At 43.8% G+C, this 72,089-nt stretch overlaps 1 long non-coding RNA gene across 1 annotated transcript; it reads right to left on the bottom strand.

Annotated features, from left to right (window-relative positions):
* Positions 1 to 12,510: 12,510 nt before the first annotated feature.
* LOC141047641 (uncharacterized) lies at positions 12,511 to 66,331 on the bottom strand. The gene is made up of 3 exons (XR_012219857.1): positions 66,168 to 66,331; positions 14,797 to 14,849; positions 12,511 to 13,988 (listed from the first exon to the last, which is right to left on the bottom strand). It is a non-coding gene; the product is annotated as an uncharacterized lncRNA (long non-coding RNA).
* Between the last annotated feature and the right edge of the window lie 5,758 nt (positions 66,332 to 72,089).

The raw sequence follows: 72,089 nt of genomic DNA, 5'->3' as shown, positions 1-72,089 counted from the left end.
AGCTTTATTCCGTTAACGACCGAGACTCCGGCATGGCCCCGCGGTACGCAACAAGCTTACTAGAGGGATACGCGAGGCTGTGGCACGTGAGGTCAAGCAATAACAGGTCTAGCATTCCAGTACATGTCCGGGGCTGCATGTACGCTACACTGAAAGGACCAGCTTTTGTCGCTTACAGGTGCAGATAACCTGCTGAACTCCGTTAGTGATGGGGATCTGGGATTCAGATTATTCCCCGCGAACGATGATTTCCCAGTAAGTTCAGGTCAACCGCAATTCCGGAGTTAGGCCTAACCTTCATTCCTGAAAAAATTACGTGTCCAAACCACAGGTGCTGTAGCTTGCTTAACAGCTCGGCAGCCGTTCTCAGGCCCAGTATGGATTCAACAACATTGTAGAAAGTTGATAAGGGTACAGTTTCACCGGATAACACGTATATATGTAGCCTAGTTTACACATTAAAAATATATGTCTATAGATCAGGAGGCAGACTCAGATGTTCTCAGGCCCAGTATGGATTTGACCAGATTGTACAAAGTTGAGAAAGGGTACTTTATCACTGGATAGCAGGTATATATAGCATAGTTTAAACATGTAAAATCTCCGTGTTCTCAGTATGGATTACACAGCAATCTAAAAAGTGGAAAAAAGGAAATGCATTTGAGGCGTACACAACTATATACTTTTGGCGTTATTTTTAAATCTTCATATATATTTCTGTCTCAGTAATACAGTCCAGCCTCTCCGCAATAGGAAATGAGATGCATACAATTAGTGACATAAAGGCTATTGATTGCAGAAATATAGGAATTATTATTCACGGGAAAAACTTCTGTCACAATTCTCATAGGCGATGCTGACCCTCAAATAATTTGTGTGTTGAGACAGTGAAAACATTTTTTTGTGAATAAAGTCTTGCTGTATCGCACTTCCGTTGATTCCATCACTGTTACTCATCTCAATCCAATTTTTATCACAGGGAACGATGTAAACATGGTGCTCACTGGCTATCATGATCTGTCGCGTAACTTTGGAGTGCAAAAGACAGAAGCCACAGGCCGTAGGCGATTCTATTTGATTCGCATGAGAGGGCACATTTTGAAATGTGCGCCGGAATGTCACACGTTTGTGAGTAGGAAAACTGTGAAAGCCGATGATAAACCACCACTGCATGTAATTGTGAGTCGACGTCCATAAGAAATGGAAGCCACTGATCATCTGGAGCTAGAGCCTGGCCAGCAGGACAGGGCATAGCTACATCTTAACCATCATCTTTCAGTTCAATCAATTTGTAGTGGCAGTCCCAGTGAAGGATTTGACAGCACAGACTAAACAGCGGAGGAGCAGGGAGAGGTAAACATTGCATATGCTGGGGCCCTGCCCAAGCAAGGGGGGCACACTTGTGGGCGTCAGTACTAGCACTGCGCCCCTCATAGTACGGCGGTGTGTCTGACGGCGGGTGTGCACCACCACTGTCAGAGACACTTGATTGCACTATGAGGGACCCTATGCCAGTGCCCGCGCCCAAGAGTCGGCCTACCCACCTGTCCAGGGCAACGGCACTCGCACGGTTTTGTGCGCTAGGTGGTGACCCCGGCCATGGGGGGGGGCCGCCCACTTAGGGAGGTTTACAAAGTGGCATATGTAGATGTGGGTTATTCAGCTGCTGCAAAAGGCGAAATAGGTCAAGTTCGCGGAATAGGAGGAGGACCAAAGCAAGCCATTTTTCTGGCAACCTATGTGTCATCAAGGGAAGGTGGGACAAAATCCTTGGAAACCCATGCATGGTTCATTTTAATGAAGGTTAGATCATCCACATTTTGGGTTGACAGACTGATCCTTTTTTCTGTCAGGATTGATCCAGCTGCACTGAAGACTCTTTCCGATAGCACACTTGCAGCTGGGCAAGCGAGCTCCTGTAAGGCATATTGTGCCAATTCAGGCCAGGTGTCCAGTTTAGCGGCCCAATAGTCAAAGGGGAATGACCTGTGCGGGAGAACATCGATATGGGAGGAAAAGTAGTTGTTAACCATAGTTGACAACAGCTGTCTCCTGTCACTTTCCATCGATGCTGTATTAACAGTTGTGTGAGCGGTTCGTGAAAAATCAGTCCACAACATTGTCATGAAACCCCTGTCTCCAATGCCACTTCTGCTGTGTGCACCACAAACACCTCTGCCAAGCTGCCCTCAGCCCGTACGGCTCGTGTGAGAACCATCACCGCTGCTGTGTGCTGGGAATGCCTCAACCAACCGGTTAACCAGAGTTGCTTGTTTAGTAGCCAATATTAGGTCAAGGTTCTCCTGTGGCATGATGTTTTGTAATTTGCCTTTATAGCGTGGATCCAGGATGCTGGCCAACCAGTAGTCGTCATCGTTCATCATTTTGGCAATGCGTGGGTCCCTTTTTAGGATCTGCAGGGCATAATCTGACATGTGGGCAAATGTTCCCGGTGTCAATGATGCACTGCGAGTGCTGGTTGGAGGAGCACTTTCTGGCAAATCCACATCCCTCCAGTCACGCACAAACCCAGTACCAGACCTTGCCATGCCAACATTTTCACTTGCCCCACGAGATGCATCCTCCTCCCCTAAGTAATCATCCCCATCATCATCCTCCTCTTCTTCCTCCACCTCGTCCAGGAGAGGTCCCTGAGCAGACAATGGCTGAATGTCATCAAGGATTCCCTCCACCTCCTCCTCCTCGTCAACATTGGCTGCAGACGCCTGCTCCTTAAGGTGCGTCAAAGTTTGCATGAGCAGACGCATAAGTGGGATGCTCATGCTTAGGATGGCGTCGTCTGCGCTTACCAGCCGTGTGCATTCCTCAAAACACTGAAGGACTTTACAGAGGTCTTTCAGCTTCGACCACTGCACACCTGTCAACTCCATGTCTGCTCTCAAAGTGCCTGGCTATGTATCCTCCCACAAATGCATTATGGCCTGTATCTGCTCGCACAGCCGCTCAACCATGTGCAGGGTGGAGTTCCACCTTGTTGCAATGTCGATAATGAGGCGGTGGTTGGGAAGGTGGAGCAATCGCTGCAGCTTCTGCATACGAATGGAGTGTACAGGCGACCGGCTGATGTGCGCGCACAGTCTTCCCACCTTCTGGAGCAGGGCTGTTAACTCCGGATAATTATTGAGGAAGCACTGCACCACCAGGTTCAAGGTGTGAGCCAAGCAAGGTATGTGGCTGAGTTTTGAAAGGGCTATGGCTGCCACAAAATTACGGCCGTTATCACTAACTACCTTGCCTGCCTCAAGATGTACACTGCCCAGCCATGACTCAGTTTGTCGCTGAAAGTACTCGGCCAGCACCTCGGCGGTGTGTCTGTCGCCCAAACACATCATCTGCAACACAGCCTGCTGACCCTTTCCACTAGCTGCTCGATAGGGGGACACCTCATGTGCAAGAGTGGCAACTGCAGATGGAGTGCTCATACGACTGCGCTCTGTGGACGAGCTTTCGCTTCTGGAGGGGGAGGAGGAGGAGGAGGAGGGTCGAACGCCTACAGCCAACTGTTTCCTATACCATGGGCTAGGCAGCACTGTCCCACCACCGCTGTCCCCTGTGGACCCTGCATCCACCACATTAACCCAGTGCGCAGTGATGGACACGTAACGGCCCTGGCCATGCCGACTGGACCATGCATCAGTTGTGAGGTGCACCTTTCCACTCACTGACTGCTTGAGTGCATGGACAATGCGGTCTTTCACATGATGGTGGAGGGCTGGAATGGCTTTGCGAGAGAAGAAGTGGCGACTGGGTAGGTCATAGCGTGGTAATGCATAGGCCATGAGTTCGCGGAAAGCTGCGCTTTCCACCAACCGATAGGGCATCATCTCTAACGAGATTAGTTTGGCAATGTGGGCGTTCAAACCCAGTGTACGCGGATGAGAGACTGAGTACTTTCTTGACCTACTCATAGTGTCTGGGAGGGTGAGCTGGACTTGAGAGCTGCATATGGTGGAAGTAGCAGTGGACAGGGCGTACTGAGAGAGGGTTGATGATGGTGATGGAGTTGGTGTTCTTTCTGATGGCCTAGATTCAGTCTTTCGGTGATATAACAGTGGGATTCCCTGACTGCTGAGGCCTTGCAACGACAACTCAACATTTGCTGCTGTGCTAACCGGTGGGCTTACAGTGGGGGAAACAATGTAGCATTGCTGACTACCTTCTTTGTGATCAGTTGCACATGTGGTACTTGAGGTTTGGTGTTGTGTCCACGCTTGCAAGTGCATGCTGGTTAAATGTCTAAGCATGCAACTGTTATTCAAATTTTTCAGATTTTTTCCTCGGCTATAGGTCTTTGCGCACTTCTTACAGATAACCTTGGCCTGATCATGAGGATTTTGTTCAAAAAAGTGCCACACTGCACTCTTCCTACTTTGGCAGACATTTTGCGGCCTAGCACGCTGTGATATTTTGACCCTCTGGACAAGCTGTCCAGCAACTCTTTTGATTTTTGGAACCTGTCTTTGGAGTGCTCCGGGCCTGCCAGATAACAGCTGTTGTGATGTCGATGTCTGCTGTGGATGCTCCTCCTCCTCATCTGAGCTATAGGAAGCAGCACCCTCTCCCCCCAATGGATGCCAATCTGGGTCAACAACTGGGTCATCCATCACCTCCTCTTCAATGTCATGTGCACCTTCCTTTGTGTCACCGTGTATGGTGGTATAGTGTGCGGGAAGGGGCACCTGAGTCTCATCAGGGTCAGAATCTGGCTCTGTACACTGCGAGGACAATGTAGTGCTCTGAGTGAATGTACCAGCAGAATCAACTATGTGACGTAATGACGACTCAGTGCTTTTATTTTTTACAACTTCAGAAGAGGAGGCGATAGAGCTGGAGGCTGAGTCAGCAATGTAAGACAAAACTTTTTCCTGAAGCTCTGGCTTTAAAAGCGGTTTGCCAACTCCTAGAAAACTAAGCCTTCGAGGCCTTGTGGAGCCAGACGATGACGCAGGCTCAACACCTCCTGCATTCGGTCCTATTTTGCTTTTGCCACTACCATCAGATCCACCACCAACACCATCATTACCAGCTGCCAACCCCGCCCAATTCCACGGCCTCTTCCACCAGCCTTCCTCATTTTTGGTAGAAATGTAGACAAAATCCAACAAACTATATAGTAATGTAAAACAAGGTACAAGGTGTCTATAGGACAGGGGAGATTTTGAATTTCTGCACACACTTGTGGACACTGGACACTTTTGGATTGTGTGAGGCCCACTGAATATCACAGCGCTATGTCACAGGCTCGATGTCACAGGTGTGAAAAATGTCACTAGAGGATAACTGAGATTTTGAATTTCTGCACACACTTGTGGACACTGGACACTTTTGGATTGAGTGAGGCCCACTGAATATCACAGCGCTATGTCACAGGCTCGATGTCGCAGGTGTGAAAAATGTCACTAGAGGATAACGGAGATTTTGAATTTCTGCACACACTTGTGGACACTGGACACTTTTGGATAGTGTGAGGCCAACTGAATATCACAGCGCTATGTCACAGGCTTGATGTCGCAGGTGTGAAAAATGTCACTAGAGGATAACTGAGATTTTAAATTTCTGCACACACTTGTGGACACTGGACACTTTTGGATTGTGTGAGGCCCACTGAATATCACTCCGCTATGTCACTGGCTCGATGTCGCAGGTGTGAAAAATGTCACTAGAGGATAACGGAGATTTTGAATTTCAGCACACATTTGTGGACACTGGACATTTTTGGATTGTGTGAGGCCCACTGAATATCACAGCGCTATGTCACTGGCTCGATGTCGCAGGTGTGAAAAATGTCACTAGAGGATAACGGAGATTTTGAATTTCAGCACACACTTGTGGACACTGGACACTTTTGGATTGCGTGAGGCCCACTGAATATCACAGCGCTATGTCACTGGCTCGATGTCGCAGGTGTGAAAAATGTCACTAGAGGATAACGGAGATTTTGAATTTCTGCACACAATTGTGGACACTGGACACTTTTGGATTGTATGAGGCCCACTGAATATCACAGCGCTATGTCACAGGCTTGATGTCGCAGGTGTGAAAAATGTCACTAGAGGATAACGAAGATTTTGAATTTCTGCACATACTTGTGGACACTGGACACTTTTGGATTGTGTGAAGCCCACTGAATATCACAGCGCTATGTCTCAGGCTTAATGTCACAGGTGTGAAAAATTTGACTAGAGGATAATGGAGATTTTGAATTTCAGCACACACTTGTGGACACTGGACACTTTTGGATTGTGTGAGGCCCAGTGAATATCACAGCACTATATCACAGGCAGAAATTGGCTAGAGTATGACAAACTACAAGGTGTATATAGAATTGGAGGCAATGAGAAAAAACTTTGTCCAGCTCCACGATGTAGTGAAAAATATTCTTTATTCACTCAGTAGAAATGAGGTTTAAAAGCCAGCATGAGTTACAAGGCATGCGATCGATCTACGCGTTTCGAGTGGCTAGGCACTTTTAATCATGATAATCATGATTAAGAGTGCCTAGCCACTCGAAACGCGTAGATCGATCGCATGCCTTGTAACTCATGCTGGCTTTTAAACCTCGTTTCTACTGAGTGAATAAAGAATATTTTTCACTACATCGTGGAGCTGGACAAAGTTTTTTCTCATTGCCTTGGATTGTGCGCTTTGACACAGCGGTCTCGTGCTCCGATGTTGGAATGCCATGTCTGGTGAGCTGGATTTGTATCCTGGTATATAGAATTGGGCAGAATAGGAATCTCCCTAGAGTGTAGGTCTGTAAGAACGGAACAAGTCCTCGACTTATCCTTACAGAGCGACACACAGATAGCTTCACTGTGGCCGTGATAGCAGCCGTTACACGGTACTGAGAGAGGAGTGTGCACGTACACTGCTGTCCGGTGTACGTAAAATTGTCAAGCTCCGTGTTTTTTACGTATACGGACTGACACACGCTGTCTCTCTATAGTTTTGAATGTGATCAAACAGCAAATATATTTAACTGTTTGAAAGCTAGACAAAACTAGAAGGTGCAGATCTGTAAGAACGGAACATGTCCTCGACTTATCCTTACAGAGCGACACACAGATAGCTTCACTGTGGCCGTGATAACAGCCGTTACATGATACTGAGAGAGGAGCGTGCACGTACACGGCTGTCCGGTGTACGTAAAATTGTCAAGCTCCGTGTTTTTTAAGTATACGGACTGACACATGCTGTCTCTCTATAGTTTTGAATGTGATCATACATCAAATATATTTAACTGTTTGAAAGCTAGACAAAACTAGAAGGTGCATGTCTGTAAGAACGGAACATGTCCTCGACTTATTCTTACAGAGTGACACACAGATAGCTTCACTGTGGCCGTGATAACAGCTGTTACACGGTACTGTGTGAGGAGTATGCACCGCTGTATGGTGTGAAAAATGCACGCACAGTACCTCACCAGGACAAAAAAAAAAAATTGGGATTGCTTTTAAAAAAGCAGTTTGCAGAGCAGTGGGTAAACAGCAATGCAGCCGTCAGGAAGCCTTAGAAGGCAGCCTAACAACCAACACAGCTGATCCAGCAAAATATAGCCTCCACTTGCACTGCACACACAGTGACTGGTGTGTTGTACATGCAAAATCGCTAGCAGCAGAAGCAGTTTTTGGTGTCTTCTTCCCTGCCTAATGCTCTCCCTACAGAATCAGCAGCAGCAGCAGCTCTCCCTATTCTGAGATCAGCATGAGTAACATGGCGGTCGGCGTGCATGCCCTTTTATACCCCCTGTGACGCCCACCAAAGCAAGCCAATCACTTGCATGCCCTTCTGAAAGATGGTGGTGACCCCTGCCTATGTCATCACGTTGCCCACAGTGTCCGTGGATCCTGATTGGCTGAAAAAGAGCGCAAAACAAACTTTTGAAACGCGACTTTGGCGCTTAAGTCGCCGACCTCATGGCCGACCTCATCCTAGGGTCGGGTTTCGTTTCATGAAACCCGATTTTGCCAAAAGTCGGCGACTTTTGAAATTTTTCGACCCGTTTCGCTCAACTCTAGTCATAAGTATTCAGACCCTTTGCTCAGTATTGAGTAGAAGCAGCCTTTTGAGCTAGTACAGCCATGAGTCTTCTTGGGAACGATGCAACAAGTTTTTCACACCAGGATTTGGAGATCCTCTGCCATTCTTCCTTGCAGATCCTCTCCAGTTCCATCAGGTTGGATGGTATAGGTTGGTGGACAGCCATTTTGAGGTCTCTCCAGAGATGCTCAGTTGGGTTTAGGTCATAGGTACCAATGATTCTGACCTGAAGATCCAGGTCCTCCTGTTCTATAGTTCTCAACAGTGCTGTCCTATCTCTTTCACTGGCCCCGTTGAATGCAGTGTTTAATATATCCAGGGGATACCCTCTTTATGAAAATCTATCTCTTAGGTCACGGGCTTGATGATAGAATTTAGAGGTTGACACATATTTTCATCTTTCCTGAAGATACTAACCCTTAGGTATCCCCTCCTCAAGCTGGGGGGGGTGGTGACTGTCCCAACAGAGAAAATTGTTTGTGGCAGTGGGCTTGTGGAACGTTTCTGTTGTAATTTGTCCGGTATCATCCCGGCTGATCCTCAAATCCAGGGAACTAATAGACTCACAATCAGTTTCATAGGTCAATTTTAGGCTCGGGAAGTTAACATTAAGTTACTCCTCAAATCTGGAGAACTGCTCCTGGATACCAGACCACAATATGAGGACATCGTCCAAATATCGCCCCCAGAATAGTATACTCGGGTTCCACCAGGAAGTTCCATCCTCCCCAAACACAATGGTGTCCTCTAACCAGCCCAGGAATAGATTAGCATATGTAGAGGCAGAATGGCTCCCCATTGCTATGCCCCTGAGCTGGTGGAAGAACTTACCATTGAATGAGAAAAAAATTACTTTTGTAAAAATAGTAAAATGTAAAAAATTCTATAAGTTGGAGATCAATATAATTTTATTGACCTCTTTTATAAAACTATAGAATTATTTGTCCTGTATGGAGCACGCCATAAGAAAAAAAAAACTAAAATAAAACAAAACCACAATTGCTGGATTTTGCTCATTCAGCCTCAACAAAAAAATAAGCCTACATTTAACCCTTTCTGCTAAAAATAAAAATGTCTTGGACTGTGGTGAATAAAACATCGTTGAACAGATAAAAAAGTGATCATTTTTGAATGAGACTAGTAAAATGTCAGACAACTATATAAATTTCATAATAGTCACATCTCCACGAGGACCTGCTCCTGCGACGTCTTCTACTCCTGCCAGGCACCACTGTATTTATTCTGCTGGAGGCTCTTGTGATAGAAAAGATGTAGGAACCAGAAGCTCTGGATGGCACAGACTCTGTCCAGCCACTAAGGTTAGGGTGGCTGAAACCTGCAGTGCTGTCCAGTCTGAAAGTGTGTGTGCGTGTGTGTGTGCGTGTGTATGTGTGTGTGTGTGCGTGTGTGTCTGCGCTGTCCAGCAGGAGCTATCAGCTTCCTGCTTCTGTGAACTATAAAGCACCGCACCTTATTTAAGCTTTAGGCTTATTGCTGGAAGCTAATAAATACCGACATAAAAACTGAGCTAAATACCAAAAAACATAGGGGAGACACACTCCACAAATAGATATGTTAAACCAACTGAAAACACCCAGAGTGCTACACAGGTCTCATGAAGAAAAATATTTTACTGATGTAAAAAAAACAACGGGTAAAAATTTTACATAAAACAATACTCCAATGGAGTGGTACCAAAGCTTATATGGATAAATGTCATAATAGATTTATCTACAGGTCACGTGCAAGATGCGTATATACAAAAATATATAAACAGGTAAATAGAGCCTTTACCAAAAAATACCCCAAAAAGTCATACATGCAAATTGCTGAGATAATGCTTAAATAGAGGGAAACCATAGTGTACTTACATCAAAATGATGTGCCAGTAAAAGAGGAGGTAAGGTGCATGTGCTCTGGTCCATCAGCCCCAACGCACGTTTCACCCACAGTCTTTGTCAAGAGTATTCTGTTTTTTGTAAAATTTTCACTCATTGTTTTTTTTACATCAAAAGCACTTTTGGTGTTTTCAGTTGGCTTAACTTACTGCTGGAAGCTGCCAGATATAGTCTTGTGTTCCTTTTGTTTAGTCATTTCTGTTTAGCTTTTGTAATATTATTGTTACTGGTTTTGACCCCCGCTTTGTTTCTGACTATTCTTGAGTATTATGATTTTGTATATTTTTTCTTTCTTCTTGGTTCTTACCCAGCTATCTTGCCACTCCTGTTTGCCTGCGCCACCAAACAGCATCTTATTCTGTGGACCCAGCCCAGTGGCCCTTGTTTAAGTCCAGATCCCTGTAAAGGAGTTAAAGAGTGAAAGCCAGGGGAGCCCCTTGTATCTTGTAAGGCGTGGCTTGTTCTAAGCCTGCCCATGGTATCCATTTTAGAGTTTCCAGGCAACCATTGACAATGCCTCATTACTGTAATATTATTATCACATCAGCCTGCTGAATAAAGTTATTATATCTATTAAACTGAATAGTAAACAGTGCTTAAGAAAGAAAAAAATAAAACTACTAGCAACGCCCTTAAATGAATCATCATTAGGGGACAGTGCTAGAAGCCGTGATTGACAACAGCACTGCACCGTGAGGGTGGTTCATTTTAGTTAGGTGATAGAAGCCAAGGGGCAGGACTTGGAGTCATTCACTGCTTTTCTCGATGCCCTCTGACAATGTCTTGTTTCGCAGTTAGAAACTGCAGGGGTGGGGATAGAAGCAAAGTGCCGAAGCAGCACTCACATTTACCACAGCTTCTAGAATCATGGATCAGGGCATCTTCAGAGAGCTGCATTGCAAGAAACTGCAGCGCTTCCCCATGATAACATCCTATTCCAGGAAGGGCAATAGACACTGCAGGAAAGTGAGTGCAGCCCCAGCCTCCTGTGACATCCTCTCAAATGAAACATCAGAGAAAGAAAAGTAAATTAAACAATTTAGGGATTTGCAGGATAGGGAGAAGTGTAAGATATTGCAAAATGAAAGTAATTACCAAAGTACCAATAAATAGAAATTGACTCCTTTTTATAATGTATCAAAACGCTTAATTCTGTTTTGCATTATAAAAAGCAATATAACAACACTTATCATTTAAAATGCAGTGTGTGAAATATTTTGGGGATTTAATGTCATGCCGATCAAATGTATCCAGTCTGAGATTACAATCCTCCTTCAAAATGTGAAGCTGAAACAGGATACCTGGGTTAGCAGGTGGTCCAGCCTCAAGAGCAGTCTCAAAGGACAAAGCTCCCACCGAGACCAGCATAGCTAGTACCAAGGCTTTCTTGACAGGATGATGCCCTACTGCATGTTGTGTAGCTAATTTAATCAAATTCCCCAGTCAGATGGGATTTTCATAAGGAGATTATGGAGTTATTGTATGTCCTAATTTTCGAGATCTCTGGAACTGTCCAAATGCCTGCCAGGGTCTTGATCTGTTCTAGCACCTCAGGGTGGGGTGATAAGTAGAACATCTATTCGAAGCCAGGTAGTGAAGCCATGTTTGAACTCAAAGCATAATGGGGGTCTAGTCTTATCTGATAGTGCCAATACCACTGCCCTATGACCTTTCGTTGAGAAGTTATGATCCATTATAAGTTTTGGAGTTTCAGTTGCCAGAACCCAGGGGAAATGTAACTTGGACCTTCCAGGGGCGGGAAAGGGAGTGAGCAACCAAGGGGTTAAGTGCTCAAGTGAGGCTATGCGGCTCTCTCTCCTTGCTGTACTATTCTGAGAGGGGACACGATGGGCATCGTGTTGGAAGGAACCGAAAACAGCTGGCACCCCAGACACACAATGGGGTCCAGCTCCCATGGCAAAACATCAAGCTGGTAACTGACATGTTTCATCTGCTTATACCTTTTATACTCCCACCTGTATTTGGATATCTGACCATTGTATACGTATATCCATTGTGTATATAGTGTTTTTTCTATTGTGCCATTAAGGCAATTAATTATCCAATTTAACCTTGGGCTACTCTTATCTCAATCCATGAATCCACATGACCGTGTGCTCGGTTTAACTTCACATGCTACTGGGGCTTGTCTCTGGCCCGATAAAATCCCGTTAATGGATTAGGCCACCTTCTCATAATCCCCATATGGCCAGGGGGTGTCTCTGGAAAACTGTGCCAAGCTGATCTTACATATCCCCAGAGGGTGCAGAACAGCACATTGGTGAAAGTGAGGAGACAGTAACATGTGATCCCTTCGGCCTAATAGTAATGTCAGGCAGTTCTGCGAGGTGCGGTTCATCACATGGGGAGATTACAAGATCCAGAGTAACAAAATCCATACTCCCAAAAATGTTTTTGTGTTTCAGACCCACTGTTCCATGTAGAATCTAGATTGTGTGTAGACTGTCAAATAATGCACAATAAATTAGCATAGTTCATTGTCTTCAAGTGCCATGTGTCTATGGAATCAGGATAAAAAAATGCATTAACATTGCTATGCAAAAGTACAATTTTATGCTAAACACTATTTCAGATATTACGAGTTATATGTTGGATCCACATTTACAATGCATTGCCCTTTTTGCATAACATTTTGTGATAATAATACTTCCCCTAGTGGGGATGCTTGCATATTGCAATTGCATTGATAGCATAGCATATGATATACAGGAGGACAAACAACCTAGATTATAATGTCCCAAATAGAGTAAGCAATAACCATTAGCAAAGTGAAGGATATTACCATAAAGTTACTGCCACTTGCGGCAATATGTATTCACCCTAACTCTTGGGTTTCGTACTATTAACTTGTCTCTGCTTGTGCAAAAGGATGATAATTATACACAGTTCGACGTCATCAGCTGAACAATATTACCTTATATTTCTCTTCATTAGACATTATACAGAGAAATCATTAGTTTCAGCATTTTAATGGCATATTTTTATTTTTGTCTCAAGAAACTGTAGTTATGCCAAAATCAAGAGTTATTTAAATATTGGAGTCATGTTTGTTAAATCTACATTTTTATGTGATATAAAAAAACTTGCAGAGCAAACAATTTACATGGCCTCATTTTATAAATTGTAGCACAGATTTAACGGTGCCAGTAGTAGAGCCATGGCCGATATGATGTTGGGACCGTTGCATTTGCAAGTAAAATTCTGCTGTGGCAATGTTCTAAGATTACATTAAAAAAATCATCATGGCACCCACTATTGATTGTAGCCATTGCTTTGTAATGTAATCCAGACTACTCATTTAGTGACATCTCAAGTTAAGGTGACACTTTCAAGGCTTCGTAATTGTAGGGGCCCATCCACCTAAATATTCCATATACAGTGGGGAAAAAAAGTATTTAGTCAGCCACCATTTGTGCAAGTTCTCCCACTTATAAAGATGAGAGAGGCCTGTAATTGACATCATAGGTAGACCACAACTATAAGAGTCAAAAAGAGAAAACAAATCCAGAAAATCACCTTGGCTGATTTGGCAAGATATATTTTGCAAATTATGGTGGAAAATAAGTATTTGGTCACCTAAAAATAAGCAAGATTTTTGGCCCTCACAGACCTGTAACTTCTTCTTTAAGAGGCTCCTCTGTCCTCCACTCATTTCCTGTAGTAATGGCACCTGTTTGAACTTGTTATCAGTCTAAAAGACACCTGTCCACAACCTCAAACAGTCACACTCCAAACTCCACTATGGTGAAGACCAAAGAGCTGTCGAAGGACACCAGAAACAAAATTGCGGCTGCGGTGAAGCGGGGTCCCAGGGTCGCTGCTGGAGGAGACAGGAGTTGAGTGATGCTGCAGGCTGCAGGCTGGGATGAGGGGGTGTTCCGATGTGTGGCATGCCTCTGCAGGTGTCTGGTGCTGCTGCCGGTGTCCGGTGCCGCTGAGGGTGTCCAGTGCTGCTGGGTGTTCCAGTGCTGTGGGGGGTGTCCGGTGCTGCGGGGATGTCCGACAGTGCTACGGGGATGAAAAAACAGAAGAAACAGCCAACAGCACACGAACAAGATTGAATGTGAGCTCCAAAAATCCCAGGACCCAATAGGATCAAAAGGCAACCAAGTAGCAAAAAGGGGAGCAGCATCCGTTCCAGGTGAAAAAATAGCTTTATTTGCCAATCAAAGATCTTTGATTGGCAAATAGTGCTACGGTGATGGTCGGTGCTGCTGCGGGTGTCTCTGATGCTGCGGGGGCTCTGTCAACAAATTGTTAAAGGCCAGAGCCCCCTGCAGTTCCATGGTTTCCTATGGGGTGGACTCTGGGAAAATAGCTACAAAGGGGGGGGGGGGGTATGCGCAGATGGAGATCCTGGCACCAAGATCTCGGGAAATTAGATCTCAGCGCTGAGATGTCGGCAGAGCCCCCGCAGCTGTACCGGCCACCCTCGCAGCAACGCCAGACACCCCCGCAGCACCGCCAGACACCCCCTCATTCCAGCCTGTGGCCTACAGCAATGGTATCGGTAAGGTATATCCACTTTTTAAGATGCACCTCCATTTTTCCCCCAAATTTGTGGGAAAAAAGTGCGTCTTATAATCCGAAAAATACGGTAGCTACTCAGTATTTAACCACGTGCTGTCATAGACCTAATGGAAACCACTATTAACTTGGTAGAAAGGCAAAATAAGCAATTGCAAGTACACATTGCTATATAATATGATGATTGCAATATATTAATAGGATAAAAACTTTTCTGGGAGGAGTGCTTCTTTAAAGGATATACATAGGAAAAATTATTCAGAGTATAGAAAACCATCATGTTACTTACTGCCATGATGAAGGGGTAGGGTGTTACCAATCCTCTTGAAAAATCAGCAGATCCTGTAGGAAAGTTTAAAATAGATCAGCTATACTTTTACAAAAAAATAATAATAATAAAGATGTCCCTTATGCTTTGGTTGCTTATCCTTATAGAATACCTGCTGCTGACCACTAGTGATATGGATATTTGTGCTCCTAGCAAAGATCTGGTTCTCACAAGTGATTTGAATAAAAGAAAAACTTAGATAGACTAAAAGGTATAATTAAAGACAATTAAGAATGGATAAATAAGCATAAGAGACAATAAATGCCTGCATGGAAAACATAGTGAGTAAGTTATGCCTTGCACCTCAAAGGATGCAGTATTAAAATCAAAATTTTGGCCTCCAGCCATGAGCAACTTGTGCATGCCCAAACCGAAATCTAATTGCATGTTACGAAGAGTTAGTTTTGCATAAACAATTTCCCAGGTTTCAAGGATATTTTTTTTGCCCAAAAGCTCAGCATACTGTACAGCATCATTTGTCCTTGAGTTATAGACTAGAAACTTCTGTACTAAATCATTGTTTTTCAAAACAACTTGTGCATTTGAACAGAAAAAAGGGCAGTGCACGATACAAACAGTATCAAACAATTAGGAACATAATTATTAATTAAGTTTAACAATGCTGGCAACTCATAGATTATTTATAATAGCTATAGTGATTATCTCATTTAGCAGATTCCTTTTGTTTACACATAAACATTTCTTTTAATCACAAATCAGTAACAATGAATAGCTGCTATTATGAACTGGATGTACACTGTTTACAAATAAAAAACGAAAATACATAATACAACTTATAGAAGTAAGATATCACTGTGGAGCGCCCCTAAGGGACGTGAGGATTACTCAGTGTCTTAAAGGGGATGTGTCATGGCAGCAGTGACCCGGTCCGTGGCCCTGGGCGTCCAATGGCAGGGCAAATATTTACAAGGGAGATAAGAGTTTGTATTAAAGTGTTTGTGACGCTACCTGTGGTTTCTGGTCAGAGGTGACCAGCGCTGCAGTGCAGATCCTCTGGGACTGATGGTGTGATGCAGCAGAGTTGGAATAGCTCTCCACAGGCAGAGCTTTTGATCCCAGGTCAGTTGTGATGGAAAAGATGTTGTATATTGTGGTTGTAGATGTAGCAGTGCTGAGTAGGTGTTGCAGAAAGAATTCAGAGGACACAGCTGAGTGCAGTTCCAAAACTTTATTCACAGTTCTCAAGAGCCGGTGCTGCCCGCTTGATGCTGCGTACTCCAGGTGAGGGGTCCAGCAATCTTCCAGGCAGATGGAGAATACCTTTCCAGAACTCCCCTCAGTGTGTTCTTTTCCTGGCCATCTCCCTGTGCTTATTTCCTGCCTCCTGTCTAGCACCTTCACAAACAGTGTCCCAAGCCAGCAGACTCAGATCTTGACAGGAATAACCTCTAGGTCCCTGGATCCTATGTGTCTGCCTTTGCAGCGATGCATTTGTGGATTTGGCTGCAGCACTTGCAATGCTCGGAGCCTCTGGTTTATCTAGCTGAGTCTGTTGTCCACTCGACTAGTTTTAGGGCCAGTCCCTATACTGCGACCAATCCCTCCTCCCGACGTGCGTGGAACGAGCCCCACGGACAGTATGGTCACTGTACCATGCCTCTAGGATACCTTCCCTCTTCAGGGAGCTTCCTTCAGTCTTTTCCTTCCCAGTAGCTCCTCTCACCAGGAGCTGGTCCACACACGTCTTTCCACTTTCTCCCCTCCAGGAAGACTCCTGACTAAACTCTACTCTCCTGCTCTCATCCTACTAGCTCCACCCAACTCCCAACACCCTTTACCACCCAGGCAGAGTTGAGATCCTCCTCCCATAGGGTACATCAAGATGCCCTGCTATAGGGTGTGTGTTGGGTGCAGGTGTTAGAGTACTGTCAGGTGCCTCCACCTTACCTGGGAAGTGGGATAACACTTCTCTTGGTGAGGTGCTGTACCACTGTGGTGACTTAACCCTCAGGGGTGCCACAATTGCAACAAGGAATGATATGAGGAATGAACCAAAAAACTAGCTCAACCAAGCTCCTATGGAACCCATCAAGCAGAATGATTCCCATTACAGATATTAATCCTTGGGGCTCATTTACCTTATTGAGATGCCCTGTCACAAGGCCGATACAGATACCAGACAGCTGAAAAACTTCAAGGTAGAAGGCTTATATTTTATCTTGAAAAGAGAAGACAAAGCATCTGTTCCAATGGTATCAGCACAATTCTGTTTGCTATCAGAAAAAGTGTTTTCAGCGGTCCCAAGTCTGACTTCAAGTCTCAAAGGTATTCAAAGGTACTGCATTAGAGTGCTAAATGATTGAAATTCGACATTTTTTTCCAAATAAATTTCATGGCTGCTCATCGCTTAGAAGAAATTGTTCCTTTGAGTTTATGGGACCTCTTTATATAAGCATCTGTTCTGCTTCTATTAGTAAGATTACCGTGCCACCTGATCTGACTCCAGGCACTGAAAGGTGGATTAAAGGGAATCTGTCACCCTATTTTTCGCCTATCAGCTGCGGCCACCGCCATCAGGGACTTATCTACAGCATTCTGTAATGCTGTAGATAAGCCCCCGATGTAACCTGAAAGATAAGAAAAATGATTTATATTATACTCACCCAGGGGAGGTCCGGGTCCGATCTTCGTCCGATGGGTGTTGCGGTCCGGTCCGCCGCCTCCCATCTTGCAGTGATGATGTCCTCTTCATTCCTGCCCATCGAGGCTCCGGCTCAGGCGCACTGCTCTGCCCTGTTGAGGGCAGAGCAGATTACTGCAGTGCGCAGGCGCAGGACCTCTTCCGGCGCCTGCGCACTGTAGGAGCCGCGATGGGCAGAAATGAAGAGGACGTTATCACTGCAAGATGGGAGGCGCCGGACCGGACCTCGACTCCCTCCGGACCCGAACCGGACTCGGACTGCCCCTGGGTGAGTATAATATAACTTTTTTTCTTCTATTTCAGGGTACATCAGGGACTTACCTGCAGTATTACAGAATGCTGTAGATAAGCCCCTGATGGCGGTGGCCGCAGCTGATAGGTGAAAAATAGGCTGACAGATTCCCTTTAAACTGGGTTGTGTCCTGATAGAGAGAGTAGTTGTATATGAGGTGCTTCAATTCACTGGGCTTCGGTCACAGTCTCATTGTCGCTAGTGGTCACTGCAGTCATGTTTGCTGCTGCAAACATAATTGTATTCTCTCAGATCTCAGGATTTGCCTGTGATATCAGTTACAGTCTTTTCAGTTCTACAGGTAGATGGAGTAGATCGACACACAGAGGCTCTAATCTTGTCAGGTGTGTATTTATGGTATAGTGCTGGCATCCCTGCTGGGGGAGGAGAGCAGTGTGCAGGGATGCCGAAGCTGCACCCTAAATGCACAACACCACAGCTGCTGGTGCATGGAGTCTTTGCATGGATTGCAGATCCCTCGGCAGTGTGTGGAGTAAGTAAAATCCAAGTTTATTTGTTCATTTAAAAACAGTTGTAGACATTGTGCATATCATTCAGCAGCACAGAAATTATACCTACGCATTTCGGCTAACGAAAGCCTTACTCATGGTTTTACCATTGTGTATTTAGGGTGTAGCACCAGTGTCCCTGCCTGCTGCCCGCTGCTCCCCTCCCCCACAGGGGCGCAGGCACAACACCCTGCATGTTTAAGACACAGACTAACAACGTTGCACAGGCACCTCCCACCAGGTGGAGGTGCCTTAAATAATAAGTGAAGGACAAGGGAGTCGGGGGATGGAGAGTCAGCTCACCGTTAGAATGATGGATGCAGTTTATTGTCTTGCATTGAACAGCCCAGGGAGCGGATTGAAGACAAAGCAGGAAAGATAAATCCAGCGGGACCAAGTTGACCGAAGTAAGTAAACTCCACGCTAATTTGTTCATTTAAAAACAGTTGAAGACAGTGTGCATATCATCCAGCAGTGCAGAAATTAAACCTATGCATTTCGGCTAATGAAATCCTTACTCATGGATCAAGCAGCTAGTTTCACACTAGCGTTTCTGCCATCTGTGCACGGCCGCCAATAAGCCCCGCCCCCTGCCGCGCCCCCTCCTGACATCACCGCCTATTATCGCACATGGCCTCATGCGATCTGTGCACCCTATCTTTAATATAGGGTGCGCAGACTGTGCGCTGACCGTGCGCTAGTAGGATTTTTGAGTGCGCTGCGCACTTTTGTAGGTGTGCCAGTATGCGCCGAGCGCAGCATGTTGCATTTTGGTGCGCTCGGCGCACCTTCAAAAGTGCACAGCGCACTCAAAAATCCTACTAGCGCACAGTCAGCGCACAGTCTGCGCACTCTATATTAAAGATAGGATGAGCAGATCACATGCGGCCATGTGCGATAATAGGTGGTGATGTCAGGAGTGGTCGCGGCAGGGGGCAGGACTTATCGGCGGCCGTGCGCAGACGGCAGAAACGCTAGTATGAAACTAGCTGCTTTCATTAGCTGAAACATGTAAGTGTAAATCAGCCTAACTGCTTGATTATAGAGGAGAGCAATGAGTATTATTACTGGGAATTAAGCATGCATAAGCTATAGCCACAAAAGGGATGAGTAGCTGGCCATACCAAAGGGCATATCCAGTGAAATAAATAATTATTTGATCCCTTGCTGATTTTGTAAGTTTGCCCACTGACAAAGACATGAACAGTCTATAATTTTAAGGGTAGCTTAGTTTTAACATCGAGCGATAGAATTTCATAAATAAAATCCAGAAAATCACATTGTATAAATTATATAAATTGGATCCCCTACCAACCAGTAAGAGTTCTGGCTCCTACAGACCAGTTAGATGCTCCTAATCAATTTGTTACCAGCATTAAAGACAGCTGTCTTACATAGTCATCTTTATAAAAGACTCCTGTCCACAGACTCAATTAATCAGTCAGACTAACCTCTACAACATGGGCAAGACCAAAGAGCTTTCAAAGGATGTTAGGGACAAGATCATAGACCTGCACAAAGCTGGAATTGGCTACAAAACCATACATAAGCCGCTGCATGAGGAGGCAACTGTTGGTGCAATAGTAAGAAATGCAAAATGACTGACAATCCACATCAATATGGGTCATGTAAAATCTCACATCATGCCCTATCCTTGATCATGAGTAAGGTGAGAGATCAGCCTAAAACTACACAAGGCAAACTTGTTAATGATTTCAAGGCAGCTGGGACCACAGTCACCAAGAAAACCATTGGTAACACATTATGCCATAAAGGTTTAAAATCCTGCAGTGTCCGCAATGTCCCCCTGCTCAAGACGGAACATGTGCAGAGCCGTCTGAAGTTTGCCAATGAACACCTGGATGATTCTGTGAGTGATTGGGAGAAGGTGCTGTGGTGAGAGGAGACAAAAAAAATTAGCTCTTTGGCATTAACTCAACTCGCCGTGTTTGGAGGAAGAGAAATGCTGCCTATGACCCAAAGAACACTGTCAAGCATGGAGGTGGAAAAATTATGTTTTGGGATGTTTCTTTGCTAGGGGCACAGGACTACTTCACCGCATCAATGGGAGAATGGATGAAGCCATGTACCATAAAATCCTGAGTGACAACCTCCTCTCCGCCAGGACATTAAAAACGGGTTGTGGCTGGGTCTTCCAGCAAGACAGTGACCCAAAACATACAGCCAAGGCAACAAAAGAGTGTCCGCACTTTAAGGTCATGGAGTGGCCTAGCCAGTCTCCAGACCTTAATCCCATAGAAAATTTATGGAGGGAGTTGAAGCTCTGAGTTGCCAAGCGACAACCTCAAAATCTTAATGATTTAGAGATGATCTGCAAGGAGGAGTGGACCAAAATTCCTCCTGACATGTGCGCAAACATCATCATCAACTACAAAAAATGTCTGACTGCTGTGCTTGCCAACAAGGGTTTTGCCAACAAGTATTAAGTCTTGTTTGCCAGTGGGATCAAATACTTATTTCTAACTGCAAAATGCAAATAAATTTATATAATTTATACAATGCATTTTTCTGGATTTTATTTTGGATATTCTATCTCTCAATGTTAAAATTAACCTACCCTTAAAATTATAGACTGTTCATGTCTGTCAGTGGGCAAACTGACAAAATCAGCAAGGGATCAAATAATTATTTCTTTGACTGTAGGTTTATTCCTAATGGCAAAGACTGGAACACCAGAAATATTTGAGAGCTTGTGCCAATGCTTGTAAGAGGTTTCTACCACAGAGATGACGTAGAAAATGGTGCCTGAGCTAGAGGGATCGGTAAGCGAGAACTGTGTGAGTATGAACAAGTGCAGATGGAGTGCATTGCTGTTAGAGGTGATCGAGGTGTAGCTGTACCAATCACAAAGAGTGTAATATGTGGCATTGAGAGTGGCACATAGACCATGTCAGATTAAAGGAAGAGCTGCTCAGGAGATGTAGAGGGTGGCCGGGCGAGCTGGGGGGGTGGTCCCTCTTTATACCGCGCAGAGACGTACAGAGACAACTGGAGGCAACATTCGGGTACAACAGGTCCAGGTTTATTCGCTGGCCGTCCGCTTGACGGCCTCTGAAGTACACCACACTTCACTTCAATACACTTCACTTTCCTGGGCCTCCGTTTCAAGGCCCTCTTTACACACCGTACCTTAGCACCAGGGACGTACATGCGCGTACCGTCCCTACTTCACTTCGTCGACGCTGCTGACAGGTCCGTCACTGTGGCCGCCTTAGGCCCGTACACCAACAGTAATTTTACTGGTCAGACGTCTCATTTCACACGGTGTGTTTCGCCTCTGTCTCGTCCTTTTTGCGGTACTTTCCTGTCAGGACCACCCCCCTGACGTTCTCTCTCCTCAGTCCCCCTGGTCTGGATTCTCCTCACAGCGCACAGACTGTCGCAGTCCTCCTGTCACTGGAGCTCCCCCTGGGGACTGGAACCTTCTGGAACCCTCCCTCAGTATTTATAGCTCTCCCGTCCCCTGTCATTGTAACCACGCCCCCCATGACCAACGGTTTCTAAAGCCCTAAGCTGTTGTCAAGTCCTTTGCTCACACTCCTCTCTGCCATCTAATGGTCAACCCAAGGTACTGCACGTCCACTACACTTTCCTAGCTGTTTCCCCACTGTAATAACTAACACCTATCTACACTGTGCAAACCTTTCCTTCTTCACTCTGACTAGTCCGTCCGTCCGTCAGGTCACCTTCCCTACACTGCTCCTTCCTTTGTCCATTGTCATCCTCGACAATCGTCATCCCTGCCTTCGTCGTTCTGAAGCTACACCTACATTCTGTTGTCGGACCAGCTGTTGAGCCAAGCCCACTATCTGCGGGGGCCGAACCATACTGGGAGCACTATGCTCTGAGCAGCCTACTGCTACTCACCAGCGCGCACGCCACATGACAACGTCTTTCAAATTGGGCTAGGTACACCCATATTCTCTCTATGGCGTGTACCTTCCCCTACTCTCCCCTACTGTCACCTTCCACTATTCGGTACGCCATGATCGAGGTCTCTTACCTTCCAGATCATTACCAGCGCCCGCCTTCCTCCTTCAGGGGTGTCCGTGGTGTTGGGGACCTGACCTAGGACGGCTGTCTTTCTCACGTCTTCCAACTCATTTTCCCTTCTTTCAATTACATGTCATGGTCGGCGTCCCGGTCTCCCAGATCTCCTCAACTCTTAGATCCCTACCGGATCTCACACTTTCCTTTGGTCCCGCAGACCTTCCCTTACCCGGACCTGTTGCATTTTACTTTGGCATATTATACGTTAAACAACTTTATAATAGCACAAGTACCCATTTTTATATTTTTTTTTCATTTTCTTTTGCTCATTTTAAAACCAACATAATACAACTAGTGTTGAGCGATACCGTTCGATACCCAAAAATATCGTATCGGATGGTATCGCCCGATACGAAAAAAATATCGGGTATCGCCGATTCCGATACCGGAAGTCCCATTCAAGTCAATGGGACTTCCGGTATCGGAATTAAAAAAAGCCCTTTATTTCCTTGTTGGCTAATTCTACATATTTGAAAACAAATAAGAATCATGTAGAATGTATTGTGGGAGGTGGAGGAGACATTAAAAGCATAGTGGTTTATTCAAATCACATGGCATAGCATTAATTCCAATTTTTTTTTTCAAGACGTTCGGAGTTAAAAAGACATTGACTATGTTAACCTTTTTTATATTTAGTCAGATATGTATGTTTCACAACTTCCATGCTCTTCACCTTCTTTTGTACTTCTCCCACACTTTCTCCTTCATGATCCGCAGCAGTAGCATTTTTTTCATCAACTTTTTCTTCACCTTATTCATCTTCTTCTTCTTCATCTTCTTCCCATTAATTTTTTTTTTCCATTCTTCATATTCTTCTTATTCAGCTATTATTAATTTTCATATGCTATTTCTTCATCTTCTTCCTATTCTTCTTTTTCTTCATTTTCTTATGGTGACAGGCATTCCTGTAGTACTTATCTATAAAAGTTATAAGATTACACCTTACGTTCTGCCTGTCACAAAAGATTTACAACAGGATTTGTCCGCGTTCAGTTTGGCCTGCAGCAGCAGGCATTTTCCAGGGGCACCACGAGGAGGAACGGACTCACCCCCATTTACTGCTTAGTCTTCTTCTGCTTATAATTTTGATTTCTTCTATGCTGATTTTTTGTCTTATGCTTAATGTTCTTCTGCTTTCTGTTCTTCTGCTTTTGCTTCTTCTGCTTCTTGTTCTTCTGTCTTTTGTTCTGTATCTTGGTGGTTGTCTTCATGTTCTTTGTCCTCTTGGTCTTATTATTTAGGGTCATATTTCTGGTCTTCTTTGGTGTGGTCTTCAGGGTCGTCATCATCAGGGTAATCGTCATGGAGATCAATAAGGATTACCAAAGACAATTTCAAAAAGCTTGATCTTGGAAATGTAGCAGAGGGTACAAGAAGGCTGAGAAACTGGCGAGAACCAGCAGACAGTGCTGGCACCCGGATGGGTAGCAGAAGGAACAAGAGCCAATGGCACTACCGAGGACCAACTGACGGTGCTGGACCACGGTTACTATGCAGAAGGTACCTGTGCTAAAAAGCACTACCAAGGATCAGCTGACGGTGCTGGACCTCGGATACCGAGATGGAGGCACCTAGGCCAAAGGCTGTGGTGAGAACCAGCAGACAGTGCTGGAACCCGGGTGGGTAGCAGAAGGAACAAGAGCCAATGGCACTACCGAGGACCAACTGACAGTGCTGGACCACGGTTACTAAGCAGAAGGTACCTGAGCTAAAAAGCACTACCAAGGACCAGCTGATGGTGCAGGACCTCGGGTACCGAGATGGAGGCACCTAGGCCAAAGGCTCTGGCGAGAACCAGCAGACAGTGCTGGAACCCGGGTGGGTAGCAGAAGGTTGTTAAATATTAATAATTCGTTAAATATTTCTTATTACACCCAGTTCTGTAGATTGCTTTAGCTTATATGACATAGGCTATTTTTAAGCTTGGCTCATGGTAGAAAGACAGCTCCATATATGTAGAGACCACGTGCTTTAGGAGACGTATATAATTCATGGCTAACTGTAGAGGTCGCTCTTCTTCCCTCACCATCATGAGAGACAGACACGAAGATGTCTTCTGTGCTGGGCCATGACATGACATAACAGCTGGTATGTTACTTTAGTACGAAGAAGCCTAAGAGAGACAGACGCCATTTGCCATGTGAGATCCCGGAGAGAAAGAAGAATACATGTTGCTTTTGCCATGTGGGATCTCAGAGTATGAACTATGGACAATTTCTCTTTCACCTATTTTTATTCACCTGTTTTTCTGTAATAACCTTTCTTTGATGGAAGAATCCAAATAAACCACTATATTTTTATCTGGTAACTAGTCCTGAGTATTTTACAGGATAAGCATTATTTTACATTGGAGAGCCAGCCAGATCTGCATTTTTGTACTTTTTTGCGAATTTCCCTCCACTTGCCCAAAAGGGGGATTGGACTTTGCTAACGTCAAGTCATATGTGCAAGTTATCGGGAATTCCACTACTTACAAGAATCACACAGAACCTAGAAGTAAGAATTACCAGATTGAGAAGTACTACAAGTGCCAAAAGTACCAGACGTAAGCCAGACGTGTGAAGACAACAGGAACCCAGCGTTGTCCATCAAAGGAACAAGCTGAGACATTTCAAGGTAAGATAAAATGGATGTCATTAATTGTCTTGCTAAGCAGAGTAAATTGAAATTTAAGTCTGTAGACAATTCTAATTCAGAAGTTTTATGGTTAAGTTTATATGCCGAGTGTGAACTCGAGAATCAGAGGTTAGATTCTAAGTTTTTCAATAGAGAAAGAGAGAGATTAAAAAATATTCTACAGATGGTAGATATATTTCATAGATCTGTGTCAGAGAAATCCAAAAATGATTGTGTAGAGGATAGTGATATTCCCGAGATTCACTGTAATGTGGAGAAACAGTTACAAGTAGCAGCAGCCATTGAAGGTGACCTTGCAGACGTGGAACAAGATGGAGAAGTAGGAGGAGACTTCAGAACTGATGTAGAGGACGTACAAGGGAAAGACGTACCACTAAAAATAGACGACTCACAGGCCCAAATCCGAAGTAAAGTAAGAAAAATTTTGCTTAAGATATGCGAAATAATTCCTGCATATGAAAACAAAATAGATGTTTGTAGAAACTCTGAGGTTTTTGAAAGTTGTGTTGATAAATTTGATTTATCTAACGAGGAGAAGAATCAGTTGTTCAAAATGTGGATCCCTGTAACCTTTTCCAGGAGGTTATCTTTAAAGTTATCTGGTGAAACACATGAGAATTTAACTGATGAGGACAGATTAAAAATTCTGATTTTTTGTTCATCAAATGAAAATCATCCAGATATTGATATTCTTCAAAAATTAAGGATTGGTCGGAAGGAATGTATTTTTACGTTTATGTCCATATATGAACGCTTGTATAGAACGGTCATGGAGAATGTCAAAACACCGTCCCTCATAAGGAGTTTTGTAAGCAAATTTTGGTTTTTAAATCCTGCATCTCGTGTTATTGCGTCACAAAAAGATTCTTTGTTTGAATGTGCGCAATCCCTTGATTTTGCCAGAAAACACGAGAATCGTGAAAGGAAAGTAAATTGTGCTAATTTTGTGAAGACAGTCAGAGTAAAATCTTATCAGAAGCCTGTATTAGCAAAACCTTCTAAAATGAGTTTTCCCCAAAAGCAAATATATGAAGAACAAAGGAGATCACATGTTTGTTATAAGCCATATGGAATGATGCAAAGAATCACCGAAAAGACTCAAATTGAATTAAGAAAAATGATGAGTTCTGATTTTCTTTCTGTAACCAAGATGGCCGAATTTGACAGACAGAAACAGGTGGTGAGTGACATCATGGCCTGTAAACTGAATACTCTGCTCCAAGAATCTATCAGCTTTAAAATGGCAAGAACCTTTCAGGATATTTTTTGCAGAGAAATAAGTATGGGTTTAGGAATTGGCTAGAAAAAGTAATTATAAATATATTTTGTGTAACAGTGTTATACAATTAGTGAGTTATAGAGTATAATCCTGTAGTTTTATGGTTTGTGGATATATACATAGTCATACAGTATATATAGAGTGTTTGTAGAAGTAGAAATAGTAGAACTGTATTTTTTAATGAAAATTAAAATCTACATCAGTAATAATATATAGAATTATGAATATGATATTAACCTTATTTTTTATGTTTCCTTAGAATTTTCATTTCAAAGCAGGACTTAATCGGGAAAAAGTCTCTTCCAAGGATTTATGTCTTTATTTACACAGGAAGTTGCAATAATTGCATGATATATATATCTAACCCTTAAAAGGAAATAACTAATTGCATTTTTTAATGTGTTCTGTGTGTGCTTTTCTGCATGGTTCGAATGACAACCACAGCAGGGAAATTTGAACCTTGTTCTAATAATACAAGTATACCAGTATACTATGTCCCTGTTCCTTAGGGAAATAATTTTTAAGGGGGTCTCAACTTTTGCAAACCAATGGAATTTTTTTCTAGGCCTAAATGTCAAGTATAGCTATACATATACATATATTTATGTCATGTGGGGAGTATTCAAAGAAATATTAAGACTAAATTTAAATAGTTTACAATGCATTGATGATTAGGATAATTTGGGTTAAAACACGTGTATTCATCACACCTTCGTATGTGAGGTATTTGGTTTAAACTTAAATATGTGACACAGTCTGAGTGACAGTGACTGAGTGTATGAGCAGCTGCTGAGCGAGTAATGTGATACGTTTGTGAGGCCTCAGGATCCTGAATGCATGAGAGAAAGGAAAAAAAAAAAAAAAAACCCAAAAGCTTTTATCTTTAGGAGAAATATGCAGATCAGTTAGATTATTAGAATATTAGGATATATAATGAAATATTATCTATACAACATATATTTCTATATTTCTATAGTAATTATTATTTCTTGATTTAGTTAATAGTGGATAAGTGCAAAGTGCAATCGCACATCAAAATGGTTTATGCAAATTAATTTTTCCAAAGGATAATTTTTTGATATTCAAATTAATTTTAATGGTTATACATCTTCAGACAAATAATGGTATAAGCAAGTATAATATTTACACAATTTATAAATTAATTATTTTTAATTTTGGTTTTGATAAATGAATTATTTCATGAAACAATATTTTTTGGTATTAAGGGGGAAAATATGTTTTTTATCCTGACTACATCATCACATTTGATTAATACCTCTTCTTCACACATTTTAATAGGAAAAAATATTAGTAAGGTACAATGGTATAAGTATTGGGTATAATAACAAGGATTATAAAGAGTCATTTCTTTACACTAAGAGGAATTACATGCAAAGTTGCATGATTTGAATATTTTGATAACACAAGTTTATGACAATTATGAAATAATCCAGATCATGGAAATATTAAGGGTATATGTCACTGAAGACATAACTACTCTGCATCAACATAAAGGCCTTATTTTTATTTTTATTCTTATTTTTCATTATTTTTAATTCTTTCACCAATATTTAGTAAAGTAATATCTACTGAGAATATTGCTTCATTAAATATAGCAATTATATGGTTCTATTACTAAGGAAAATGTTTCACTTCTGAGTTATATGCAACAATTCTTTTATTCATTCATTCGCTCACTCATATATTCTTATTTTGGTTCATGGCTTTACATTCCTACATATTATTAGTATAATAAATATATTCCTTATTAATAAAGATGATAACACTGGTTACATAAAACACACTGACACCTATGGGTTGAAAAAGGTAATTACACCTATGACATAAAAAAAATGTTCTATCACATGAAAAATACGGATAATAATGTATTATCACTTATTATTGGTTTATTATTTCAAATATTGAAATCCATATATGGTACAAATTCTGATAATAATTATATGGATATTACTGATTGCTATGGTACGCTTTGATATTATAGGATAGGATAATTACCAGATTTGGTATAGAATAGGGAATGAAGACTTCAAGCAAGATACTGAAATTACGTTAATAAAGACTTTTCATATTAAAATTGATTCTTATCAGTTGCAAGAAGAAGAATGTCGCTATCCAGAAGTCCCAGAAGGTAACAAAGCTGTGATTACTGAGTAACTGTGTTAATTACAAGTGCAGTATCCACCACTGACAGTCACAAGTGCAGTATCCACCACTGACAGTCACGATTAAAGTGTCTAACCTGACAACCAGAGGACGATGATCCTACGATGCTGATGTGAACTGTGTTATCACGTTCTTATCAAGTTCCAGAAGTTTTCAATCACCTGTAAAGCTTCGATGTAAAGCTGGTGAACAATAAGGTAATTGTCAGGAAGCTACAACCCTGACATATGTCCTGTGCATTAGGACAAGGACTGGTTATGGTGCTATGTTTAGCAAGGAAGAGTCATTTTAACCCTTGCTTTGCTGACCAAAGACGTCACACCTGTTCAAAGACCAGTACCGATGGAGGATTCCAGAATATCCAAGGCGAGCCAATGTAAGCCCAGGTTTTTAAAGGTGACACTACACAGATATTAAAGCTGCATAGACTTTGTTTTCGTATTAACATTTGAATTTATGGACTTTGATTTGATACACAACACAATTTCTACAACATCTATATGCTATAGAAAAACTGTGTTTTTAAAAGAACCAAGAAGAAGACAGAAGACATCAAAATGAAGACCAGATGACATCAGATGATGACTGGACCTGAGATGCTTCAATTTAGACTTAGGGAAGTATAATTATACATATTTTATATGAATATTGTTCACGGCTTACCATAACATGAATTCACATCAATTATGTCATTGAGTACTTATAACGGTAATCTGATATTATTATTGTTATTGATATTAAATTATTTTGTCAAAGAAGAAGAAAAGAAGAAAAAAGATCTTGTTATATTTGAGGGTTCCAATTAATGTCTGTCTCCCTCAAAAGGGGGAATTGTTAAATATTAATAATTCGTTAAATATTTCTTATTACACCCAGTTCTGTAGATTGCTTTAGCTTATATGACATAGGCTATTTTTAAGCTTGGCTCATGGTAGAAAGACAGCTCCATATATGTAGAGACCACGTGCTTTAGGAGACGTATATAATTCATGGCTAACTGTAGAGGTCGCTCTTCTTCCCTCACCATCATGAGAGACAGACACGAAGATGTCTTCTGTGCTGGGCCATGACATGACATAACAGCTGGTATGTTACTTTAGTACGAAGAAGCCTAAGAGAGACAGACGCCATTTGCCATGTGAGATCCCGGAGAGAAAGAAGAATACATGTTGCTTTTGCCATGTGGGATCTCAGAGTATGAACTATGGACAATTTCTCTTTCACCTATTTTTATTCACCTGTTTTTCTGTAATAACCTTTCTTTGATGGAAGAATCCAAATAAACCACTATATTTTTATCTGGTAACTAGTCCTGAGTATTTTACAGGATAAGCATTATTTTACAAAGGTACCCATTCAAAGCAAAGTAGCCAGGCCGCAAGCCGGCCGCAGTTACCGAAACCCACAGTCCTACAGGGGGTCCATGTCCCATTGGCACTACGGATCCAGCCTTCAGTGCCTGTTCCCGCAGCCCACATAGGAGTCCCCTAAACTGCAGGCACCGTAGAGTCGGCTAACCCGGCCGCAAGACGACAGGACAACGGATTGGTGGCATAGTGACCTTGACACTACCCGGAAACAGCAGGCGTGCTGGAACCAGGCTGGGCAACAGGGAGTCCCCGTGCCAAAGACACTGCCGAGAACCAGCTGACGGTGCTGGAACCCAGATGGGTAGCAAAAGCTACAAGAGCCAATGGCACTACCGAGGAACAGCTGACGGTGCTGGACCACGGTTACTAGGCAGGAGGTACCTGTGCTAGAAAGCACTACCAAGGACCAGCTGACGGTGCTGGACCTCGGATACCGAGATGGAGGCACCTAGGCCAAAGGCTCTGGCGAGAACCAGCAGACAGTGCTGGAACCCGGGTGGGTAGCAGAAGGTACCCATTCAAAGCAAAGTAGCCAGGCCGCAAGCCGGCCGCAGTTACCGAAACCCACAGTCCTACAGGGGGTCCATGTCCCATTGGCACTACGGATCCAGCCTTCAGTGCCAGTTCCTGCAGCCCATACAGGAGTCACCTAAACTGCAGGCACCGTAGAGTCGGCTAACCCGGCCGCAAGACGACAGGACAACGGATTGGTGGCATAGTGACCTTGACACTACCCGGAAACAGCAGGCGTGCTGGAACCAGGCTGGGCAACAGGGAGTCCCCGTGCCAAAGACACTGCCGAGAACCAGCTGACGGTGCTGGAACCCAGATGGGTAGCAATAGCTACAAGAGCCAATGGCACTACCGAGGAACAGCTGACGGTGCTGGACCACGGTTACTAGGCAGGAGGTACCTGTGCTAGAAAGCACTACCAAGGACCAGCTGACGGTGCTGGACCTCGGATACCGAGATGGAGGCACCTAGGCCAAAGGTTCTGGAGAGAACCAGCAGACAGTGCTGGAACCCGGGTGGGTAGCAGAAGGTACCCATTCAAAGCAAAGTAGCCAGGCCGCAGGACAACGGATTGGTGGCATAGTGACCTTGACACTACCTGGAAACAGCAGGCGTGCTGGAACCAGGCTCGGCAACAGGGAGTCCCCGTGCCAAAGACACTGCCGAGCACCAACTGGCGTTGTTGGAGCCCAGGGACAATCATAGTGTAGGCCGAGGCCTACTTGGTGGTAGTTTTAGATTGTTTGTAGGCTACAACAGACTGTCAACGTGCTCCAATTAGGCATCTGTCTCCACTCTGTTTCCAGGATTTCACGTGACTACCAACACCACCAGTTTATGCGTACAGTAGCCTTCTGCCCAATCCAAACGTGTTACTGTGTTACTGGTGTTCTGTAATGTCAGCAGATCCCCTGATGTTTGTCTGCCAATGTCTCCTGCTCTGTCCACATTCCCACCACTTGCAGTGGGAAGGTGGACAGCGCAGGAGACAGTGCTGGACACACATTGGGGGATCAGCTCACGTTACAGAACACCAGGAACACAGGAACAAGTGTGGAATGCGTGGACGGCAACTGTGAGCAGGAACTGGCGGTGTTGGAGGTCAGGGGAAATACTATAGACAGAGTGGAGACAGAGGCCAAATCAGAGAATGTTTAAATCTGAAGTAGTTACAATTTGGAGGCAGCAGCAGTTTGCCCTCCACACAGCAGGGGATCAGCTGACGTTACCGAACCCCACTTTCACATGAACGAGTGTGTTTTTTCTGTGTGGACAGCACTTCCGAGCACCAACTAGCGTTGTTGGAACCCAGGGACAATCATGGTGCAGGCCGAGGCCTACTAGGAGCCAGGTGTAAAGCTGAGGTATTTTGACTTTGGAGGGAGCTGGACACTTTGCCCTCCACACAGCAGGGGATCAGCTGACATTACTGACCCCCACTTTCACATGAACAAGTGTCTTTTTCTGTGTGGACAGCACTTCCGAGCACCAACTAGCGTTGTTGGAGCCCAGGGAGAACCAGGGTGCAGGTCGAGGCCTACTTGGTGGCAGTTTTAGATTGTTTGTAGGCTACAACAGGCTGTCAACGTGCTCCAATTAGGCATCTGTCTCCACTCTGTTTCCAGGATTTCACGTGACCACCAACACGCCAGTTTATGCGTACAGTAGCCGTCTGCCCAATCCACACGTGTTCCTGTGTTACTGGGATTCTGTAATGTCAGCAGATCCCCTGATGTGTGTCTGCCACTGTCTCCTGCTCTGTCCACATTCCCACCGCTTAAGTGGGAAGGTGGACAGCGCAGGAGACAGTGGCGGACACACATTGGGGGATCTGCTGACGTAACAGAACCCCAGTAACACAGGAACACGTGTGGAATGCGTGGACTGCAACAGTGAGCAGGAACTGGCGGTGTTGGAGGTCAGGGGAAATACTAGAGACAGAGTGGAGACAGAGGCCAAATCAGAGAATGTTTAAATCTGAAGTAGCTAAAATTTGGAGGCAGCAGCAGTTTGCCCGCCACACAGCAGGGGATCAGCTCACGTTACCGAACCCAACTTTCACATGAACGAGTGTGTTTTTCTGTGTGGACAGCACTTCCGAGCACCAACTGGCGTTGTCGGAGCCCAGGGAAAATGAGGTAGTAGGCCGAGGCCTACTTGGAGCCAGGTGTAAATCTGAGGTTGTTTGACTGTGGAGGGAGCAGGACACTTTGCCGTACACACAGCAGGGGATCAGCTGACGTTACCGAACCCCACTTACACATGAGCGAGTGTTTTGTCTGTGCGGACAGCACTTCCGAGCACCAACTGGCATTGTCGGAGCCCAGGGAAAATGAGGTAGTAGGCCGAGGCCTACTTGGAGCCAGGTGTAAATCTGAGGTTGTTTGACTGTGGAGGGAGCAGGACACTTTGCCATACACACAGCAGGGGATCAGCTGACGTTACCGAACCACACTTACACATGAGCGAGTGTTTTGTCTGTGCGGACAGCACTTCTGAGCACCAACTGGCGGTGTCGGAGCCCAGGGAAAATCAGGTAGTAGGCCGAGGCCTACTTGGTGGAAGTTTGCGATTGTTTCTAGACTACTACTAACTGTCAACGTACTCCAATTAGGCCTCTGTCTTCACTCTGTTTCGAGTATTTCCGCTGGCTTCCAACCATGCCAGTTGCTGCTCTGAAATGCCATCTGCACAACCCACACTTGTTCCTGTGTTACTGGGGTTCTGTAACAGCAGCTTCTCCCTAGAGGTGAGTAAGGCAATGTCTCCTGCTCTGTCCACATTTCCACTACAAGTAGTGGGAATGTAGACAAAGCAGGAGACATTGCCGTGCTCAACTCTGGAGATGAGCAGATGTTACAGGACCCAGGTACCACAGGAACAAGTGAGGATTGTACAGACGGCACTTGAGAGCAGAAACAGGCGGTGTTGTAGGCCGGAGGAAATACTCAAAACAGAGTGGAGACAGAGGGCAAATCAGAGAACATATTAAATCAGAGGTAGTCAGAAGTTGTAGGCAGCAGGAGAGTTTGCCGTACACACAGCAGGGGATCAGCTGACGTTACCGAACCCCACTTACACATGAGCGAGTGTTTTGTCTGTGCGGACCGCACTTCCGAGCACCAACTGGCGTTGTCGGAGCCCAGGGAAAATGAGGTAGTAGGCCGAGGCCTACTTGGAGCCAGGTGTAAATCTGAGGTTGTTTGACTGTGGAGGGAGCAGGACACTTTGCCATACACACAGCAGGGGATCAGCTGACGTTACCGAACCCCACTTACACATGAGCGAGTGTTTTGTCTGTGCGGACAGCACTTCTGAGCACCAACTGGCGGTGTCGGAGCCCAGGGAAAATCAGGTAGTAGGCCGAGGCCTACTTGGTGGCAGTTTGCGATTGTTTCTAGACTACTACTAACTGTCAACGTACTCCAATTAGGCCTCTGTCTTCACTCTGTTTCGAGTATTTCCGCTGGCTTCCAACCACGCCAGTTGCTGCTCTGAAATGCCGTCTGCACAACCCACACTTGTTCCTGTGTTACTGGGGTGAGTCAGGCAATGTCTCCTGCTCTGTCCACATTTCCACTACAAGTAGTGGGAATGTAGACAAAGCAGGAGACATTGCCGTGCTCAACTCTGGAGATGAGCAGATGTTACAGGACCCAGGTACCACAGGAACAAGTGTGGATTGTGCAGACGGCACTTGAGAGCAGAAACAGGCGGTGTTGTAGGCCGGAGGAAATACTCAAAACAGAGTGGAGACAGAGGGCAAATCAGAGAACATATTAAATCAGAGGTAGTCAGAAGTTGTAGGCAGCAGGAGAGTTTGCCGTACACACAGCAGGGGATCAGCTGACGTTACCGAACCCCACTTACACATGAGCGAGTGTTTTGTCTGTGCGGACCGCACTTCCGAGCAACAACGGGCGTTGCTGTAGCCCAGGAAATAAAGTTCAGGTCATAGAAACATGAACACAACAGGAGACCTGGATCCTGTTGCCAGCCAATTATTTATTCTGGAAGAGGACTGGCAAATTCAGGTGAGATCCAGGCCTTGTTCATTTTCACAAAAGTAAGCCGGTCAACATTATCGGCGGATAGTCGCGTGCGACGGTCTGTTACCACACCACCTGCAGCACTAAAGACACGTTCCGATAATACACTGGCAGAAGGGCAAGCCAGCACCTCCAATGCATACTGGCTAAGCTCTGGCCATGTATCCAGCTTAGAGACCCAATACTTGAACGGGGAAGAGCCGTCTGGGAGAACACTAACAGGGCACGATAAGTAGTCTGTCACCATCTGACGGAAACGTTGCCTCCTGCTGACTGGAGCCGTCTGTGATGGTGTAGCCGTTTGTGGCGGTCCCACAAAACTTTTCCACATTTGGGCCATACTGGCCTTGCCTTGTCCTGCGGCACTGCCTCTGCTACCTCTTTGTGCAGAGCTTCCTCCACTGCCTCTACCCACATGGCTGGTTTGAAAAGCACTACCAGCAACACTTGTGGGGGGAATGGAGAACATGATGGCCTGCACAAGTGTTTCTTGGTACTCCCGCATTTTTCGCTCCCGGTTCAACTGTGGTATGAGGCTTTGTAAGTTGTCCCGGTAGCGAGGATCTAGGAGGGTGTACACCCAATAATCAGCCGTGTGGAGAATGTTGGCGATGCGGCGGTCATTTAACAAGCACTGCAGCATGAAATCAACCATGTGCTGCAGACTGCCAACTGGACCGGAAACGCTGTCCCCAGCTTGAGGCAACATCTCTGCCTGTTCAGCATCACCCCACCCTCGCTGTACACACTGACTACTAGAGCCTTGTGTACCTCCCTCCTCTGGAGAGATGTGTTCCTCCTCCTCCATTGACTCCTCGTCATCCTCCTCATTAAGTGTCCCCTGCCTGGGCCTTTGTGTGGAAGCACGTTGCGCAGACTTGCCAGAAGCAGATAGCATTTCTGACTGCTCATCCTCGACCTCTTCAAAAAACCTCCTCACTTAGTGCTTGTAAGGTTTTTTGAAGCAGACAGATGAGGGGGACAGTCATGCTGATTAGTGCATCATCTGCACTGGCCATCCGCGTGGAGTCATCGAAGGCACGCAAAACTTGGCAGATGTCCCTCATAGTGGCCCACTCAGTGGTGGTGAAGTGGTGAAGTGAACATATGTAACGTTGAATTCCACCTGGTGGGGAGGTCACATATGATGCGATGTTCTGGCAGGCGGAATCGGCGTTGCAGATATGCAATGCGCGATCTTGCCATGCTGGAACGCCGCAAGTGAGCACACTCTAGGCGAACCTTGTGCAGCAGTGCATCAAGATCCGGATAGTCCCTCAGAAAGCTCTGCACGACCAAATTGAGCACGTGTGCCAGACATGGTATGTGAGTGAGGTTGCCTAGGCCCAGAGCTGCCACTAGATTTTGGCCATTGTCACTCACTACCAAACCTGGCTGGAGATTCGCTGGCACAAACCACACATCGCTCTCCTGCTTGATGGCATTCCAGAGCTCCTGTGCTGTGTGGCTCCGATTCCCCAAAGAAATTAATTTAAGGACGGCCTGTTGACGTTTGGCCACACCTGTGCTCATATCTGGCCTAACAGGCTCACGCAGTGCTGATTCCGAGGAACTAGAGTAGGAGGAGGACTCAATATGTACAGACTGCATTCCTACAATCCTTTGAGTTGGCAGAATACGTACAGAGCCACTCTCCAGATCTGTACCCGGCTCCACAACATTGACCCAATGGGCAGTGAGGGAAAGGTATCGTCCCTGTCCATGGCTACTGGTCCACGCATCGGTGGTCAGGTGGACCTTGCTACTGACGGCATTTAGTAGCGCAATTTTAATTTTTCCCTCCACATGCTTTTGCAGGGCAGGGACAGCTTGCCTGTTGAAATAAAAGCGGCTGGGCACATTGTATTGTGGAACTGCCAATGACATAAAGTTCCGGAAGGTGTCAGTCTCCACCAGCCTGAATGACAGCATATCAAGGGCCAGTAGTTTGGCAATGCCGGCATTCAGAGCCAGAGCTCGGGGATGGTTTGCCGAGTATGGCAGCTTTTTCTCCCATGCCTGTGCTACCGATTGCTGGTGAGTGGCCTGGGAGGGTGCTGATGACTGCGAACGTGGTTCAGTGGGTGGAATTTCACTGGGTCTCTGGACAACAGTGGCAGTGGTTCTTCCATGGCGTTCCAGTGAGGAAACCGAACCAGCTGTGTGTGAGCTGGAGGAAGAGGCCCCAACACGAGCTGAAGAGGTGGTAGGTGCTGCTGAAGGTTGGCCTACATCTTCAGTGTGTCTGTGTAACTCCACCTCGTGCTTGGTACGCACATGTTTCCACATATTTGTGGTATTGAGGTTGGTCACATTTTTCCCTCGTTTCACTTTCTGATGACACAGCTTGCATTTGACAAAGCAAATGTCATCTGCAACTGTGTCAAAAAAAGACCACGCACTGCAAGTCCTGGGAGCGCCCGTTTTGTGTTTTGGAAGAGGATTGCTCTTCACAGGTGCCAAAGTGGAGGCTACAGGCAACCAAGTCTGCCCCCGCCCTCTCCCTCCTCTTTTGGCCGTTCGGGGAATCTCTTCCTCAGAGCTGCTCTCACCACCTTCCTGTGGCTGACGCCATGATGGGTCAAGGACCTCATTATCTCCACTCCCCTCTTCAAGCACCGGCTGGTCCTGGGTTGTCTCGCCAGCACCGTACGCACCAGAAATTGGCAACTGAGTCTCATCATCATCTGATGCATACTGAGGTGTGCTGACCATAGGCACTGGCCCACCCGCCTCTTCAGATTCAGAGGGACAAAGCAGTTGAGGCATCACTGCATACTCCCTCTTCTTCACGCTCTAGAATGCTGCTTGGCTGGCCACCTCTTTCCAAGCCAACAGATTCTGAGATCAGAAGTAAAGATTGAGATGGCTCCTGTCCAGGGCTCTCAGACTGCCTGGGCAATTTGGCAGGTGGTGAAGAGACAGATGGTTGCTCTTCAGTGCTCTGGCCTTGGGAGGATGCGGAAGTCATTGAAGTGGATGCGTTAGCTGCCATCCATCCGACAACGGCTTCAATTTGTTCGTCACGCAGCAGTGGGGTACGGCGAGGTCCTACAAAGCTGCGCATGAAGGACTGTTGCCTGGTAAAAGTGGGGGATGCCGGGTCACTGGTGGCCGCAGCAGATACCGAATCCCCACGTCCTCTCCCTGCTGAATCCCCCCGTCCTCTCCCTGCTGAAACTCCATGGCCACGACCACGTGCCTTACTCCCTCCCTTCTTCATCTTGGTAGACTGATAAAGATAGGCAGAAAAGTAAAAAAGGGGTGGCTTAGTGTTCTTATTCCTGAACACCTGCTAACCAGTATAAGAAACACTAATTTGGCTAAGAGTGTGTGTACTACACTTTAATATGATCTAATGTGGCCTAGACAACTGTAAAGTGGAGTGTTTGGTGAACTTTATTTCCTTTTTTTTGGGTGGGGGAAAGGAAAGGATGTGACCAAAGTTTGAAAGCTATAGTATCACAAACATTTTGGAGCGATTACAATGCAGGAAGCTAACCTACAATGCAATTGATGAGGCTCCAAAAAATAGGGTGATACTAGCCTGGCTGGCCCTGAAGGGCACAAGCCAGCAAAAAGGCTCCTCTATCTAATCCTATATAGTGTTTGCAACCAACCAATGACAATGGATGCGGTTGGAAGCACACTAATATAGGAGCAAAAATCTGGCTAAATTAGCTGCAAAAAAAAGGACTATGTATGAGGCAGTGACACACGCTGAGCGGACTACAGCTAGCGGTGGCTGTAGAACACACTGCAACGTGAGCTGCACTCACACACAGAGAGACCTATCAGACAGCCAAAAACAGTGCAGAGAAATGGGCTATAGCACTGAAAGGCTGCTGAAAGGCTCCGCTGTCCACTCCTTTAGTGTTTGCAACCAACGTATATGGATACGTATGGAAGCACACTATACAGGAGAAAAAAAAAGCAGCAATAAAAGAAAAATGTGTATGAGGCAGAGACACACGCTGGCCGGCCTACAAGCAGACGTGCCTGCAGGACACACTAAACAGCGTGGGTCTGCACTCACACAGCCCTTGCAGACAGCTGTGAAAACAGCGCTGCTAGGGAAAAGCAAGCTACAGTGGTGGATTATGTAGCCTGGGTAGAGCAATAGATATTTTAGATGATCGCTATTTCTAACTGTCCCTCACAGTCTTCAACAGCAGCCTGTCCCTAACTAAATTCACAGCAGAGTGACCAGAAATGGCGGCTGCAGCGCTTTTTATAGTGCATCATGACATCATTTCAGCAGCCAATCACAGCCATGCCAGTAGTTAACATGCCTACATGCCTAACAGGATATGCCCACACTTCTGAGGATCCCCATTGGCTGAATCAAATCGAGCAGGCTCCTAGCATTATGGGAACTTCCGATTCCGGTATTCGATATGAAAAAAGTATCGGAACTAAGTATCGGAATTCCGATAGAGCTAATATCGGCCGATACCCGATACTTGCGGTATCGGAATGCTCAACACTAAATGCAACATAACATTGCATGTCTTCTTTCTCCCCCCTTCCTTGGACCTGAACACTCCTCCACTTCTCTGTATCCCCGTTCTGTCAAGTTTCAAATCAGCAAATAACATCCTGTAAGAGGAACATACTAAAAACAAACTCAGCACATAAAACATTTTTTTTTTTTAACTAGAACTGTTCTCCAGAACCTGCACTACAGTGCACCGAACTCTCAACAGTCTACTTCACTACGCAGTGGCTAGTAGTGAGGGACCCCACAGCCGTGGAGCCCCCGGGGATACTGAGGGTGTCCATTCAAGTCCTCTTCTTTTCCATGCCGGCCTCTCCTTGAGTGTGGAGCAGGTTCCACACTTCCTGCTCCCGGGCCTTCTTCTTCCTGATCACCTCCGCTACCCACACGGAGGGAACAGCACGGGCCCTGGAGTCCAGTGGGCGGGACTCCGTGAAAAAGACCGCAAGACAGAAACGGCCGAAGATTTCTGCGGCCCAGCAGCCGCTGGGGTCAGGTGGCAAATGGGGACAACCGGGTCCTCGGGGGCTGGAATCACAGGGCCTGCTAAGTCGGCCGCAGCCGGCTCCAGCGCCGGCATAACCGCAGCCTCAGGACAGGCCTCATCCACTGCTTCCAACGGAGCCGGAGTAACGGCCGGCTCCAACGATGCAGCTGCTATTAGCAGGGGGAGCGCAGCAGCGTCTTCTTTGGGTGAGCTCCGCACTGGTGACTCCGGGCGGGGAAGTTCAGGGACTTGAGCGGGGACCTCGCTCAGTTCTGCATACACCACAGGGCCCGATGTAACTAGGCCTTCCGGTGCGCAGGGGGCCGCGTGCTGCGGCAGAATGGTGGGGGCCGCTTGCGGAGGCACTGGTGGGGTCGGGGGTACTCTCACCTTCCCCGGCGCTGCGGCCTCCGTCCCATCATCATGCGGTTTCCCCCTCAGCCTCCGTTCCTTGCTCCACTGTCCTGCGGGCCTTCCCTCCGGACTCGGGGGCTCCGCTGAGAAGTCCTCTGCTGGTATTGGTGGCGGCCGTTCTCGCTGACTCCGCTCAGGCTCCGCTCCCCGACTCAGCATCCCGCTGCCTGCCCGTGGTTCTGAAAATGACTTCTGGTGCAGCTCCATCTCTTGCCGCCATTGCCACTCTAGGCGGCCAATGCCCCGACACCCGCAGCGTCTCATACCGTCCGTTGGGCAGCACTCGTATGGCGTCAGACAGCCGCAGCCAAGTTTTTCTTTTGTGCCACTCCTCCTGCTGGGTGGGGCGTTGGCAGACCTTTCCACCCATCTGCCAGGGTCCAGTACATGGGAGCGTCGGCCTCCGGGCACATACTGCTGTTCACGGGGGTACGTTGGAGGTGGCCCCAGTCCATTCAACACGACTGCAAACACTCGGACCTCTCCCCTGCGCTGTAGTAATGCCGCCATCTTGCGCAGCACCTGATGCCGCCCCGGATCTTCTGTCAGCACCACTGAGTCACCACAGCGCTCCCAATTTTTAATCCTCAGGTAAGCCAGTTGTAATCCACAGGTATTTATAATCCAAGCAGCACAGTCCAAGTCCTTCTCCATCCTTTAAGGCAGGCCTGCCACAGAAGATGATGTATTAGCGGCGGCGATCCTGCCGACTACGCCAAATGTAGAGGTGGTGGGCCGAGCTGGGGGGGTGGTCCCTCTTTATACCGCGCAGAGACGTACAGAGACAACTGGAGGCAACATTCGGGTACAACAGGTCCAGGTTTATTTGCTGGCCGTCCGCCTGACGGCCTCTGAAGTACACCGCACTTCACTTCAATACACTTCACTTTCCTGGGCCTCCGTTTCAAGGCCCGCTTTACACACCATACCTTAGCACCAGGGACGTACATGCGCGTACCGTCCCTACTTCACTTCGTCGACGCTGCTGACAGGTCCGTCACTGTGGCCGCCTTAGGCCCGTACACCAACAGTAATTTTACTGGTCAGACGTCTCCTTTCACACGGTGTGTTTCGCCTCTGTCTCGTCCTTTTTGCGGTACTTTCCTGTCAGGACCACCCCTCTGACATTCTCTCTCCTCAGTCCCCCTGGTCTGGATTCTCCTCACAGCGCACAGACTGTCGCAGTCCTCCTGTCACTGGAGCTCCCCCTGGGGACTGGAACTTTCTGGAACCCTCCCTCAGTATTTATAGCTCTCCCGATCCCCTGTCACTGTAACCACGCCCCCCATGACCAACGGTTTCTAAAGCCCTAAGCTGTTGTCAAGTCCTTTGCTCACACTCCTCTCTGCCATCTAATGGTCAACCCAAGGTACTGCACGTCCACTACACTTTCCTAGCTGTTTCCCCACTGTAATAACTAACACCTACCTACACTGTGCAAACCTTTCCTTCTTCACTCTGACTAGTCCGTCCGTCCGTCAGGTCACCTTCCCTACAGAGATAGAGCACAGGTTATATAAAGTATCACAAGTGATTACCCACCACTGTTCTAAGTACCAACTGAAGTTGTATCTAGTTGTATCAAGTAGGTGACTTTAGTAAAATTGTTGGAACAGTCAAATTTGCTGCCTCAGTGTGATTGATGATGAACTTATTCCTGTGTACTTCTGAATTTCTTCTGCCATTACTTAGTTGGAAACCATTTCACCAATAGCCATTACATCTCACATATAGTGTAAGCGCCCGCACCTACGACCATCTAACAATGGCCCCATTACAACCCGAAGGGTGAGCCTCTTGTAATGGTAAATGAATATGATACTGCTTCCAGTGATAAAGAATTAAAATGTTCCCTAAGCTGAATAAAAAAAATAGCAAAATATGGTGTAGACACTGGGGATAAATTAATAGAAATGTAATGCTTTGTGTTGTCACTAGTTTTAGAGATTCTCAAAAGCTAAATACTACACAGTGCGAACCTTCTAACACGTAGCTCAATGAATCAAACTAGCTATGACAATTGGACTTGTGATTAATGGTTTTCTTTGTTCTAGTCTAAAAAAATAAATGTGTGTGTCATACTTACTTGAAAATAATTTATAGTTCTATCAGCTACAGTAGTTTTAATAACCACCACCGAGTAACGTTTTATTAGGATGATGTTGCATGCTGATCTTGACAATTTCTGGGATGAATCTTTGGGTATATGTGCTTTCACACTGGTCTTCTTGGATGCTGGTGGCAAAGGATGTGTGATAGTACAACTTTTCTTTAAGTTATGTGTTTGTTAACTAATTTTACATTGATGATCAAAGACTGTTTTGCTTAACATACATTTCAGAAATGCAACTTTTATTACTAGAGTATATGAATTTGAGGGTACTGGCTATAGGTAGGCTATGGGCAAAGGGAAAATGATTTTTGCAATTTAAAAATTAGACCAAGTAATGTGCCTAGACTTGTGATCCTGTGCAATAATGAGATATTTCTGCAAAGGGAAAATAAGATTTGATTAGTATTAAAGCATCCCTTAGGGCATGCAATTGCACCCTAGTGCCAAGGTAGCATGAAAGCTATTCTGCCACACATGACTGTACTAGTATGGTAAATGAAAAATGCTAAGTGGGAGAGGCTGTTAAAATCTATTAAAAACTGTTTTACGAGCTTTGAATTACCCCTCTGATCACTAGTCCAGCATTAGAGTGACATTAAAGCAGATCCATTACCAGATTTCACAATACAGCATGTGCACAATTATTAGGAAAGTTGGTAATTTGACCATATAATAATTTTTATGCAGATTTTCCAACTCCAAGCTGTATAAACTTGAATGCTTATTGGATGAAGCAGATCAGGTGATGTGTATTTCTGCAATAAGGGAGAGTTAAGCCTCATGATATAATACCCTTTATTAATGTGTACAAAATTGTTTCCCACAGGCAAAATGGGCCCAAAAAAGAGATTTAACTGATTCTAAAAATTCAAAAATTGTTACAAGTCTTATAAAGGGTTGCAGCACGCTTGAAATTGCTAAGATATTGTGTTGCGATCACAGAACCATCAAAAGTTTTGTTGTGAATTGTCATCAGGATGGCAAAAAATGTGTAGAGAAAAAAATACGTTGACTGCCATAGATTTGTGAAGACTTACATGTGAAACAAGCAGGAACTCATTATCCTCCATTGCTGTCATATTCCAGAGCTGGAGCCTCCCTGGGGTGTGGTTGCAAACTAGCAACATTGGATTAGCATGTATTACAGCTGCTTCAGGACACCGGTTACATGTAGATCCAAGGAAAATGAGCAGGAAGGTGGTGTAATTCAATGAGCTGCTGATAAAAGCTTGATGACAGGATAAGACCAAAAAGAGTTTTATTGAATAGGTTTTACAGGTCAACGCGTTTCGAGGTCCCACATGACCTCTTCATCAGGACAAAAGCCTAAGCGTAACTATCAGGAATGATTGTGTTATAAGAGTTTTTAAAAAAAAAAACACCAAAACCGGGCACATGACTATGTCAAAGTACAAACAGTGACTCCAGATATGTGTTGGTGTTAAACATTTGTTTGATTTGTAACAATCATCTTAGAGCCAGATTTTTTGTGCTTCAGGGTAAAATCCTGCTGACAGGTTTACTTTAACTAAACATAGAATAAAAAAAATAAAAAATAATCTTGAATTTGGAAGCGGAGGTCCAAGTGGAGGATTGAAGCAGTGGCTTGCGTGTGTATTACATTATATTTGTTAATAAATAAATTAATTAATTAAAAAAAGATGTTGGGTCCCTCCTATTTTTTAATAACCAGCCAAGGGAAAGGAGACAGCTATGAACTGGACTTATTCTGCTGGGAAGGGGTCAATATCCTTGGATCTTCCCAGCCTATTAATATTAGTCTGCAGGTGTTTGCTTTCATGTGCTGGTTATTAAAAATTGGGGACTGAAAAAAATGATGAGTGATCCCCCCTAGTTTTAATAACCATCTAAGGCAAAATCGATAGCGGGGGCTTGATATTAATAGGCTGGGAAGGATATTGTCCCCTTCCCAATCTAATAAGGAGAGCCCTCAGTCATCCTAGAAATGGCACATCTATTAGAGATGCCAATTCTGGCACTTAGGCTCGTCCCTTCCTGATTGCTCTGATGCATTGGCACCACCACAGCAGGGCAATTGGGAAGATGCGAAGTCAAGCACCAGAATTGGCACATCTAATGGATGCACCATTCCTGGGGTGGCTGAGGGCTGGTCTTAATAAGTTGGGAAGGGGTCAATATCCATGGCCCTTCCAAGCCTATTAATATCAGCCCCCAGCTGTCTGGTTTGCCTTAGCTAGTTATTAAGAATAGAGGGGATCCCGTAGCATATTTTTTAGGGTCCCCCATTTTTAATAACTAGCAAAGGCAAAGCAGACAGCTGCAGGCTGAGAAGGTTCATGAATATTGGCCTTTTCCAGCATAATAAGACCAGCTCACAGGTGTCTGCTTTCTCTTGGCTTGTTTTAAAAATAGGGGGACTGCACGTCATTTTTTAAAATTATTTTATTTATTTTACACTGTCATACCTGGTCACATGGTGTGCTGGCCAATCACAGCCACGCCATTACTTGCATGCCATGCTGAACCCAAACAGTAACATGGATGTACAGAAAGAAGTCCATGTTCTGGTTTCGGCACCAGATACTAGGTGTCCGGTACGAATCTTGAAATTTACAGTTTGGGTTCATTCATCACTAGTAATCACAGTAAAGTAACCTGTAATAATGATTACTTTCACACATTTATAAGTCTGTGTCTCCATCGTCTCGTATTCTATTGGCAAATTCATATGCAAAGGAGCTTGCAAGTGTACGGGCTTTGCCTGCACTTTTCTCCAGCCTCTCTCTCTTTATCCTCCAGGCGCTGGCCTACTACCAATGATTGACAAGTCATGCTTCTCTATGACCTGCTTCCACAGCCAACATTTGTGCAGGCATCGTCATTCTCGGGAATGTTGCATGCGTAGTAATGTCATCATGATGTTGCGAGAGCTAGACTATTCATGCATTACCTCTGAGAATGTCAACACCTGCGCAAGATCTAAAGTAGGGTAACAAGTCATAATGACTGATATCTCCAGCAAGTGCTGCCATTCCTAGAGGCAACACATATGCAGATGGATAGTAAGCCTCTCATAACACCTTCAGAACTACTGTGCATTCCTCGCCCTTAGGGAAGATGATGCTCAGAAGGTGGAGCAGACCCATCAATCACTGACAGGAGAACCATGCCAAGAGAAGAGAGATGGACAGAGGCTGAAGAGATAATTTAAATACTAAGGCCAAGCCCTTGCACTTGCGGGCTCATTAGCATAAAAATTTGCTGGTGGATTATGAAATAATGGAGGCACAAACTTATAAAGGCAGAGTTAAAAGTTTGGGCACCCTGGTCAAAATTACTGTTATTGTGAACAGTTAAGCAAGTTGAAGATGAAATTATCTCTAAAAGGCCAAAATTTAAAGATGACACATTTCTTTTGTATTTTAGGCAAAAAAAGTTAATCTTTTACATTTGTAAAATTACAAAATGGAAAATGGGCCGATGTAAAAGGTTTGGGCCCACTGCATGGTTAGTACCTAGTAGCACCCCCTTTTGAAATTATGACAGCTTGTAAATACTTTTGTAGCCAGACAAGAGTCTTTCAATTCTTGTTTGAGGGATTTTCATCCATTCTTCCTTGGAAAATTCTCAGTTCTGTGAGATTCCTGGGTTGTCTTGCATGCACTGCTATTTTGAGATCTAGCCAGATTTTCAATGATGTATAGATTAGTGGACTGTGAGGGCTATTGTAAAATCTTCAGCTTGTGCCTTTTGAGGTAGTATATTGTGTATTTGAACGTGTATTTAGGATCATTCATTATCCATTTAATGACGTCATCCTCTTTTCAACCTCAGTTTTTTTACAGATGATATTATGTTTCAAGAATTTGTTGAATTTTCATTGAATCAATTTTTCACTCAACCCATGAAATGTTCCCTGTGCCAACACAACCCAAAGCATGATTGATCCTGTCAGTGGAGTTTAGTCTCTTTCCAATTAGAAATTGTCCACACTTGAATTTGTAAGATATGACGGCCAACTAAGATGTCAGCACAATCTCCTGTGTGCCCCAATACAACTTCTTTGAGTTTAAATAGCAAAAGATAAAGGCGTATCTTAAAAAAAACTTTAGCTTGGAAAGTACAAAGTTGCAAAAATAGAAATGTAAATGCACATATGACAGTCATATAGCTTGATTGTAAGTATTCTGTTATCTACGATACCAAGAAAATCAAGCAAAGAAACCTTTGCTTGTATGTTAGATAAGGGAAACATACTAAAACCCACAAAAGGTCACACACATATCTAGTTTGCACAATACTTCAACTGTATATTGTTCTAAGTCTAGGAGATTAAATGTCATTCTATACTTAATACATGTAATATTATATATATAAGAGAATGGATATTATTACAATTATTATGACGGATCCACCCCCATGCTTAATGGTGAGGGCGCAGGAGAGGTTCTCTTCTGATGACTCTTCCATGAAGGTAATATTTGTGCAGGTGTCTCTGAATAGTAAAACAATTTACCACAACTCCAGGGTCTGCTAAATCTTACTGAAGGTCTTTTGCAGTCAAGTGGGAGTTTTGATTTGCCTCTCTGGCAATCCTACAAGCAGCTCTCACTGAAATTTTGCTTGGTTTTCCAGACCATATCTTGACCTCCACTTTTCCTGTTAACTGCCATTTCTTAAATACATTTTGTACTGAGGAGGGTAACTTCAAAACACTTTGATAGATTCTTATAGTCTTCTCCTGCTTTGTGGGCCTTCACCATTTTCGTTTTCAGAGTGCTTAGCAGATGCTTAGAAGAACCCATGGCTGCTGATAAATTTGTATCACCTGGTCTTTCCTACTGATTAGAATGACCAAGCCATAACCCTAACAGGATAATTAATGTCTGAAACCTTGGTCAAAGATATCTGAGCACACAAATCTCCAAGGATGTTCAAACTTTTGCATCAGCCTATTTTTCTTTCTAAAATGAAAAAAATACATTTTTTTTGCCTAAATACAAAGAAAATGTGTCATTTTTAACTTTTAGAGATCATTTCATCTTTAACTTGTTTAAAGATTCACAATAACAGTAATTTTGACCAGCGGTGCCCAAACTTTTACATGCCACTGTATGCAAGTAATCATCATTACAGGTTACATTACTTTTGGTCTAAAAACCTGCTGACAGGTTCTTTTTAAAGCACAAAATGTTTTACCCATTCTTGCTCAGTGACAGCTGTAATCAAGCAGCTCATTTTGCTTTATAATTTATAGCTTTATTATCTCATAGTGTACTATAACACTTCAAACTAGATCATTTTTTATGTGGTCCCTTCCTACCAGTATTAATTGTCAGTTACCATAAAATCCATTTTACGACTTGCGTTTGCCACTATTTTCATTAGTTCTTGAGCTTTACATAAAATAAAATTAAAAAGAATACTCAGTGCCTCTGTATGACAGGAAAGCTCTGCCAAGTTTCCTATTGTTTCTTTAGATCACTAAGTCAAATTATTATGTAGAGAATTCGCGAAAAATACATCATTCCTGGCGCAGAAAGGGACATAAATCCCCTATCAAAAGCCCTCAGACCTCAGCAGGAGGGAGGCACACTTGGATAAAATTCCGGCATTCTCATAAATCATGTTGATGACACAAACAGCAGCATCTTTTGGGGAAACTTAGTTTGTCAGACTGCCTTGCAATAAGGGTAATAAACAAAATCACATTTAAAGGAGAATTTCCTTTTTTATTATTGCAATTTAAATATGTAATTTGCTATTTGAAAAACAGTGTCATATAAAAGTTTGGGCACCCCTGGTCAAAATCACTGTTATTGTGAACAGTTAAGCAGGTTGAAGATGAAATGATCTCTAAAAGGGCTAAAATCAAAGATGACACATTTCCTTTGTATTTTAGACAAAAAAATGTCAATTTTTACTTTTTAAAAAGTGCAAAAAAGAAAATGGGTTGATGCAAAAGTTTGGGCACTCTGCATGGTTAATACCGAGTAGCAACCTGTTTTGCAAATATTACAGCTTGTTAATGCTTTTTGAATTTTTGAAACCAGTGAAAAGTTTTTCAATTCTTGTTTGAAGGATTTTCACCTATTCTTCCTTAGAAAATTCTTACAGTTCTGTGAGATTCTTGAGTCGTCTTGCATGCACTGCTATTTTGTAATTTTGAGGTCTAGCCATAGATTTTCAATGATGTTCAGATCAGGGTACTGTGAGGGCCATTGTAAAACCTTCAACTTGCACCTTTTGAAGTCGTTTATTGTGGATTTTGACATTTGTTTAGGAGCATTCATTATCCATTTGTAGAACACATCCTCTTTTCAATTTCAGCTTTTTTTTGAGACAGTGTTAGTTTGCATCAAGAGTTTGTTGAAATTTCATTGAATCCATTCTTCACTCTACTCATACAATATTCCCAGTGGCATTAGTTGCAACACAACCCCAAAGCATGATTGATCCACCTCCATGTTTATTGGTTGGCGAGATGTTCTTTTCCTAAAATTCGGTGCAATTTTTTCTCCACACATACCTCTGATCATTGTGGCCAAAGAGTTCTATTTTAATCACATCAGTTCCAGAGGACTTGTTTCCAAAATACATCAGGTTTGTTTAGTCTTTTTTTTTTTGCATACTTCTGACACTGAATTTTATGGTGAGAACACAAAAGTGGTTTTCTTATGATGATTCTTCCATGAAGGCCAGGTGTTTCTGAACAGTAGAACAATGTACCACAACTCCAGAGTCTGCTAAATCTTTCTGAAAGTCTTTTGCAGTTAAGTGGGGGTTTTGCCTCTCTAGAAATCCAACAAGCAGTTCTCACTGAAATTTTGTTTGATCTTCCAGACCTTATCTTGACCTCCACTTTTCCTATTAACTGCCATTTTTTAATTACATTTCGAACTGAAGAAAGGACAACTTGAAAACGCTATGCTATCTTCTTACAGCCTTCTACTGCTTTGTGGGCCTCCATTACTTACATTTTCAGAGTGATAGGCAGCTGCTTAGAAGAACTCATGGCGGCAGTTTTTTAGCACAAGGTTAGAGGAGGCTGGGTGTTTATAAAGCTGGGAAATTTGCATCACCTGGCCTTTCCTAATGATGATAGTGAACAAGACATAACCCTAACAGGGTAATTAAGGTGTGAAACATTGGTCAAAGCACACAAATCTCCAAGGTTACCTAAAATACAAAGGAAATGTGTCATCTTTACCTTTAGGCCTTTTAGAGATCATTTCATCTTCAACTTACTTAACTGTTCACAATAACAGTAATTTTGATCAAAGGTGCCCAAACTTTTACATGCCACTGTATTAGTTTCCTTTGTCATACTTAATCTTTTCTCCCTAGAATCAGATTAGCAATCTCAGTTTCCCGAGTTGGGTGAATTCCACTGGCAGTACGGGGAGTACGGTGTAAGTCATTGAAATGATATATGCTTTCACTGTCTATAGGACGAGTTGGACATTATTGATGATACCACGCCATTTCTGGTTCATTCACATAAGAAAGACTGCAGTAAATTACCAAAGAGATGGCAATGCTTTTTCTTCTGGCCTATACTAGCACTTAATATATCTGACTAGGGCCCTTATAGAGTGACCACTGGATTAATATTTCTTTCATAAATTATGATACATATGAAAATAAAAAACTTTATAATATATCTTATCAGCACAGGCAATCGGATTATCACAGTTTCTAGTCTCCCATGGAGACTACTGAAGCAAGTAAAAAGTATTAAAAAAAAGTTTTTAAAAATATTAAAAAAATACCAAAGCTCAAATCACTCCCCATTTGTCACATTCAAAATAAAACAATTAAAAAATTAAATAAAAAATACACGTATTTGGTATCAGCGCCTTCAGAAAAGCCTTATCTATCAAAATATAAAAAGATTTAATCCAATCAGTAAATGGCATAACAAGAAAAAAATAAAATTGCTTGAATTACATTTTTTGGGTTACCACAATATTGCAATAAAATGCAATAACAGGAAATGAAATCATCATATCTATATCAAAATGGTATCAATATAAAATGTTAGTTCGACAAGCAAAACATAAGTCCTCAACCATCCCCAGGTCCCAAAAATGGAGACGCTACGGGTTTTGGAAAATTGCGCCTTTTTTTTGCAAACTTTGGATTTTTTTTTCACCACTTAAATAGAAAAGAACCTAGACATATTTGGTATCTGTGAACACGTAATGACCTAAAGAATCGTAATGGCAGGTCAGTTTTAGTATTTCGTGAACATGGTAAAAAAAAAAAAAAAACAATTGTAGAATTCTCTGGAATTCTCTTCCTGAGGAAGTGGTGATGGCAAACTCACTGAATGAATTTAAGAAAGGAATGGATGCTTTTCTTGTGAGTAACAGTATAGAAGGTTACGAATAACAGAATATTATAGGTAGATGATTGACCCAGCTTAGGGGAGGAATTTTTTTCCCTATGGAGAAAATTGGCTTCTACTCTGTGGGTTTTTTGCCATCCCCAGGATCAACAATGCAGAACAGCTGCACTAAAAATAGGCTGAACTAGATGGGCATAAGGTCTTCCTACAGCCTTCAAAACTATGTTACTATGTTACTATGTTAATTACATTTTTTTTTGCAATTTCACCGCACTTTGAATTTTTTTCCTGTTTTCCAGTGCACAAAATAGTAAAACCAATGGTGTCTTTCAAAAGTACAACTCATCCCGCAAGAATCATTCCATCACATGGCCATATTGACTGAAAAATAAAAAAGTTATAGTTCTGGGAAGACAGGGAGCAAAAACAGAAAACTCCTAGGTCGCTGACACCGGAGAATCCTCACAGCAAGCAGTGTGTGATGTGAGGATTCACAACTCTGCAGTCACATAGAGTGACTGCAGATTTGTAGTTTTAGACCAGACAACACCTTCAATGCTCCTTAAAGAGGTTGTTTCAAGCTGAAAAGTTATCCTCAATCCGCGGGATGTTGGACCCCAGCATTTCAGAGAACTGGAGCAGAGGTTGATCATCCGCACTACTGCTCCATTGATTCTTAGTCCGGGGTCACATTTGCATGCACACTTGCAAACTCGCGCGAGTCTCTCTCATCAATACTCGTCACTGCCACCAGCACTCGGGACCGGAGTGTGCGGCTGCATAGAAATACATGCAGACGCACACTCCGGTCCTGAGAGCCGGCGACAGTGCTGGGTATTGATGCGAGAGACTTGTGCGAGTTTCTCGTATTGCACACGCAAGTGTGACCCTGGCCTTAATGGTAGTGCCGGAGATTGCTGAGTGCAGCGCTCTGTTGATCTTTGGCTTTCCCATTAGAATGAATGCAGCAGTAGTGCGGATGCCTCTGCTTCATTCAACTTGGGCTTTTTAGATCCCCTGGTTCTCAGGATTGACCACGGCGCATGGACCCTCAGTGATCCGAAAATAATTCCGTATCCTGTGGATAGGAAATGACTTTCAAGCTTGAGATATCCGCTATAATAAGATAAGATAAGATAATCCTTTAATCGTCCCACCATGGGGAAATTCAGAGCATTACAGCAGCAAGACAGGAACAAGTACAGATACAGATGCATAAAGGCATTACATTGACAGTAGGTAGGTACATATACGAAAAAAAAAAAAAGATATAACCAGACTATCACAACTTTGGATCTATCAGTTCACTGTTTGGGTCGTTCTCCGTTTTGGACAGTGCTGGTTATACACCTAACTGCAGCAGGAAGGAAGGACTTTCGATAGCGCTCCCTCTCACATTTAGGATGAAGTAGCCAGTCACTGACAGTACTGCACATCTTTGTCACGTTCTCATGCATGGGATGGGAATCATTCTGCACCATGTAGCTCACCTTGGCCAGTATCCTCCTGTCGCCTACTTCCTGAACTGGATCAAGGGGGCATCCCAAGACTTTTGGGAAATTTCTTAATATTTTACACACATTCTAAACAGATCGGTGGGTCACCTAATCCTGAGTCCCCCACCAGTCACTTTACAAAGACCTAGTAGAATACCACAGCTCAGGAGACAGGAGAACATGCACACAGCGCAGAGAGGGTCCAGTGAGTAGAAAGTCATAGTCGTGTCTCCTGTACTGTGCACTTCTAAGAGGTCTTTTGAGCAATCGGTGGGGGTCAGTTATGAATGAGTCACCGGAGGAGGAAAAAACAAAAATGCAAGCTATGTCCAGAAAACCGGAGAGGTTGGTAGCTAGCGGATTGCAGACCCCTGATCCTATTCACAACAACTAACAGTAGCCGTGGAGCGTTCCTACGGTGGTCCTAGATGCCTCTTCACAGCCGAAGAACTAAATAAGTCTAAAGAAAGAAAGGGGAAATCTAAACTGCCCCAGAGCAGACTCCAAAGCAATAGACAGCCCCCAACATGTATTGTCTGTGAAAACAGATGAAAACACAAACACAGACAGAAAGACAGTCAGAGCAAATGATGGGGCCCAACTAACTAGATAGGAAAGGACAGAAAAGATGCTGGCTGCAATCCGCAAAAACCCTACCAAAAATGTCCCAACACGTCTGATAGAAAAAACGGCCCTGAAGTCACTAGACTTCAAAATCCCTATATCAGCACTCCGATATATTCTAAAGACAAAGCAAAAGAAATTTAACCGATCAGGGACAAAAATGGAAATTCAGCAGAGCCCCAGCCGGGGCTGGCAGAACACAAAACTAAGCAAATCAGACAAAATCTCATGGAACAAAAACAGAGCAAAACTTAGCTTTAGAAGACAGGAACTGAACTGGAGGCCAGAGCTCAGAGCAGAGAAATCACCAGCAACCCTACAGGGCGTCGGATGCCTTATATCCACTCAGAGATTCCGGATGTCCAATCGCAGTCCACCTGTTCAGGTGACAGGTTTCTCCCATCCAAATCAGTTTCACCACCTCCTTTCACCAGCAGAGGGAGTTCATCGGACATCAAAGGTGAACGAGAAAATGAGCTCACAACAGTACCTCCCCCTTGAGGAGGGGTCACCGAACCCTCATCCATGCCACCAGGCCGATCAGGATGGGCCCAATGAAAAGCACAAAACAATCTTTCGGCTTGAATATCAGATGCAGAGACCCAAGAATTATCCTCCTGGCCATAACCCTTCCACTTAACCAAATACTGGAGTCTCTGTCTAGCCAGACGAGAATCCAGTATCTTCTCAACCTCATATTCCACATTACCTTCAACCAATACAGGGTCAGGAGGTGCCACCACAGGAAACTCAACAAACCTCTTCAACAGAGACTTATGAAACACGTTATGGATCTTAAATGTAACAGGAAGAGCCAATCGAAAAGAGACCGGATTAAGAATCTCCAAAATCTTGTAAGGTCCAATAAACCTAGGTTTAAACTTTGGAGAAGCCACCTTCATAGAGATATTCTTTGATGACAACCAAACCATATCACCCACCTTAAACCGGGGACCAATGGTCCTATGCCGATTGGAAAACCGCTGGGCCTTTTCCTGGGAGAGAGACAACTTATCCACCACTTGGTCCCAAATCTGGTGCATTCTCTACACCACAGTGTCAACACCTGGGCAGGCAGAAGACTCAACTTGCCATGAAGAGAATCGAGGATGAAACCCAAAGTTACAAAAAAAAGGTGACATCAAAGTGGCAGAACTAGCTCTATTATTTAAAGCAAATTCGGCCAAGGGCAAAAATGAGACCCAATCATCCTGATCAGCAGAGATAAAACATCTCAAATAAGACTCCAAAGTCTGGTTTGTTCTCTCAGTCTGCCCATTGGTCTGAGAGTGAAACGCAGAGGAGAAGGACAACTGAATTTCCAGCTTGGTACAAAAAGTCCTCCAAAATCTAGAGACAAACTGAACTCCTCTGTCAGATTCAATGTTCTCAGGAATCCCATGCAAGCGAACCACCTGTTGCAAAAACAAGGGCACCAACTCTGAGGAAGATGGCAACTTAGGGAGTGGTACAAGATGGACCATCTTAGAGAATCTATCACAAATCACCCAGATAACAGTCATTCTCTGAGAGACAGGCAGATCAGAAATAAAATCCAATGATATATGGGTCCATGGCCTCCTGGGCACCGGCAAAGGCATCAACAACCCACTAGAGCGAGAAGAAGGTTTAGACCGGGAGCAAGTCCCACAGGACTGCACAAAATTCCTGACATCATGAGATAAGGCGGGCCACCAAAAAGACCGACTCACCAAATCTCTAGTACCAAAAATACCTGGATGACCAGCCAATGTGGAGCAATGAACTTCAGACATTACTCTCTTCCTCCACTGGTCAGGAACATACAATTTTCCAATGGGACAACGCTCAGGTTTGTCCTCCTGGAACTCTTCCAGAGCACATCTCAAATCGGGGGAGATGGCAGAAAGAACTACCCCCTCACCTAAGATGGTAGCAGGCTTGGTCACAATAGGAAAATCAGCAAAGAAACTCCTAGAGAGGGTGTCTGCCTTGACATTCTTAGTGCCCGGAAGAAAAGAGACCACAAAATCAAAACGTGTGAAAAACAAGGCCCACCTAGCCTGTCTAGGATTCAAGCGTTTGGCCAACTCAAGGTAAATCAAATTCTTGTGGTCAGTGAGGACCACGACTTGATGTCTAGCTCTCTCCAACCAATGTCTCCACTCCTCAAATGCCCATTTCATGGCTAACAGTTCCCGATTCCCCACCACATCATAGTTGCTTTCAGATGGGGAGAACTTTCGGGAAAAGAAAGCACAGGGATTCATTTTAGATGTTACCGGATCTTTTTGGGTCAAAACAGTTCCTGCACCAATCTCAGAAGCGTCCATCTCTACCTGAAACGGGAGTGAGACATCAGGTTGCCGCAAAACCGAAGCAGAAGTGAACCTCCGCTTCAGCTCCTGAAAGGAAAAACAGCCTCTGGAGACGAATTCAGCATATCAGCACCCTTCTTGGTCAAATCAGTCAATGGTTTGGCAATACCAGAAAAATTAGCTATACATTTACGATAAAAATTAGCAAAACCCAAAAACTTCTGGAGGGCCTTCAAGGAAGTGGGCTGAACCCAATCATAAATTGCCTGTACCTTGGCCGGGTCCATTTCAATAGTTGACGGAGACAAAATAAATCCCAAAAATGAAATCCTCTGTACACCAAAAAGGCATTTCGACCCCTTAACATACAGGGAATTCTCCCTCAAAATCCGGAACACAATCCAAACATGTTCCACATGAGAGTCCCAATCCCTGGAAAAGATCAAAATATCAACCAGATAGATGATCAAAAGTGTATCCACAAAGTCCCAGAAAATATCATTCATGAAGCATTGGAAGACAGAAGGGGCATTAGTGAGCCCAAAAGGCATCACCAGGTACTCAAAATGTCCCTCCGGAGTATTTAACGCCGTCTTCCATTCATCCCCATGCTTAATGCGAATAAGATTATACGCCCCCCTGAGGTCAAGCTTGGTAAACCAGCAAGCACCTTTAACTCTGGAGAATAGATCAGAAATCAGGGGTAACGGATTCTGATATTTAACAGTAATTTTGTTGAGGGAACAATAGTCAATACAAGGTCTTCATGAACCATCTTTCTTGACCACGAAAAAAAAAAGCAGCACCCAAGGGTGAAGAGGATGGTCTAATATGACCCTTCTCCAACGACTCCTTAATATAAGATCGCATAGTCTCATGCTCGGGTACAGATAAATTAAAAAGTCGACCCTTGGGAAATTTACACCCAGGGCTCAGCTCAATTGCACAGTCATAACTCCTATGAGGAGGCAAAGACGCAGACTTATTCTCACTAAATACATCATAAAAATCAGCCAAATAGTCAGGAACATCATGCGACTGGGGAGAGGTGGAGAAAACATGAGTGTCACTAAGAGCACACTGACAACCCCAACTCACCACAGACACAGATTTCCAATCCAAAACTGGATTATGGATTTGCAACCAGGGAAATCCCATAACAATGGTATCATGCAAATTATGCAACACCAAAAATCTGCAATTTTCTTGATGGTCTAGTGCGACCCGCATTACCACCTGGGTCCAAAACTGAGGTTTATTCTTCGCCAAAGAAGTAGCATCAATACCCCTCAAAGGGATAGGCATCCGCAGAGGTGTCATAGGAAACCCACAACGTTTAGCAAAATCCAAGTCCATCAGGTTCAGAGCCGCTCCTGAATCCACAAAAGCCTTAGCGGAAAATGTGGACAGGGAGCAGATCAGAGAAATTGCCAGAAGAAACTTAGGTTGTACACCACCCACAGCAAATGTGTGTGCAAAACGTTTCTCTCGTTTAAGGCAGACAGAAATATTATGAGAGGCATCTCCACAGAAATAACACAGCTTATTACGCCTTCTGAACTCCTGACGTTGCGCCCTAGACAAAACTCTATCACATTGCATAGGTTCAGACATTTGTTCAGCAGGTGGCAACATTTCTCGTGTAATTTTACGTTCACGTAAACGCCGATCAACCTGAATGGCTAATGACATAGAATCGTCAAGACCAGAGGGAACAGGAAATCCCACCATAGTATCTTTTACGGTTTCTGACAAACCCTTCCGAAAGAGAGCTGCCAAGGCACCATCATTCCAGGTAGTATGGACCGCCCACTTTCGGAATTTTTGACAGTACAACTCTGCAGAATCCTGACCCTGGCTCAATGCCAACAGGGCTTTTTCAGCTTGATCAATAGCATTAGGTTCATCATACAACAACCCCAAGGCTTGAAAAAATGCATCCACATTAGTTAGAATAGGATCATCAGGTGTCAAAGAAAACTCCCAATCCTGGGGATCGCCGCACAGCAAAGAGATGACAATTTTAACCTGCTGTGCAGAGCTCCCCGATGAGCTAGGCTTCAAGGCAAGAAATAATTTACAATTATTCTTAAAATTAAAAAATTTAGACTGATCCCCAAAAAACACATCAGGAGTAGGGATCTTTGGTTCAGCAGCAAGTGAATGAGCAAGATAGGTGGAAATTCCCCGCACTTCAGCAGCGAGCTGCTCCACACGATCAGACAATTGCTTAATCTCCATTAAGAAAAGATTCCTCCTACGTCCCCAGAGAAAAAGAGGAAAAAATATACATATAAAAAAAAAATTCTGACACTTTTTTTTTTTTACAATTCTTTCCTGCTTTTGAGTACCCTAGAATCTGCGGTATGGCTGGTGATTCTGTTATGAATGAGTCACCGGAGGAGGAAAAAACAAAAATGCAAGCTAAGTCCAGAAAACTGGAGAGGTTGGTAGCTAGCGGATTGCAGACCCCTGATCCTATTCACAACAACTAACAGTAGCCGTGGCGCATTCCTACGGTGGTCCTAGATGCCTCTTCACAGCCGAAGTACTAAATACGCCTAAACAAAGAAAGGGGAAATCTAAACTGCCCCAGAGCAGACCCCAAAGCAATAGACAGCCCCCAACATGTATTGTTGGTGAAAACAGATGAAAACACAAACACAGACAGAAAGACAGGCAGAGCAAATGATGGGGCCCAACTAGATAGGAAAGGACAGAAAAGATGCTGGCTGCAATCCACAAAAACCCTACCAAAAATGTCCCAACACGTCTGATAGGAAAAACGGCCCTGAAGTCACTAGACTTCAAAATCCCTATATCAGCACTCCGATATATTCTGAAGACAGAGCAAAAGAGATTTAACCAATCAAGGACAAAAATGGAAATTCAGCAGAGCCCCAGGGGGGCTGGCAGAACACAAAACTAAGCAAATCAGACAAAATCTCATGGAACAAAAACAGAGCAAAACTTAGCTTTAGAAGACAGGAACTGAACTGGAGGCCAGAGCTCAGAGCAGAGAAATCACCAGCAACCCTACAGGGCGTCAGCTGCCTTATATCCACTCAGAGATTCCGGATGTCCAATCGCAATCCACCTGTTCAGGTGACAGGCTTCTCCCATCCAAATCAGTTTCACCACCTCCTTTCACAAGCAGAGGGAGTTCATTGGACATCAAAGGTGAACGAGAAAATGAGCTCACAACAGGGGTCTCAGGTTCCATCCCATGATTCCTCTTTTCCACACTGAGCCAATTTCAGACTCACACCAATCTGCTGAGAATTAATGGACCTAAAACATAAGACATCTTCCAAAAGTTAAAGGGGATATCCGAGACTTAAAAAAAAGTGACCTAGCACTAACAGGCATGTTGTTGCTAACAGATGCTCTCTGTTAAGAGAGCAGCAATTACTCATCCTGATGACAGGGAGGTAGTACTAGCATCATGCTGATTGACAGTCAGTAGGTCAGAGACAAGTAGAAAATAGAATTTAATCCTGCAGAAAGGAAAACGAGTGTGAAATGCAGTATACGGATACAGTCAAGGCCGGCCTTAGCATGCATGGCCCTGTGCAAGACTGACCTCTGCTGCCTCAACCTATTGATTTTTTTACCCAGTTTCCCAGGACACAAACGAGGGCATGAGGCCATTGTTTTATACCCTAAGAAAATTGATTTCTTCACATAGGTTTCTTTTCTAACATGAAATGACCCCCACCTACATGTATTATGCTATAAACTCCATCAAATACGTGGTGTAGAATTTACACCTGAAATCCACATTATTTCCACTATAAAACCAAAGAAAAGACAATGTGTGCATATACCCTAATGAAAATAAATAAGTAAAAGCAAGTGCATTACATAATTAACATGGGGTACTTAGTAAACACTGTTTTTGTGGGTAAGCTTTATGCTTTTTTTGATCAACAACAGTGTTTACCAAGTACCCCATGTTAATTATTTAATGCACTTGCTTTTTTACTTATTTATTTTCATTAGGGTATGTGCACACATTGTCTTTTCTTTGGTATTGTTTGTTTCCATGGCCAGTGTGAACATGATCTTACATCATGCATGTTATTCAAGTAATACTCCGGCTCAGTTTTTTTTCCAGTATTTTTGCATTTAGTACAAATGGGGTGTGGCCCCCTTTTCACTGAGCTGGGCAGTTCATATAGAGTCCCTCCAAAGCTGGGTGTCCGGTTGGGACCCGGTGACTCTCTGCCACTATTCACACTACTAAGTAGGTTTTAACATTAGAGAGTGTAGGTACTGTCCCAATGGGGTACACCTTGTCGTGGTGGGACAGCTTTATGCTTTTTTTTTTTTTTAATCAAAAACAGTGTTTACTAAGTACCCTATGTTAAGTATTTAATGCACTTGCTTTTACTTACATATTTTCATTAGGGTATATGCACACATTGTCTTTTCTTTGGTTTTGTTTGTTTCCATGGCCAGTAGGAACATGCTTTTTTATTATTTCCACTATGTCTGAACTTACACTTAAAGGGATATTCTGATCTCATACATTTATGCTGTATCCATGGATATTATATAATGGATAGCATATATGGATCTCTCCAATGGGACCCACATGCAGTGTCGGACTGGGATGCCAAGGGCCCACCCGTAACATTGACCTTAGAGGGCCAACTTTTCATCTGCATACAAATATTACACTACCCTCGTTCAAATTTGCCTTTATCGCTATACAATAATAAACTGGGTAGTTTGGTAAATGAATGATGAGATGCTGCTTTTTTTGTACAGAGTGAATCAAGTGAATTATACCAAGTACTGCCCATAAAATGGGGTTGGTGGACCAGAGCTGCACACGGGCCCACCGGGGGGATTCTCCTGTTCCCCTATGGGACAGTCCGAGCCTGCCCACATGTATCTCGAAAGTGAGGCTCTGTTTCTTTTTGTGGAGAGGTGGTCACAATTCCTATACACATGAATGTGAAATCTGTCCATCTCTTTGCTGAGAGCAGCGCATGTCATGGCCCCATTGGTGGGATCCGCATCTACTGCACAAATCCTGTTGATTTACCATAAATGTAGATGAGAATACCAGGTGAGGCATGATGTAGCTGGCGGCTCTGCTCTGCATGTACTCAGGGCTACAATACAGATATTAACGGAGATTGTACAAAATTAGAAAAAAAATCTCCTCTTTCCTGCATAATAGAGTGTCCACGAGTTACCTCTGATGCTGCTTTTCAATTTCATTGGCAGCACCAGACAGCATGAGGACAGATGGGGGGGGCGCTGTTATTGAAAAAATACCGCCATGCTTATCGAGAATAACCCCTTTATTAATAAGTCTGGGCTCACACCAGTTGACTTTGTTGCAAATAATTTTGTGGGAGATTTGTAAAAGAAATCCATGCCAAATCATGTGAATATTGGTGCAGATTTGCCTCTGATTTAGTTGTGTGTTATGAAAAGAAAAAAAGTCAATGATTTTGAAATCCACTGGAAAATATAAAACACATTGTACATTATCCTCACCTCAGCTGCTGCAGAACCTCCTAATACCCTCTAAGCTGCAGAACCTCCTGATATACCTCAACTGCTGCAGAACCTCATAAACATACCTCAGCTGCTGCAGAAACTCATAAAATACCTCAGGTACTGCAGAACCTCATAATACCCACGTCAGATGCTGCAAAATCTCATAATACCCTCTCAGTTGCAGAACCTCATAATAACCACCTCAACTGCTGCAGAACCCCTTAAAACACCTCAAAGTCACAGAAGAGTCTGGGAGTATAAACTTATGACAACCTTTGTCACTCTCAGTGCAGGAATGAATGTGTCGCATGGATTTATGTCTTTTGACATCAATTAAGGAATTTGCTCCTCAGACCTTTTGTGAGGGCATCACAACACAGAACCAGACCCCAATCAGGGGACAGTAAAACATTCACACTCCTTATCTATGAACTGTTCCAATATTTGTGGCCACAACTGTTTATCTCTCTCCCATAATGACAATTCTGCTTCATGTCACTTGTCTTATCTATTGCGTTATTTCTGTGCTGTTTTGTGTATAAATATGTGATTCTTCAGATGTTGTATTAGTCTAGCCTGATGAAGAGACCTGAGTAGTGTCGAAAGCTTGCAATTTGTTACCATCTTTTCAGTTAGTCATTAAAAGGTATCAACCATTGAGGACTCTCAATTCTAAACATTTTTCTATCTACTGGTTAACACGGTACAAATATATATATCTTTCCTGTATCAGCTGCTGCAGAAACTCACAATACACCTCAGCTGCTGCAGAACCTGATAATACCCACCTCAACTGCTGCTGAACCTCATAAACACACCTCAGCAGCAGCAGAAACTCACAATACACTTCAGCTACTGCAGAACCTCATAATACCCACCTCGGCTGCAGCAGAACCTCATAATAAACACCTCAGCTACTGCAGAACCTCATAATACCCACCTCAGCTGCAGCAGAAACTCATAGTACACATCTCAGCTACTGCAGAACCTCATAATACCCACCTCAGCTACTGCAGAACCTCATAATACCCACCTCAGCTCCTGCAGAACCTCATAATACCCACCTCAGCTGCTGCGGAACCTTGTAACACACACCTCAGCTGCTGCAAAACCTCATAATATACACCTCAGCTGCTGCACAACCTCATAATACACACTTCAACTGCTGTAGACCCTCATAACATACACCTCAGTCACTGCAGAGAATCATAATGCACACATCAGCTGCTGTAGAACCTCCTAACACACATCTCAGCTGCTCCTCTTAATACATCAGTAAAACATTTGAGGGGTTCTCTGAGCTATAATATTGGTGACCTATCCTCAGGACTGGTGGGGGTCCAACACCCGGATGATGTAATCACTGAATGGAGCTGCGCTATACACCTCCATACAGTGTGCAGTGGCCACTGCTGATAACTGCTGATTAGCTCTTATTCAGAAGAATGGGAGCTGATGTGCAGGAGCAGGCAGCAGTCACAACATACTGAATGGAGATGGTTTACACAAGAGCTAATAACAGCTGATTAATGGGAGTGCTAGGTGTTGCACCCCTTCTGATCTGATAATGATAACCTAAGTAATCAATATTATTTGCCTAGAGAATCCTTTTATAGCAATTTTTTTTACAAAATATCAGTGCAAATGGATATCTCATGAAACTCACACAATGCAGCATCAATCTAGAGTCACAACAGCAATATTGTCATACTGTATATGTGAATAAAGTTGCATTTTTTTATGGCCTAATCTACCTACTTTAGGTTTAACGCTTCAAAAGGGAGATTTATATTTAGAGAGTTTTTGTTTGAAAAACCCCATTGCTCTGAAATATGTAATAAAAAAAAATCCTTTTAAAATGTCTACACTTTTGAGTACTTATTTCTTCCCAAAGTCTGTTTTCACTGCTGTCAAATATCTAACAGTTGATAATTCCATGTGTGGTGCCCCTGAGGGTTCAGTCACCACAGAGGTACTGCACCTCATCCAGAGGTTGGTATTCCTCTTCCCAGGTAAGGTGGAAACACCTGACCTGACTCTGACACAACACCGCACCCACCACACACTATAGCAGCAGGAGCCCCTCAGTCTGGCTGGCTAGGAAAGGGTGTTGGGAGGTGGGTGGAGCTTGAGGGTTAGAGCAGGAGAATAGAGGGAAGTTAGGACAGTCTTCCCTTGGTGGAAGAGAAGGAAGGACGTGCCTTGCAACCTTCCCATAGGGGAAGGGGGAAAGAGATAGAATTGTACAGCAGCTCCTGGTCTGGAGGGGCTGCTGGAACGGACGGAAAGACTGAAGGAAGTTCCCTGAAGAGGGAAGGGATCCCAGAGGCACTGGTTGAGCAAGTGCTACCCGTGTGACTCGTTCCACGCTGACTGCCGTCAGGTGGAGGGATCAGGTTGCAGAAGGGTCTCGGCCCATAGCCTAGTGGAGTGGACAACAGGGCTCAGCTAGCAAGCCGACAGCTGTGGCATCTTTAGGGGCCACAGCCACCAACCACAGTTATCTTCTTTGGAAAGGCAGCCAGAAAGGAGCAAGGAAATGCAGTGGGCACATTATTCGACAATGTCGGTACAGTGACTATGAGGTGCTGGGAAGGAAGAGGAGTAGAGATCAGCACGGTGAGATGGCCAGGATAGGTACACACTGAAGGGAGTACTGGAAAGGTGTTCTCCATCTGCCTGGGAGTTGACTGAGCCCCTCACCTGGAGGACATGGCACCAAGCAGGCATCTGTACTGCAGACAGAACTGTGAGTAAAGCTTTGGAATTGCATTCAGCTCTGTCCTCTGCATTCTTCCTGCATCACTTATCCAACATTGCTACATCTCTCACCTAACACAACATCACCATCTTCTACAACATCTTTCATCTTCCCTGGGACAAAGCTCTGCCTGTGGAGAGCTATTACTACTCTGCTGCATCACACCATCAGTCCCAAAGGATGTGCACTGCAGCACTGGTCGCCTCTGATCAGATACCACAGGTGGCTTCACGAACACTTTATTGCAAACTCTTTATTTTTCCCCTGTAAATATCCTCCTTTTATTGGATGCCCAGGGCCACGGATTGGGTCACTGCCACTGTGACACATCCCTTTAAGAACTGGCCCGGTACCGAGTATCCCCACTGGGCGCTCCACATGCCCTTGTTGCTACTTTATGATTGGATGCTAAGATCCCATGAAAAATCATTGGCCATGACACTTATTACCCTGATGGGACCAGTGAGAATGTGGGACCACAGTTTGTAAAAAGTCTTTTTTAAAGAGTGTTTTAGAAGATTTCTATCGTCCGAGATCCAGTAGGCTTCATAATAAAACTGTTGCCTTTTCTACCGATTATTCTGGTGCCAGTGCTCCATAGTGTCCCTCTTCTGGTTAGATTACTCCCCACTTTCAATAGTAACCCAGATTACTGTATTTTTCAGAACGTAAGATGCACCGGACCATAAGACGCACCCCAAATTTTCAGAAAAAAATAGGGAAAAAAGTTAATGCGTCAAACGAGGGTCTGTCTTACAGTCCAAATTATTCAGCTTATCGGGGGGGTAGGGTGTGATTGGGAGCACTGGTGTAGCGGAGTCACAGGAGGTATATATATATAAATATATATATATATACTGTATAAATATATATATATATATATATATATACAAATATATACATACACACACATATGTATATATATATACATACCTACAGTATATATATATATATATATATATATATATACATACCTACAGTATATATATATATATATATATATATATATATATACATGTAGGTATGTATATGTGTATATATATGTATATACAGCTCTGGCAAAAATTGAGAGACCATTGCACTGTGTAATAAAAATCAGCCTCTCTACATGTCTGACAGCCATTGCATTCCAGTGTCAGTTGAATTCCAACCAGAGTACACCTCATTCTACTTAATGTGCTTCTGATTAGGTAATCACCTGAACCAAATCTTATTTAATGAAGGAAAGCATAAAAAAGCCTGCTGTGGTGTTCACAATCCTCTTGCAATAGGACAAGCTGGATGGCAAAAAGTGCTAGTAATATCCCAAAAGTAATAGGAATTAAAAAAATAACTTTTAACTATGCCAAAGGAGTTGAAAAGAAACATCTTGAGTGAGAAAAAGAAGGGCTCAATGCTGGCTTTACTAGCAGAGGGATACAGTGAGTGTCATGTTGCCTCCATCCTTAAAATTTCTAAGACGGCAGTCCATTTCAACAAGGTCAAGCTGCAGACATTGGAGACAACAAACCTACAGACCGGCAGAGGACAAAATCAACTCTCCAATGACCGGGATGACTGTTATATCATATCTTATTCTAATGTCACTCAGCAACCTCAAGATGACATCAAGTGACCTACAAAAGGAATGGCAAATGGCAGCTGGGGTGAAATACATGGCAATAACAGTTCAATACAGGCTCCTAGAGGCCTGTCTCAATTCATGTAAAGCTAGAAAAAAGCATTTCATCGATGAGAAGCAAAGGAGAGCCAGGCTGAAGTTTGCCAAAGACCATAAGGATCGGACCATAGAGGACTGGAGTTAGGTAATCGTCTCTCATGAGTCTAATTTTCAGCTTTGACCAACACCTGGTCATCTATTCGTTATGCAGAGACCTGGAGAGGTGTATAAGCCACATTGTCTTGCACCCACTGTGAAATTTGGTGAAGGATCAGTGATGATCTGCGGATGCTTCAGCAAGGCTGGAATTGGGCAGGTTAATCTTTGTGAAGGATGCATGAATCAAGTCGCATACAAGGTTATCCTGGAAAAACAGTTGATTCCTTCTGCTCAGGCAACGTTCCCCAACTCTGAGGACTGGTTTTGCCAGCAGGACAATGCGCCAAGCCACACAGCTAGGTCAGTCAATGTTTGGATGAAGGACCACCACATCAAATCCCTGTCATGGCCAGCCCAATCTCCAGACCTTAACCCCATTGAAAACCTTTGGAATTTAATCAAGAGGAAATGGATAGTCACAAGCCATCAAACAAGAATAACTGCTTAAACTTTTGTACTAGGCGTGGCATAAGGTCACCCAAAAGCAGTGTGAAAGACTGGTGAGTGGAAAGCATGCCAAAACGCATGAAAGCTGTGATTAAAAATCATGATTATTCCACTCTTCCTGAGTTAAAACATTAGCATTGTTGTTTCTAAATGATTATGAACGTTTTCTTAGCATTATTTGAGGTTTGCAAACACTGCATTTTTTGTTATTTTGACCATTTCTCATTTTCTGAAAATAAATACAAAATTTGGTGCTTGGAAATTTGAAGACATAATAATACTGTATATATATATATATATATATATATATATATATATATATATATATCAAGAAAAAACTGGAACAGCACCAAGACAATACCTTACTGAAGTGTACGCTTCCCCAACCAGTGTTCAACTGGCATAGCAGGATATGTAGCAAAAAATAGGGAAACAGCACATGTAGTAAAAGAAGTGAACTTTAAAGCCCAATGGCGTGGCAACGTTTTGGATGTGAAATCCTTTTTCAAGCAATTGATTCATATATATCGCATGGATTTACAGTATGTCTTTTGACATCAATTAAGGAATTTGCCCCTCAAACCTTTAGTGGGAGCATCACAACACAGAACCAGACCCCAATCAAAGGACAAATAAATATTGACACTCCTTATCTATGAACTGTTCCAATATTTATGGCCACAACTGTTTATCATGCTCCCATAATTATAGTTCTGCTTCAGGCCACTTGTCTTATCTATTGCAATAGTTCATTCTGTACTGTGTTGTGCATAAATATGTGATTCTTCAGATGTTGTATTAGTCTAGCCTGATGAAGAGACTTGAGTAGTCTGGAAAGCTTGCAATGTGTTACCATATTTTCAGCTAGCCATTAAAAGGTATCAACCACTGAGGACTCTCAATTCTAAATATGACACATACACTACACATGGGCACATTATAGATAGCACATTATACTCACCTATATGAAGGTCCTTTTCTTCATGGGGCTAGAAGAGCGGTGGGTGTTTGGCACCAGCTTCTCCAGCCGAAGCAGTGCAGGTGCCCCTCATCCCTCTCTCCGGTGTATAGTGCCGTGGAGACAGGACAGAGAGAGGGGGGGAAGTCGCCATCTTGCAGTCTGTCTTCCAGAGCCTGTGCAGAGTGGGAGCAGAAAATCCAAGCGAGTTGCTGTCTCCCCCCTCTAATGTCTGGCGGCTGGAGCCCTGTGCAACTGCACCGGTCACACAAGGTTAAGGCTAGCCATAAATACAAGTACGCACAGAACAGCTTATTGTAAAAAGTTACCTGAAATGACAGTTATGCTATAAAGAGGCTTAATGTCTGCATTACATTATTATGACCCTCTCCTGGATCATAACAATAGAAGGAGTTTTCTTTGAATTGGAGTAGGCCTGGCAGTGACTCTATTTCTGAATGTAGGTCAGTTGCAGAGGTATCAATGCTCGGAGCTCAATGATTGTCTCAAAGGACTTCGCTTGAAATATCTGTTATAAACATACATTTATCAGCAGCACTGAACACTATTAATCTTCCCCCTGTGACATCATTAGTATGACATCCATGGTATGCTTGCATCATCAAGAGGTTGGCATAGAATAGATTCTGGTCCCATATCTGAAAAGCTGCAGAGCACAGTTGTACTACCATTACCCAAGAGAACAAAACTATTCATCATGGCCCAACACAGATAAATATTGCACTTCAAAAATTCACTTGATTCATGTTATAATAAATGTGTGCAGTCTACTTGTGTCCTTAACATACTGATATTATAATAACTAGTCTAAACTATGGTGCGTATATTAAAGGGGTGCTGTCGGGGACATTTATAGCATATTGACAAGATATCCTTTGGGACCTAAATCTGTCTCAAGAACAGTGGGTGCTGATACTTGCTGTTGGGTAAGGAGAGGTTGCATCATTTATATTGGTGTTCCAAAATTGCCAAGTGTCTGTGTTGCAATTTTCAGAGCTCCCATTGAGATGAATAAAGAGCCTCATATCCATATCCATGTGTACACAGAGGTATGAACAATGGTGTACATAGAAATCACAGGGTCATGTAACAAAAGTTCTAATTGACCCCCACACCCTAAAAAAATGACACGTGCACAATAATTGTCCCTATTGAAGCCCTTTAGTGCTCTCACCAGTGATATCCCATTTATAGTCATTATTATAAAGTATGGTGCTTCCATAAATGCCTTCACCCCACAGTTTCACTCCATACATACAGTACAATGAATCCATAATGCCTCCAGCAAAGTATGATATCCCCACAGTGGCACTAAGAAAATGTAATATTTTCCAAAGCATGTTGCCCAGAAATACCACCCCTTTCCATAGTATGATATCCCCTATATCAATACCACACACACAGTATCATGGCCCCCACAAAGTATAATAATAATAGTTATTTTTATATAGCGCTAACATATTTCGCAGCGCTTTACAGTTTGCACACATAATCATCGCTGTCCCCGATGGGGCTCACAATCTAAATTCCCTATCAGTATGTCTTTAGAATGTGGGAGAATGGAGTTCCCAGAGGAAACCCACGCAAAACATACAAACTCCTTGCAGATGTTGTCCTTGATGGGATTCAAACCCTGGACTCCAGTACTGCAGTGCTATCCACTGAGCCACCGTGCTGCCCAAGTATGGTGACATGTCAGTGTGATAGCCCTCAACTAAGTGTGAGAGCCCTCTTAAACTGCTACTCAGTATTAGGGCCCTCGCAATGTTTGAAGGCCTTCACAGCTTCCCTGATAGAATGAGGGCCCCCACAGGCACCCACACAAAATTAGGGCCCCACACAGTATGTGAACCCCATATCTCCTCATGCAGTATGATGGAGCCCACATCCCACCACTCAGCATAAGGGCCACCACAGCCCTTCCCACACAGTATGAGAGCCACCACAACCCCCTATAGAGAATGAGGGCCCCCACAGCACACCACTCAGTATGAGGGCCCCCACTTATGGGTACCCATACAGTCCCCAATTCAGTATGGAGGAACTCACAGTCCTCCACAGACTCCAAACTCAATATAATGGACCTTTACCAGCCCCCCACTCAGTATAATGGCCTTCACCAGTTTCTCAATCTCTATAATGGCCCACTCAATTACTGACATTTAATAAAAAAAACTCTACTCAGCCAACCCTGTTCTTATGACGTGCTGCTACACTATGTATAGTGTGTGTACTGTAGGCTTCATGCTTCACCCAAGATGTGGTGATGTCTCCATGCCTTGGTGCACATAGTCTCTGACCTACAGGCGCATCATGAATGGTGGCTCAGAAAATTTTCGCCTCCCTGATCCACCATTCTATTCAATTGTATATGTGTTCTGGGAATGTATATACCAATGAAATTTTGATGTTTTTGTGAGGGGAAGGGATAGTGACAAGCCACATGGAACCCTCCCAACTCACAGGCCCCATAGCGGCTATGAGAGATGACACTATGGATGATATATTCCTGGGTATTACATATAACCTGTATTCGCTGAGTGGAAAAAAGAGAGGTTCTTCCATGATATCCATAAGCAAATTGCCTACTAGTTCTATAAATACACGGACATCAAAGATATATAGACACCAGTGTACACACAGGAAAAATAATGTTGACGTTTCAGCATCACAGGACCTTTATCGAGCCAAAAAAAGTCCTTAATAAAGGCCCTGCATGACCGAAACATCATCATTATATTTCCTATGTGTACCCTGGTGTCAATAAAACATTTTTGAAGGAGACAACCTGATGCCTTGCATTATTGGATTGCTTGCCACCTCAGCTATTAATGGGCTATGTGACATTTACTGTCCTGTAAAACTGCTTTTCAAGCACAAGTCAGTCTATATATTTTCAGATACTGTCCTGATTCTCATGTAACTTCACATCTACACATTTCCTCTTCGTTTGCATTCTACCTTCCTCCAATTCCCCAATGTGTACAGCAGACACACACACAATACTTACCTCTCCTTCTCCTTCCCCTGCTGCTGTAGCTTCTGCAGAGCTTCTCAGCGTCTCACCAGCTCTACTGCTGGCACACACTGAGTCAGGGGGAGTTATCGGAGAGGGAGTGTCATGTAACGTGCTCTCCTCCATTACTGCTTTCAACTGTATTGGCATCTTTGATTATTACTTGTCTGGACCCATCTAAAACTTGCTAGAGATCATTTGGATTATCCAGAAGAGTATTGCGAGAATGTCATATGGTATGATTAAACTGAAGTAGAACAGTTTGGTAGAAACAAAACTCGTTGTGTTTGGAGGAGACAGAATGCTGAGTTGCATCCAAAGAACACCATACCTACTGTGAAGCGTGGGGGTGGCAACATCATGCTTTGGGGCTGTTTCTGTTGTGAGTTCATTTTCCCCTTCACCATTGAGGACTGATGAATTCCCTCTTCTGGTGAAGGAGGGTAGTGAGGCTGATTGCCAGGCACCTGGGCAGGATGATGATGACTGGGTGACGGGAGTAACTGACTGGATATAAGGCAGCTGACGCCCTTCTGCCTTGCTGGTGATCTCTCTGAGGGATTCTAGGAGACCAGTCTGATTCCTGCTCCTCAAAAGCTAAGTTTTCTGCTCTACTTTTTGCATTTGTGTTTTGGTTATGTTTTTGCATTGTTCTCCTTGATTTCTGCCATTCCCTGCTGGGGTGAGCTGAATTCCTTTTTGCTCTGTCTTCAGAAAATACCTGAGTGCTGATATAGTCTTTTTGAGGCCTAGCGTCTTCAGGGCTTTTTTCCCTATCAGCTGTTGGCTCTTGTTTTGATAGGGTTTTGGCGGATTACAGACAGCAGCTTTTCTATCCTGTCCTATCTAGTTAGCTTGGGCCCCATCATTTGCTCAGCTTATCTTTCTATCTGTGTGAGTGTTTTTTCATCTTGCTTCACCGTCATTATATGTTGGGGGCTGCCTATTGCTTTGGGGTCTGCTCTGGGGCAGTTTAGATTTCCCTTTCTGTCTTTAGGCTATGTAGTTCTCCGGCTGTGATCGAGGGGTCTAGGGCACCGTAGGAACCCCCCACGGCTACTGCTAGTTGTTGTTGATAGGTTCAGGGGTCTGCAATCCGATAGCTGCCAACTTCTCTGGTTTTCTGGACTTAGCTAGTATTTCTGTTTTTGCCTCCTACGGTGATTCATTCATAACATGTTTCTCTGCAAAAAGATCAGGACGACTGATCTGTTTACATGAAAGAATGAATGGGGCCATGCATCGTGAGAATTTGAGTGCAAACCTCCTTCAATCAACAAGGGGATTGAAGATGAAACGTGGATGGGTCTTTCAGCATGATAATGATTCCAAGCACAGCACCAGGGCAATGAAGGAGCAGCTTCGTAAGAAGCATATGAAGGTCCAGGAGTGGCCTAACCAGTCTCCAGATCTCAACCCTGTAGAAAACCTTTGGAGAGATTTGAAAATCTGTGTTGCCCAGTGACAGGCCAAAAATATCATTGGTCTAGAGGAGCTCTCCATAGAGGAATGGGCCAACATACCACCCACAGTTTGTGCCAACCTTGTGAAGACTTACAGAAAATGTTTGACCTCTGTCATTGCCATCAAAGCATATCTAACAAAATATTGAGATGAACTTTTGTTAATGACCAAATACTTATTTTCCACCATAATTTGCAAAATTAATCAGACAAGGTGATTTTCTGGATTTGTTTTCTCATTTTGACTCCTATAGTTGTGGTCTACCTATGAAGTCAATTACAGGCCTCTCTCATCTTTCTAAGTGGGAGAACTTGCACAGTTGGTGGCTGACTAATACCTTTTTTCCCCACTGTAAGTTATGATGTGATTTTTATATTTTAGAGGTTAAAAAATGCAGAACTTTGTGAAGAAAAAAATGGATTGTGTCGACATTTTCTGAGACTTTTACCTTTTTTAAATTTTCTTTTGATTTATCTGTTTGAGGGATTGCATTTATTGATACCATTTTGGAGAACAGGCACAACAATACTATTTTTTTAAAAATACGTTTATTTTTTTCAGTCTTAATTTTTGAACTTAGAAAAAAGAATGGTTTAGCCTTTTAAAATGATCTATATTTTTAATAATTTTTAAAACTTTTTTCAATATTTTTTACTTTATGGGCTTGCTCCCACTTGTAATAAAATTGGAAGAATGAATCCAATTAAAAATCAGATTGCATTCGTGCCAATTTAATACTATGCTTCTGTTCTCTGTGGCGTTTTTCTTTCCTGCTTAAATTGGATCGCCATCGGACAGAAAAAAATAGGAACATGCTGTGATTGCATCTCAATTTCGGATCAGACACACCCGTCCTGTACACGTCTATTGGTGCATGCAAAACATTGCACTGCACTCATATCACCCGAGTGCAATATAATTCCTGCTGAGCCGACAGCAGAGGAGATGGAGAAATTAATTTCTCCATTTCCTCCGCACCTGAGCTGTGATACTCTCAACTGAGAGGATCGGAGCACAGAGCACCAATACTTGGCTCATGCTCGCTGCAGAGCAGGAGCCGAGTGTCATTAGCATGTTGCATCCAATGTTCTTGTATCGGATGTGATACGCTAGTGGGACCCCAGCCTATGTCTTAGTTCCTCAAAGGGGATCTAAACCTGTGATCACTTGCTCACTTGTTCGGTATATAACAGAATACTGAAGTATTGCAGTTTCTAGGAATTCTACTGATCGGCGTTAAGCCAAGCAATAGGCTCATCTTCATGGCAGCACAAAGGTAGAAGGCATGAGGGTCTTCAGCAAGACCCCGGTTGCAATCTCAGGTGACTGATGAGCACTGGAATAACTGTACCATACAATCAGCCAAATAAATACCTCTGTCAGAGACTGACAGTGGCAATCAAATGGTTAAACTGCAGTGATCA

The sequence above is a fragment of the Dendrobates tinctorius genome, unplaced genomic scaffold (assembly GCF_039654945.1).
Source record: "Dendrobates tinctorius isolate UK_male_01 unplaced genomic scaffold, ASM3965494v1 ptg000129l, whole genome shotgun sequence".
In the NCBI taxonomy this organism is placed as follows: Eukaryota; Metazoa; Chordata; class Amphibia; order Anura; family Dendrobatidae; genus Dendrobates; species Dendrobates tinctorius.
This window is presented reverse-complemented; position numbering and strand designations above follow the sequence as displayed.